The sequence below is a fragment of the Anolis carolinensis genome, chromosome 4 (genome assembly GCF_035594765.1).
Source record: "Anolis carolinensis isolate JA03-04 chromosome 4, rAnoCar3.1.pri, whole genome shotgun sequence".
In the NCBI taxonomy this organism is placed as follows: Eukaryota; Metazoa; Chordata; class Lepidosauria; order Squamata; family Dactyloidae; genus Anolis; species Anolis carolinensis.
In genome coordinates this window covers 32,834,489-32,893,196 of record NC_085844.1, presented here as the reverse complement: position 1 = coordinate 32,893,196, position 58,708 = coordinate 32,834,489, and the positions used below count along the sequence as shown (strand labels likewise).

The 58,708-nt window shown below is 39.6% G+C and overlaps 1 protein-coding gene across 1 annotated transcript; it reads right to left on the bottom strand.

Annotated features, from left to right (window-relative positions):
• Positions 1–5,329: 5,329 nt before the first annotated feature.
• On the bottom strand, positions 5,330–36,239 carry calb1 (calbindin 1). Its single transcript, XM_003219530.4, has 11 exons — positions 36,027–36,239; positions 33,288–33,364; positions 27,260–27,334; positions 16,964–17,047; positions 16,807–16,863; positions 13,019–13,096; positions 11,409–11,464; positions 10,546–10,585; positions 10,387–10,440; positions 10,197–10,268; positions 5,330–6,737 (listed from the first exon to the last, which is right to left on the bottom strand). The coding sequence occupies exons 1-11, from the start codon at positions 36,106–36,108 to the stop codon at positions 6,624–6,626; spliced, it is 789 nt and encodes a 262-aa protein (XP_003219578.1). The 5' UTR covers positions 36,109–36,239; the 3' UTR covers positions 5,330–6,623.
• Positions 36,240–58,708: the final 22,469 nt, after the last annotated feature.

The window sequence follows — 58,708 nt, the reverse complement described above, 5'->3', positions numbered from 1 at the left end:
CTATACCCCTATTGATGCAGGCCAGAATCCCATTGGCTTTTTTTAGCAGCCGCATCACATTGTTGGCTGATGTTTAACTTGTTGTCCACGAGGACTCCAAGATCTTTTTCACACATACTGCTGTCGAGCCAGGCGTCCCGCATTCTGTACCTTTGCATCCCATGTTCTCAAGTCACTTCGGACACGATAAAAAATGATAGTTTAAGAATTGTTTGTTTCTGTGTGCTGTAAATCTAATGGGAATGTTTGTGGATCTGAAGATTTTGATTCACTATTTACAATTTTTGGTTCAATATTCTACAACAGTGATGTTTCGTAATGGACATAATCCTTGAATAATGACAAACAGCTATGGAAGGTCTGGGGCGATTTCCCAGTACCACCTCTGGACTCACTGTGTCTTTTACCAGCCCCTTCCAGAAGAGAACAGATCATTACTTCCCATAAAAAATTAATACATTGCACTAACTTGTCCTTTTTAAAAAGAAAATTATGTCCCTGGGGCTTCTAGAAGTGCTTCTCCAGTTTATATGTTTTTAAAAAATAATTCATAGAAGAATAGTCTGTCCAGGTGGAATGTATGGCTGCTCCGTCTCTAGAGGTGATATGTAATTTAATTTTGTTATTATGATAAACATTGACATTCATTTCCACTGTTGTAGTGCTCCAGTTCAGATGCATGGCCATTGGCCTATACCCTAGCAAGTATTCCTAATAGAACATGGTGGAAACTGGCTTACAGGATGGTCCCTGAAAACATAATTGTATTTAGAAGCAGTGCTAAAATTCAAATATTTGAGAAGTGCTGTTTTTTTCTGAAACGTGAAACCTGTACTCTTTTCCCTCTCAATTCCATATTTATGAAGTCTGAAATACAAATAACCACTAGATGGAACTGTAACACAAAAGGAAATAAACTCAGTAAAGCAATGCTGTGGTTATAAACTCACACTATTATTGCTCTTAGCTTGGAAACAATACGCAAGCTTCTTTGCTGAACCAAAATGAACCCAGTAAAATTCAGATACTATCTTGCGTTAAGCAACTAATTATCATGATAAAATAATGTAAGGAATAAATCCTTGAATTGAGGAGAGCTTTGTGAATTATGGGAGAAATAAACAGCACACTTCAGTGTGGAAGCAAGGAACTATGGGGGATCGGTTTAAGAATATTGAACTAGACCAATCCTATACCAATGAACACCAAGCAAATCACATTTGGATTTAAATCCTGTGAGATTATTTTCTAATTGAGTTAGTAACTGTAATTGGATTTTTTTTTCATGTGAGGAGCGACTTCAGAAACTGCAAGTTGTTTCTAATGTGAGAGAATTGGCTGTCTGCAAGGACATTGCCCAGGGGACGCCCAGATGTTTGATGTTTTTACCATCCTTGTGGGAGGCTTCTCTCATGATCCCACATGGGAAGCTGGAGCTGACAGAGGGAGCTCACCCACTCTATCCCCAGATTCGAACCGACAACCTTCAGGTCAGTAAACCAACCTTCAAGTTAGCAGTCCTGCAGCCACAAGGGTTTAACCCATTGCGCCACCAGGGGCTGCAACTGGTAAACCAGTTCTAGGTAAAGCCTTATTAACTTTATTAGGTCACCAGAAGGCAGCAGGTGACTTGAAGGTGCTTTGATAGGCCTGTCATAGTTGCATAGTGAAGAACATGGAGCAATGCACATTTTTGTTTTTTAAATATTGAACTGCATTGTATGAAGCTACATGGCTGTATAATGCAGTGTAACTGCATTATACAGCAGTGGGGATGGGGCCTGAGTGACCTCCCTGTACTTATAGTAATATCATTGGGATTTGTCTCTGTCTATTCTCTAGAGAATTGTGTTTTTAGATTGTGGATCCCTGTTTTTCTTGAATTGGTTTGGAATAAACACAAGGATAACATCATTTGAGCCCTTGTAGTTTGTTACCTATCAAATAAAATAAGGTTAGTATTTTATCTACCTTGCCCTGGTTTTGAAAGATTCACAGTACTGGCTGCACCATTAGTTACCAATGGGATTTGTAGTCACATGGCAGCTCTGAAAATCAGGGCACTTATATTTAGTCACCTAATTATGGATTTCTTCCTCAGCAAAATTGAGTTAGGTAGGACTGATAATCTTAATCAATATGAATATTCATATTGATGTCAGCCTGCATTGCTAAATGTTTGTGATGATGAATGCAATTTTCTAATAGTACAAGTAGGGAAAATCATGTGAGATGAGCTTCTTCTAATGACATCAACATATGTAAAGCTCCAGCCTCTTGTTGATGTCTTATGTAATTTATCAACCACCTACAAGCTTGCACTGCACACTTTTCTTCTTGCAATATTTAACAGTAATACATTAAGCAATTCTACTTGCTGGACACTACTACATACTTTTATTCATTCTAAACTAGCACTCTATACTCAGAAACTTTTCTCAATGTTGAGGTTTCCTCAAGCCTGACTACCTGAGAACAGAGCTTAGAAAAGTTACTTTTGGAGACAACAACTCTTAAAAATATGGTCACTGTTTCCAATATTTGATTTATGCAAGTGGAAGGTGTTCAGCCTGAGCCCTTTCAAGACTTCCTTCTTAGGTAGCATTTTTAGAAGACTTTGGAAATAGGCATCTTAACATCAAAAGTAAAAAAGAATTAGAAGGTTTCTTTTGAATAACAAAGCTCAGTCACTAAGAACTTCAACCTATGGAGGCAGCGAGGCCTTAGTGGTCATCTGAAGCAGACTGAAAGTAGGTAGTTGCTTGTTGTAGTTGCTGTTATGTGTCCTCAAGTCATTTCAGCTTATGGTGACCTTATCACAGAGGTTTTATTGGCATGATGTGTCTAGACTGGGTTTTGCCTTTGCCTTCCTCTGAGGCTGGAGAATTGTTCAAGCATGCCTAGTGGATTTCCATAGCTAAGTGGGGATTTAAGCCCTGGCCCCCAGAATCCTTGGCCCCTTCTACATTGCCAGATAATCCAGGTTGTTAAAGCAGAAAATCCACATTATCTGATTGGATCTGAATTATCTTAGTCTACACTGCCATATAATCCAGTTCAAAGCAAATAATCTTTTATGGCAATGTAGAAGGGACCCTATACTAACACCCAAACTGCTGTGCCACACTGGCTATTTATTCGGCAATAAGTCCTAATTTGTTGAGAGGACCTTACATCCTAATAAGTGCATTTGCTTCTGCAAACTAATTGCTAGGATTGGCAGGTGTTTCTTATTGTAAGAATTACTTAGTGGCCAGAAAGCTTGTCCGGTATGAACATTAAATGAGATACCAAAATCTTGTATTTTGTGATATCAGTTGAATATGTTGCCTTCAAATCACACAACATATTTTGGGGGGGAACGGGGGAGCAGTAAATACGGCAGGTGTCTACAATTTACACTCCAATGTGCTCAGCATGGTGACAATAAAATTCCTTTCCTCGTGGTAGCTGCTGGCTAGCCATTACAATATTTCCAGGTGTTTGAAAGTTTTTATGAGATTTGCCATCTCATAGGAGCCTGAAACTTCACAAGAGGCCTTCTTCCAAGACTTGAAGCAGGCCTTATAGAGGTATACCTTGCATATCTCAGCCAGTCTTGACTTGCTCTTCTCCCTGTTTTGAAAACCTGGCCACCAAAATAACATTGCTTCCTGCCATATGTAGTACTGTAACTCAACTCAGATGTGTTATTTATTCATGATCAACCATTTTTCCATTGGTTCTTTTTTTGAGGAAGTCATGTGTAAATGTCCCAGTTTAATATTTCCCTAGTAATTATGGTATCTTGGATGGCATATGTTTCAAAGTTTCAAATTCCTGGGTGACATGGAAGCTCCTGAACAATCTTGATATCTCTGAAACTATGCAGTGCAAATAATCATCTATTCACAAATGTAACCGTACAGTGTTTTCAGCTAGAAGCACTTTAAACTTCTCATCACAGTAGATCAAACTACCAATAAAAATATGAAGAAAAAAACTTAAATCAAATGGTTCATTGGCAAACCAAGTTTCAATCATTTTATAATTTGTAAATATGCCTCTAGGCGAAAATTGAAATCACTGTTCTTTTTCTTTTTTTAAACACACACTATTTTACATTGCATGGAGAAATTAGAGGTGAGTGTGAAGGTGAAGAATTAGATCATGATGCTTGAAGGAGAATTGTCAAAATGGGGACATCTGACCTGACTAAGCCTCTTAATGTGTTAAGCCCTTGCTCACCAAGAGAGATGCTTAAATTAGTACAAATTTCAGAAATGAAACACAAGGCACTTGCATGTTGGAGGCAATTTTTATCTTTGTAAAAGGCATTTGAGCCTTCATGTGAAATCAGCACCTTTATTTTGTATACAATAATTGTCTTTGTAGTTATTTTTTAAAATTAGCCTGGACCTTTCCACCAGAAAATGAAACTTAAAGCAGAACTCTTCCCACTGATAGGCACATTTTGGTGTCCCCAGTGTACATTTGGAATATATCTTCATCTATAGAGAAATTATGCTGTCTTAATAGGATATACTGAAAAAAGAACTGAATTCCACTGAGTCCAACTCCCACAAAGCCCTTTTCTAAAATTAGATCCACTTTTTAAACTAAATGACTGGATCCAATGCACACTTTATAGCAGTGGTTCTCAACCTGTGGGTCCCAGATGCTTTGGCCTTCAGCTCCCAGAAATCCTAACAGCTGGTAAACTGGCTGGGATTTCTGGGAGCTGTAGGCCAAAACACCTGGGGACCCACAGGTTGAAAACCACTGCATTATAGTAACAATTTTTCATGGTCACAAAATTGTTCATCTATCCCCGCAAAAAATCTTTCAGAAGCCACTAAATCAGCGCCTTGAGGCTGATATACTTTGGATATCAGCCATTGTAGCTCCATCTGTAGTCAGTGGGCACAAATGAGTGATGACAAAGTTCTGTTGAAAATAATAGCATGGGATGTGCACAGTTTTGCTGTTTTTGGCACTCACTCCCACATAAGGTATATATGGCTACAACTACGGTTCTGGTGAATATGTCATTAATTTCAACAAACTTCTGAGCTCTCTTGAATTGGAGGGGGGGGGGGCTGGTATTCTAGTTCTGTCTCATAGAAATAGGCAATTTAGCTAAAATACAGTCTGAAGCTTTTGCCCCAAACAAAATGTAGGCCTTGGGTCTGCATGTGGCCCATGTTACACACTTTGCCAACAAATTAGATTTTGGCTTAACGAAGCTGGGCAAGTGTGATATATATCACTAATAAAAGCTTTTTTTAAAAAAAAAACTCATTAACTCAAAGAAATGAACATTGGAAATACAGAAACTAGACACCAGAAGTCTTCGTATATTAAATTTAATTATAGATTACACAGAATGATGTAAAAACAGCAGTTTGCGAGAATCATAATCTGCAAAGTGTGGAAATTATTTTAGAAAATGGGTTGTCATATTCTCTGACACAGCAGCATTCCTTAAAGCAAAAGGTAAAGTCTAGTATGAGGTCAATTTGTGTTTGAATAATTCTACCTGCCTTTATTTATTGTACCCTTTATGTGTTTGTCAACTGCAATTTGTCCAGTAGAAGACACTATTAGTGACTGTGGGGCTACCGAAGTAGCTTAAAGGCTTCTTGTAAAAGTTGGTGCCAATGTTTCCTGAGGCATCTGTGACCTTGGGGTGTGAATTAAGGGAAAATTGATAGCTGGGAAATTAATAACTTGGTGGGAATTAACACGATTAAACTACAGCACTCCGAAGTTCTGTACTGCTAATGAATGCTAACCTCTTCCCCTTGAAACAATGTGCCTTTTGGTCTCCAGCATTCACAATCCCCCAGCTACTGATAGACTCCAAAGAAGTAGCTTTGTCAAGTTTTGTTCCTAGCATGGGTTATAAGTAACTGGCTTGATTATGGGAAATTTATGAGCTTGAAAGAGCTTAGTTTGCATGGGAAGGCCAGGCATTTGGAAAAGTTGCATGTCTGAATGAGTGCCATGCCAGTGTGCCTAATAATGCCTATGCAGCCTCTCCATGTCTTGGATTGTTTTTCCCGTAGTCCACTGACTGAGCCAGCAGGCAGCACTACAGTTTGGAGTGTATGTAGGTCCATCGCCAGACTCTCTTTTTCTTATGAAAACAAAAGAAAACTTCTGTGAATGCTCCTTACAGTAACTTGCCACGCATATCCGCTACCTCTGTCAAATTCTGTTAAACTCAGAACAAATAAGTCATTGAACTATTTCTCTCTCAATCATGGCCAGAAGGACCATTTAATTCATAGAGATCATTATTGCTCCAACAGCAAGTGTCAAAGGATAGAACAATCTCCAGACATGTTGTATGGAAACAATGACCACACTGGGGTGTAATTTTGTTTGTAAATGAATCAACAGACTGGCCCAAACAGAGACATCCTCTTTATCAATCTTATAGTTACAAAAACTGTACATTACAAACAGTATAGAAACAAGCTGAAAAGAATGTGCCATGTATCCTGGCTAATTATCTATATGCAGTTTTAAATTTACAAGGTATAAAAGAAAGTAAAGCCTACTCCCTTATAGTGCACAGTTATAATTTTTTTGTCAAAGATATAGTATGTCACTAGTTAAGTGGAAGGAATCAAAGAGCTCTAGTTTTCACTAGCACAGAGAATAAGAGCAAGTTCTGTTCGGTAAAGCTTTCCTCCGTCAGACAAGGCCATTATGTTCTTCTTGTATGTTGCAAGGTTGTTAATATCTAGTACCTGTTTTAAGAAAAAAGGAAATTGCTGTATAATTAGGTTGTCAGATCAAGATTGCTTCAGGTCCTGAGGTTTCCACACCAAAACTTGAGATCCATGTTCATCTGGCTGATGTCATTAAGTAAGATGCAACACAGTTGTTCATATCTTGTCATTCAAACACACAAGCATACAAAAATTTCCTGTTTGGAAATTAAGACCTTAGCTAAGGATCTGTTCTCAGGTCAAGGTGAAGGGAGATTATTCACTAACTTGGGGACATAGGATAAGGAACATTTAATCTAGTCTACTTGCTTCCAGCGATCAGAGTATAGCAGAGGGGGAGCCCTGACAACACAATGATTTGGTGGGGACGTTAAATAGGAAACTATAGTAGGCCAACCACATTTGTGGATTTAACGTTTGAATACAATATTTGGTAATTGACAGATTTTATTAATATGATATCTCTAGAAATCTCTAGTCCTCCAGCAAGACTCTATTATGACCAACTTCTGGCAAAAGCTGACCACAGAGTCACACCTGAGGAAGTTGCTGTTCTTGGTTGGGCTCTAGTTTCACAGCCAGCCCTTTATTCACACTATTTATGACAAGTGCCTACTATATACTATAGCGAGCCCTAGAAAATCTTTGAAAATTGCAGCAACAAATCAATCAAGTCATGGAAACTGTAATAGTCCACTGCTGTACTTTTCCTCTTTCCCAGAGAAGCAGAGATCAAAACTAGAGAATTTCATGAAACCAAGCCCTGAGTTGTAGCAACCCTTGTCCAGTTTCATTGCTAGCCTAAATTGATAAACTTGCTAGAACTCTGTAGAAATATCATTTAGCTTTAGATCACTCACTTGAAACGTTGATGAAAAGAATCTTTATATGGTGTGAGGTATCGTGGTTGCCATCATCTTGATTACATTTATTTAAATAAATTATTATTAACTACATGTTTCACACAACGGTACCTGAATATATTTTAGAAAACTATTCTAGCAAGTTGTCTTAAGCCCAAATTAGATGTGACACCATGCAATTAGCAAGTGCTTGAATTGTCTTTAAATATGTGAATACTGCTTATTAATATTTTTCACACTAAAAATGCCACGGAGTAAAGTAAAATTATAATTAACTATGCAGTCTAAAACGCTTGCAGAAAGAGCAATTGTGCTCAAAAGTGCAATAGGGAGCAAAAGAGTAAAAGCTGTGTTCCAAATCTCCCCACTCACAAGGGCCAATCAAAGCACTCCATACAGATGGCTATCCAGCTTCTGTTTAAAAACCTCTAAAGAAGGAGACTTTGCAACACTTTGAGGCAGCATATTCCACTGTTGAACACCTCTCAGCATCAGATGTTCTTCCTAATGTTCACTTGTACATTACCAACTACTCATACGTGCACATTATTAAAAATACAAAGCATCATCTATGAGATCTCATTGTGGGCAACTGTATTTCTAGATGTTTTCTGGCTGGCACTCCAAAAAGCTCTCACTACTGGTTATGTTGTGGAGGCTGATGGGAACTGCAGTCCCAAAATATCTGGAGGGTGACAGATTGCCCACTCCTAGTCAAAATATGTTGTGGTACAAGGGAACTTGCCTTATGCTAGACAAGCAACAGCAATGAAGTCAAGAATGCCGCAGAGCAGGCAGTAGTAGTAATAGGGTTGGATAGTTTGAATAGCCCAAAGTGTCTTTCCTTCTTGTCTGCCTATCCTGACTCCATTATGACGTAAATCAGTATTCCTAGGGATTTTTTTAACCACTTCTACGCTTCCCAATATTCCTATCTCATTTCTTCCCAAGAATGAAGCTGGATTAAATTAGCACCCTGAGTCCATTTCCCCTCTTTGAATGGAGTCCGCATAATAAAGCCTTTAGTTTGTTTCTCCAAGCCACTGGTGTCTTTGCTCCTTAATCAGGATCTCTAACTGCTGCACACACTCTTGATCACTTCACACTAAACCAGACCTGCAGTCAATTTAATTCACTGTAATCCTCTTATCGGAAGCACCTTTCCAGGGTTTCAAACAAAAGTGTTTCCTAGCCGTATTTAGACGCTGAACCTGGATGTTAATTGCTCAGCTGAAGTCCTTCTGATTGCTATGGCATGAGAGCATAACATCTGCAAGCACTGAATTTGATACTTGGCATGTAAATGATTCTTCTTCCCCACCAAGTATAGTTATTGCAACTGCTGAAGGAAAATGTCTTGTGAATGATGGATATCTCTCTGACACATCTATTCATGGACACTGGGCCTGTGAGGTCCTGAATATCAGGAAGAACTTCAACAGTGTTCAACAGTGGAACTCTCTGCCTCAGAGTTTGGTGGAAGCTCCTTCCTTGGAAGCTTTTAAACAGAGTTTGGATGGCCATCTGTTGGAGGTGCTTCTATTGTGCTCCTGCATGTCAGGGTGTTGGACTAGATAGCCCATGTGGTCTCTTCCAACACTTTTATTCTAAGATTCTATAGATTTTGCTTTCGATACACAGTTTGTACTCAGCTTTTCAAGTTAAAAATAGTGATCTGGTTTATATGACTGAAAAAGTCATTCTTATTTTATTACACCAATAGCGGAGGGATTTCACATTAGAACAGCCTTTCCCAGCTGATGTGATATCTACTGCAGATGTTTTGATTTTAACTCTCATCAGCCAATGGCAAGAAACACTAAGAGTTGATATCCAAAACATCCAAAAGATGCTGGATTTGAAAAGGTTGAACAAGAAATAAATACTTCCCATACAGTCCAGTGAAAGCATGCAGATGAACTCAAAAGGCAGCCATGAATATCCATCACTGAGCAATGCCATACTTCAATTTTACTACTAGCTCACTATTAGGAATTCTGGTGGGATGGGCTCTAAGTGCTGCACATTTCAAACAGCCTATGCAGAACTTGGAGATACTACTTTTTGGCACTTGCAGAATCCTCCAGCCACCATGGCCATACTGATAGGGGGATTATGGGAGCTGCAAGGTTTATGTGACAGCATATGCTGATGTGTTCCAAATATTTTAGGGAACAATTCCTAACATTTTCAGTAAGCAAGCATTCAGTAGCAGCAAGAGTGTTGTATCTCTCAATCTGCTTCAAGAAGATTGAACCCACTGTATTGTCAGCCAATTAGAATGGACTCTTTTGAATTGTGTGTTTGTGATGCCGATTTTGAAAAGGACACAGCACTACCTGAAATATCAGGTAGTGCTGTGTCCTTTTCAAAATCGGCACCACAAACACACAATTCAAAAGAGTAACATAAAATAACCACTGTGTGGAGCAAGGAAGTAATGGTGCCAATGCCTGCTACCTGATGCTATACATATGAATGCACTCTGTTGCTTTGGAAATCTAAACATAATGGATTACAAAGCCATCAATATTTATTGCTTAGGGGACAGGGGCAATCCTTGAAAATCCTGTTTAAATGCACTTTTAATGGAAATAAAAGCCATTAGAATTACCGTTTTGTTCTTTTCACAGAGATCTTTCAGTAAAATATCTAATTCGTTTTCATCTATGTAGCCATTTCCATCCTGAAAATAAACAAACAAGACAACATGACCAATTGAATTATTTCACCTTGCAGAACAGGTACAATAAAATGGTTTCATCGGTGAGAGTTTACTTTTAAAAAAGAAAAAGTCTACTTACTGAATCAAATGTATCGAATGCTTTATTAAACTCTTTCGAACACATTTTGACACCCTAATATTCAAAAGAAAAAAAGTATTAGAACAGCAGTTGATGGGATATTGATAGGTATGTATATAATATACATATATGTGAGGCCATATTTAGAATGCTGCATACCTGAAATTTAATGAGAAAATTCTCGTCTACTGGAAGCAATCTGGAGAAAACACAAGAATATTGGAAACAATTACTGAACTGCTATAATAAGTAGTCAATATTGACTTCACATACATTTTGAAGAATGCTGACATCATCATCATCATCATAATTCTGTGCCATAACATTTAAAAGGGATTAGCATTTTAAAAATAAAATGCAGCTAAAAATGTACAAAAAGTGAACATTAAAATATGCACAGATTTTAAACAATACACTTGAAATGGTAAAATACAATTTAAAAGAAAAGCTATTAAAGTTAAATTTAAAACAATAGAGCATCCTTAACCCAATCTTTATAAAACTTTGACTTTAAAATCTTATTGGAATAGAAAAGTTTACACTCGCCAACAGAAAATGCTGAGAAAAAAATCTTGGTGCCTTTGGGATGGACCCTCCCAGGTACCAGACTCACCACCTACCACCCAATACAGGGGAAATGTACACAACTCATGAAAATTATTTCCAAAATTTCCTTCCCATTAGTTGGAATGGGAAGCAAATAGGTTTTTCAAAAATTCAAATACCATAACAGTCCAGTCTGGCAGGAAAATCCTCCCAATCTAAGGTTGGCAGAGCTTTGGATGAATCTATTTGTGCACTTTAAACTCAGCAGTGCTCACCAATTAGAACTGCTGTGCATTTTTCTTTTTATAAGAAGAGAGTTATTTTTAATAAACAGGGAGGAGGTGGTGGATTTTATTTTTTCAAATACACTGTATTTTGGCAATTCAAATTATTTCTGAAGTTATTTTTCCTTTCTCTAGGTTTCACTACATGTTGTTGCTAATCTCCATTTTTTCTTCTTCTGTAACTCTACATACCTGGCCATTTCAGTCAGTTCCAGTTTTCCATCATTGTTTTCATCAAACATCTTGAGCTGAAAAATTATTATAGGATTGTTGAGTGGAAAGATTGTTGTGTTTAGCAAAATGAGCAAAATAATAGTTTCCCTAGAAGTGCCACTGATTTATCTTATCAGGATATGGTCAATCCATGACAATCCTGAATTAGACTCCCAAGAGATTGATGTCTGCTCTTCAGTTGCCTGCTTTGAGTGAAAGTGGTCTCGCTTCAGCAGACACCTTTAAAAATAAGGCTCTTTCCACATTAGATTCCACACAGTTCTTGTAAGGAGCCCCCTGTGGTACAGCAGGTTAAACTGCTGAGCTGCTGAACTTGTTGATTGAAAGGTCGATAGTTTGAATCTGGGGAGCGGGGTGAGCTCCCACTGTTAGCCCCAGCTTCTGCCAACCTAGCAGTTCGAAAACATGCAAATGTGAGTAGATCAATAGGTACCACTCCAGCGGGAAGGTAATGGTGCTCCATGCAGTCATGCCAGCCACATGACCTTGGAGGTGTCTACGGACAATGCTGGCTCTTCGGCTTAGAAATGGAGATGAGCACCAACCCCCAGAGTTGGACACAACTAGACTTAATGTCAAGAGAAAACCTTTACCAACAGTTCTCATGACTACTTTTTAGCCCTTTATATTGCATGGGTGCAAGAGTTCTGCTTATGGAACAGAATATGCTTGTATCTTTCCCCCCCCCCCCCTTACCCTTTATAATGTCTACTGGAAGGCTGAGATGTCCTCCAGAAAAACATGCGAAATGGAAGATTGGATGTATTTAATGCCTCCCTAACTTTTGTTCAAGGAAGCCTCAATTTTATCCAATATCATTCCATTCAAGGCTGAGTACCTTAGATCCACTGTTGAAATTTTTACTATAACTGTTTATTAATTTAGTAACTGTTTATTACTTACTTATTATTTGTTACAAAGGATGATGCGCTATCTTAAGCACATGTCAATATATTCAATGAGCAAAATAAAGCCAGGGTAAGAATCACGTAATAATGCAGTAGTGTTGGAACTTTTGATATTAGCCATTTACATTTTCTCATCACCAACCAAGGCATATAGTTTTCAGCACAAGCCAATTTTCCATAACTAGGTCAGAGTTGTAATTTTGCAAAAACAACACTGCTGAAGGCAACAATTCAAAATGTAACTGGGATAATGCCAGAATACCAAATTGGTTACTAGTACTGTGAAGTGCACGCAATGCAAGCCGTTGTTGGAAGCCACCTGAGTTTCAATCTGCCAACGCCACTGCTGTGAAATAGTCTCTCATATCTGAGAGCTTCTACAAAGTCCGTGGAAATGAATGAAGGCTTCACTACAGGAGGACCTGTTAGGTTTCCCCTAAACATAATTTGAAATTTTTGTTCCCTGGGACAGAATTCCTCTTTAGGCATTCATTGTTTGTGAAGCTTCTTCTACTGACTGATGCATAATTCAGAGAAGGGTGTGAGGGATCAAAATATGATAATGGGATAGAGTGTTTTAGTGAGGTTGAGAATGAATGTATTAGCACAGAAACTGGGTGAACTAAATTTCCCAAATGAAACAGTTGCCACCACTCTTACCATGATGTCTGTATATTCCGACAGCTTTGAATCATCAATCTGCTTGTTTGCCTTCTGTAGTAAGTCTTTCAAAAAGCTCTGCAACAAAACAAATATGTCAAAAAAATCAGTATATTCAGCTGGGTTTAGGAGCGAGATATTATATTGTATGACCTGCTGGACGAGATACAACAGCTAAATCAGCTGTCAAAATTCAGAATCCAACTGAAGACCTGTCTTTTCTGGCAGGTCTACCCTGTCAATATTAAACTATCAATTTTAACCTCCATGGTATTGGTCTTTGTTGTGTGTTGTTGTAGTAACTATTATTGCAACAATTGTATTCATGCTTATCCAGGAATAATAGGATTAGGTTTTAAGTAACTGATGTATAGAATTAGCCTGTAAAACTGAGTTGTATGATCATATGAAGGAAAAGAAAGAAGCTATATACATAAGTCTTTAAAGTCAATGTCAGTATTATGCCTACAGCAGGAAGCAAGAACTATGCTTAGGCACAGACATTAATGGGATAAAAATGGCTGCATTTTCATTGGTTTGCATTCAAAATGTTAGGCAAAATAAAGGACAAGAATTCAGATATTGAGTAACTCTACAGCTGAGCAAGGTTGACCCAGACACGTTCTGGGTTAAAATGGAAGCAGGCACTCAGGTTGTCTAAGGAAAATCTTATTAAATTCATGAGGCTACCATAAGGTGACTTGAAGACACTAACACCTCTTGTAGACAAGACAGCCAACTAAATCATATGCATATAGCAGACAGGCTATATTAGGTAGCTCTGTTAGATCAATAGCAGTCATAGCCACAGCAATGAGGAGGTATGTGGTAGTAGAGATTACCTCCAGCTTTCCATTTGCCCTTGTAAGCTGCTACTTAACCCTCCCACCAATTATGATGCAGCTAAGCCCACTGAATTGCCCACACTAAGTTATGCACACAATACTCTGTTGAATATAAAATTTCCATTCCAGCTACATATATATGGAGGAGACAGAACTGTTTGTGTTCTGCTTTGCTCCCCAACCTCCATTTCAATCGTTTTTTCAATTTTGTCTAATTTGGATTCCTAGACACAGTGTAAAAATAAACTTGTCATTTAAACTAGCCTGCTGTCCGGCTTTGAGTTTAATGCCACTGTCACTCATCCAGAGGTGGGGTCTTCTCCTTCAAAGATTGATTCCATAATTGCATACCTCCCTTTTCTGCTAGTAAATCTGAAGGAAAGCAGGAAATCACTATACTGACCTTCAAACACAACCCCCTTTTTGTTTTCCCAACAGAGCAGTCAATTGTCCTAGTTTAGTGACATTTAAAGTTCTTTATTAAGAAAGACATCCAAAGAGCTAGGGAATTGCAAATGCATATTGGCTGGGAGCAAAACACACACGCACCTGTTCTAACTCCTTTAATACTATTCTGTGGAGGATTGTTCTATTCCGATATTATGAACCAGATTTTTTAGCTTATAGCACTAATAGAAAGTTATTGGTTAAATGGCATGAAGGGGAAGCTTTGTGTGGAAGGACTTAGCTGTAATACGAAGCTGGTGAAATAAGTACCCAAGAAGGGATTTTTAGCAAGAGAGCTGAATTCAACACAAGTAGAGAATTCAGAACACTATCCTATAAGTATCTGAATAATATAAAATAATGTACCTTTTACCAGAAAAGTGGCCAAGATAGTAAACGGTCTTGAAACAAAGCCCTTTGGGACCTGGGCATGATTAACTTGGAGAAGAGGTGATATGATATCAGTCTTTAAACATTTGAATAAGACAGAGGAAGCTATCACCCATATTGTTAATATTTCAAGAGGTAACTAGGCAACTCAGGCACTCTTGGAGATTGTTTCTGGCCTTTAAAAGCCCCATTTACTGTTTTAAATGAATGTTGAAATTCATTTTATTTGTATATCATCCTGAGATCTTTTGATATAGGGTGGGGTCCAAATGGTTAAAAAAATAAATACAGAAATAACAGAAAATCTTCATAAGGTACTAATCTGCATATCACACTTTTATCAATAAAATGTAACTTGCAAGAGACCCAAAAATGTAACAGACCCAAAATTAATAAGAACATCAGCCCTGGCCTTATCTTTCTCAACTGCTGAGTATGCCTGTCCTGTTTGGCACAAATCTGTCCACGCGAAGCAGGTGAACACAGCACTGAACAAAACATGCAGAATAATCACAGGGTGACTTAAACCTACACCTGCTGATAAACTCTACAAGCTAGCTGGCATTGCCCCCCCCCCCCCCGATGTGTGACTGTAAGTTGCTACTAACTGTGAGAGAAATAAGGTTGTGAAACACTGTGAAAGCCATCCACTGCATTGCTATCAGCCTCCTCCCAGTAGACTCAAATCAAGGAAAAGTTTCATGAGAACCACCACTCCTTTTGACGTTCCCCCAGCAACAGCAAGAGTATCCCTTTGAGCAGCTAAACCAGGCAATCCCAACTGGATGGCTCCCCAAGAGGGTCTGTCTCCAGGGGCAAACCAAGAATGGGCAACTTGGAAGTCCCTAAAAGACTCCGAAGTGGTGGGCAGATCAAAAGACAATCTGGCAAGATGGCACTACCTGGAGGTAGTTTGTGTGAATCCACCTTGTGTGACTGTGGAGCAGAACAAACAACTCAGCATATGTATGCTGGCCCATAATGTCCTACCTTAGGTACAGAGGAAGAGTTGTTTAAAGCTACAGATAATGTGGTTACTGTTGCCCACTTTTGGTCTAAAATTATTAAGCTGCTTGTGATTCCTTTATTTTATCAGTTTTAAACATATTTATTATGCAATACTTTTGTCACGAAATAAACTTGCAACTATCACCATGATGCTGTACACAGCAGTCCACAAGTTACAAACATCCAACTTACAAATGACTCAGTTAAGAACAGGGGTGAGAACAGAAAGGAAATTCACTCCTGGAAGAGTTATCCTGGGGAAAGGGTGTCTCCACTGAAGCTTGATCACCAGTCCTTATTTCCACAACAAGCCATTTTTTTCAAAATAAAATTATCACAGGGACAGAAAGTGAAGTGAAATCTTCTAAACAGGGGCACAGACAACAAAAGAAACAGCACAGGGGTGTTCTCCCTTCCCTATGCGATCCAAAACCTAAAAATCTATATTTTTGGCTGGAGTTATACTTTTTAAAAGTATCTGTTCTGCCTTACATACAAATTCATCTTAAGAACAAACCTACAGAACCTTTTTTGTAACTTGGGGACTGACTGTATTTGACTCCCACTCTTGAAGTTGTATAGTCCAGGAATGGCTACCATGCGATGAGCTATTTGTTTAAAGCAGAGGTTGGCATAAGCAACTATGTCTCTCCATATGCTTTGAATTACAATTTCTCATGACTGGTTATGCTGCCCATGTCTGCTGGAACTGTATATGGAGAGCATTTGGAAGATGACAGTTGCCAATCCCAGATGTGAATAAATCCTTATATTAACTTCAAAAAAGGTAAATTGATAAAATTCCTGTACAAAAATGTTTTTGTTTGTTTTATGGGATTATTATTGCCTTTTAATGTTGATGTTTGTATCACTGGATGAGACTTACAATTGTCTGCTTTAAAGCACTTAAAGACAGATTTTCTTTCCACGTGCAGCTTCACAATAACCAAAATTTACTGTTTCTCTACACGAAAAATGTGAATCTAATTGCCAGAATTCTTTTCCCAGGAATTTGCCATCACTCTTGTCATCATCATTTTTCCTTTGCAGTGGACTAGGCTATAGTGTCTAAATAAATAACCATGCAACATTTCTTACCTTGAGTTCTTCAGCATCAATAAAGCCACTGTGGTCACTATCATATTTCCGCCATATCTGGAATGGAGAAATTAATCATTTGAAATAAAAATAGCAGAAAGAGTTTTTGATCTTGATAGTTTAAATTTACCAAAAAGGCAATTTTTCTGTAGGTTACCTGCATGAAGTCTTCACTTGATTTCAGCTGCTGGCATCTAAAGAATAAGAGGAAATTCTCTTCTGTTGGTAATATCTGAGCAAGCTGTAAAAGATTAAGTTTAAATTTTACTTAAATCCAATCTTTATTGGAAAAAACAGTATTATACTAATGTTCAATAATATATATTAACAAAATAAAATATTTGTTATTAACTTATGAACACAACAAACACATTGATGAAATAAATAGTAACTATGATTTTTTTCTGCCAGAGAAGGAGGCATCAACAGCAATAAGGATTCAATTCTTTTTTTGGATTCAACCCATTGTGAATCTGCAGTACTTTTCAACTTGGACCTACTTTCCTTTTTCTAAGAAATCACATTTTATGAAAGCTGATTTTCATAACCATGTGGATTAATTAATTACCCAGCAAAAATAGTACTGACTGAGGACTAGAGAAGGACTACTTTCCCATTATAGCTTTCAACCAGTTTCAGATATTGGTAGAGAGAATAATCAAACAATTGCTCCTTAATAAGTATTCTTGTCTCCTTCAATGAAATTGTTCAGGAACTTAAACTGAAGTTGAGCAATATGAGTCAGGCAGCCAAAGAAAAGGGAGAGAGCACAGCAAATATTTGGCTTGTGAACAGAGGCTGGATGGGCATCTGCCAAGAGTGATTTGTGTTGCATAACAGAATGGGGTTGGGCTGGATGGCCCTTGTGGTCTCTTCCACAACGACTTCTAGGTGGGAATTGTTTTGACTCTTTGCATTGCCAGATATTTAGGGACTGAGGGAAAATTCAACTGGGGGCAGAATTTGTGCTTCTGCCTTCAGTTGCTTCCCCTCTCATTTCTATTTCTATACCATTGGTTATTTGGGATATGTCAGATGACTTGTTTTCCATTAAATGGTACCTTTTTAGAGCAGACTATAATTTTTAATATGACACCAATGCCAAGAAATAGAAACTAGCTTTTATCTCTTCTCTTGCATCTCCTTCTCCTATCTCTCTCCCATCTTCCCATTCTGTATAAAACATTCACATTTCATACCACCTAAAATTCATGCATATGGTCCCCAAACTGAGAACTCACCCATTGCCAGGGTGATAACATGAAACCTTTATTTCAAACTAGATGGAAAAGCATGAGTCACTTGGATTTCCTGTCTCTCTGTCTCTGTCTCTCTCTGTCTCTCTCTCTCTCTCTCTCTCTCTCTCTGCCGCACAATGGCTTTTATATCCCAAACGACTCTATTGCAAACTACCCGTCAATTATTTCAGTGTGAGACTGAGCGTAAAATTTTGTCATGTAACCTTTTGTCCCAGCCCTATGTGATCTGGAGTTCACTTCCCTGCTTATGCCTTTACCTGAGCTCTGTGGCTGCCGTGCGTTGGGACCTTACTTGTCCCCAGGCCGGTCTCCCTAATCCATAGCCTCTTTCTTTAACACATTTGGATGAGCTGGAAATAGAATGTCTGTGTTTCCAGGATTATCGTTGCAAAGGGTTTGTTCATAAGTGGAATTTTAAATCCATAGCCGCAAGATATTCATGTAATTGTTCAAGTTGTGTGGTTGAATGAGAAACACTAAAGGTTAGACTGTGAGGTGTTATTATCATCATATTACAGGAACCTGAATAGCTCATTTTAGCCTAGGCTAAAAGAAAACATGGTATGTCTGCTAATTTTTCATATGACTTGAGGCTTTAACATGGAAACACGTTCACATTCTAGTAACTTGAAATTATAACCTCGTGCATTAATGTATTTCTTTCATACCCGGAGTTCGAAATGTTTGATGTTTTACTTCAAAACATTAACTTAGATTAAACCGACATTCAGATTTTACTAAAACTAATGGGATATGTTTACAATTGGTTAAGGTAGTTTGGGATCCGGCAGCCTACCCAATTTCCTTCTCCATTATCTATGATTCAAAGGGACGTTGGAAGCTCCAGTCCAACAACATCTGGGGTGGAATCCTGGGAGCTGTAGTTTTATGTATGAATCAAACCCCCAGGAACATCTAACTCGAGACACTTCCAAATCAGTACATCACTTTATGAGACCTATCTCCTAAGTCACAGAAGACTACCCCTCTATTTTCCAATTGCAAGTGGCCTCTCTTTGAAAAGCTGTCTGGTGCAACTCTAGTTTATGAAAAATAGCAATGGAAAGCAGGGAGAGAAGTAGCCGCCACTCTATTTCTTTCTGAAAGCTTGAGGAGAACCATTGCCAGTCAGGGTAGACAATACTAAGAGAGATAGATGGGCACAAAAGAAGCAGAGCCAACATATGACTGTTTCCAATATGGCATGTGGATGAACTTGTCTGACCTTCTCAGCAAGACAACACCCCCCACCTCCATCCCATGTAGGAGGTTGAACATCTTGTCAGCTATTCTTGCAGTCCCAGAAAGTGTGTTGCCATCCCTTTGTGACTCATGCCAGCCATCATGCAGGCCAGCCAGCAGTTATGTTTAATGGTTTTCTTCCCCGACTGTGACTGGCAGGATTGTCAAGCACCAGAGAGGCAGCATATATCACCGGAAGTCTCCAGTCAACATAGTCAGGAGTCAGGATAATAGACAGTGCTGGGATTTATGCCAAGTTAAATAAACTGCAGTTGAGTGTCTCTGATTATACAGCACAAAAAAATCCTTGGCTTAGAAAACCCTTTGAACACCATAAGTCAACAATCTCTATTATTATTATTATTATTATTATTATTATTATTATTATTATTATTATTAACACCTTTATATTTTACCTTTCTCACTATGGGGACTCAAGGTGACTAGCAACCACACAAGCTTATAACAATTTAAAACAAAACAAATACAAAAACTAGAAAACAATTAAATATTATTGTATGGATATGATGTTAAAATACAATAAAAATCTACACAATAGCATTAATGCATTGCTGTGAGTCTTTCAGGCTGTACAGCTATGTTCCATAAGCTTTCTTTCCTGACGTTTCGCCCATATCTGTGGCAGGCATCCTCAGAGGTATACCTCACAATCTCTGAGGATGCCTGCCACAGATGTGGGTGAAACGTCAGGAGAGAAAGCTTCTGGAACATGACCATACAGCCCAAAAGACTCACAGCAACCCAGTGATTCCAGCCATGAAAGCCTTTGACAATAGCATTTAACTGCCATGGTTCAATGCATTGGAATCCTGGAAGTTGTAGTTTGGTGAGGCATCAGCACTCTTTGGCAGAGAAGGCTAAAGACCTTGTAAAACTACAGCTCCCATTATCTATATTTATAACTATATATCATCAAGATCTTTAAGTTAATAAAGAAAAAGAGAAAACTTGAGGATTCTCTGTGTGATAAAAAAAATTCTCCCTTTCCCCCCTAGAAATGTGCTTATATAGTTCAAACATAGGATAATTGCAACCTGGAAATATGAAAGGATAGGCTTTTGAAGCTCTATTTCAGCATAACCAGTGGCTTGAATAAACAAGCTGGAGTGCAGGAAGGGGAGCCTTTTAGAAGAGCAAGCAGACTGTCAGGCTCCCCACATTAGCCTGAGGGCCATGAATAAAAGCTCTGAAACTGAACAGGTCTAATGCTTGCTGCCACTGAAGATGTTCTTAAAACCTCTCTCAACCTAAGGAGCGGTGGTGCTAAAAATGTACTTTGCTAAACTATTCAGGCTGCTATTAATTATTTCAGAAAGCCTTTCCAGAAGACTATTTAAGATTTTAAGAAGGTGGGGAGGATCCAGTTAGATGTATTGGACTACCTTGAAGGGAGGTAACAGAAATGGACAATCAAAGGAAAGGTGGACAAGCCTGCCTCATGGATGCTCATTTTAACAGAGGATGTATCCATGTCGCAAAGTACCGTAGCTCCATCCCATGGATTTTGTAGTTTTGCAAGGTTTTTTTTTTGCCTTCTCTGCTGAAGACTACTGGTGCCTCACCAAACTACAACACCCAGGATTCTGTAACTTGGAGCCATGGGAGTCAAACTGCGATAATTCTGTAGTATGTATACTCTGAAAACAATTTCAGTCTGCATTTAAGCAGGCCCATCATATGCTCACTTGAGAAGTCATTGAGGAACATTTGGCTGTAGCAGAACTCCCTTTCCACTTGCTGAGTAGTTAATTTTTTTGCCATGATGTCTCGACCATTGCTACAGTACAGATAAGGTATCTGAAAGGAGAATGCTTTGCATCCCTGTTTTCCCCTATTCATATCTCCAGAAAGAGAGAGACAAGGTAAGAGAGTTTCAATGGAGATTACATAAGTTAAAATAATGCTTCACAATGGATACCATGTTTAATGTTTAATCCTGTTTGGCAGCTCTTAACATATGCTGCCATCATACCCATCTGGGAGAAAAGAGTAGATGGAATGACAGGGTTTTATGTCCTCCAACTCTTGTTGTAATCTACTCCCTTTGTCTTTTGATTGATTGATTGGTAGCTGAAGCTATACATTTCCTATATGACTACACGAATCTGCCTTGAAAATTGAGATCTGGCATATTTCACAACTGAATTAACACTGAGCTCTTTAAAATTTAATCTATAGCATCTTCCATGCTCAACTTTAGTTAAGCTATTGTTACATTTATTTTATAACAAAATCCATATGCATTGGAATTTCTTCTATATCCTATGTAAGTAAGCTGGCTTGCCTGTATTTTAGTGCTCACTTTATTCATACTAACAAATCTAAAGGTTCCCAACCATCAAAGGGCCCTCACCCTGGCTTGATGTCATGCCCTTCCATCAGCTGTACTCAAGGACCGATACTGGAAGACCCCCTACCCAAAGAGACCCTGCCCCCCTGTGACTTGGGTCAAATAGAAACAATGGACCATGTGCTCCTCCAGTGCCTGTTCTACTGGGACATTCGATCCAGACTCATCCTGCCTTTGCTATATAATTACCCAGGCCATTCAGGACAATTTTATATCATCCTGCTGCTCTCAGATACCAACCCAGTTATAACCTACAATACTGCCAAGTTTTGTGTAGCAGCACTTAAAATCTGCTGATTGATGACTGGATCCAACAGCTAACAATCTAACTATCAGTTAACTGAAATGTAAATCAGTTCTTCCCACCCCAGTACCCTAGACTTGTGCCTTAAATGCTCCTATCCCTCCATCAATCCCTCTCCATCCCTTTTTAGTCCAATCCTGTTTTTAAAGAGATTTGTGTTTTAGCCTTCAACAAATCTTTGTTTTTTAGCCTTTTAGGTGTTATGTACATGCTTCTATGGGACTGTACCCCACTTACATAACCGTAATAAAGATTTTGATTTGATTTGATTTGTTTTTGCTCACTTTATTCATACTAATAATATATCTGATTATTTTGCTGCCTGAGCTAGAGATGATGCTAAAACTTCCCAAATTAGTAATGTCTGGTGGGCAGCTTTGTCATTTATGTGGAGGCTACCCTACTGAGAAGAACTCAAGACTTGACTGAATCTGTGGAGAGTTCCCAAATGATTATCACTCAGACATGTCATTACATCCACACAGAAGCACTGAAGGGAACTATTCTGAATTGTGAAATGTCTTTTATATTAAGGAGTCTTGAGAGTTGGCAAAGAAAACCTGGTTTCCTGCTGTGACTTTTTTGCTAGACAATTTTGCTAAGTTCACATCTGCAATGACTTGGGATTCATGATGCAGCATGTCTGTAGTTGTGGATTACCTGAAGTTTACACCCTGAGGTCACAGACCTGCTCATTAATAGTGTGAGATCACCCCTAGTGCACACTTGACCCTCACCCTCCCTGGCTAATTAGGGCAGACCGGAAAGCTCTAGTCAGGTAGGGTTAAATGCCTAAGGAATCCCACTCTAAGGCACCTGCTGTGAAATTCTTACCAAAGAAACTGTCTCAATCAGAAGCTTCTTACTAAAGAAGCTATCTCAAACAATGTCCAACTACTTCTGTTTACAATTGGGGATAAAAATCTTAAGTATCTAGAGGTATCTCAACTCCAATGATTCCTTGATGAAATCTAGCCTAGTGTCCAGAGGTTGTGCATTTTCACAACCTCTGGACACTGCGAGCTGCCTGATGCAATTTTGGTAGAACTGTGAATTATATCCCAATCAACTGTAATGCCTATTTTAATGGTTTCTTGCTGTTCTGGGGCAAGAGACTCCTGTAGCAGCAACTTATTTTTGTGTGTGTCAGGAGCAACCGGAGTTGCTTCTGGAGTGAGAGAATTGGCCGTCTGCAAGGACATTGCCCAGGGGACGCCCGGATGTTTTGATGTTTTTTACCATCCTTGTGGGAGGCTTCTCTCGTGTCCCCGCATGGAGCTGGAGCTGATAGAGGGAGCTCATCCACACTCAGCAACTTAAAAAGTAGTAAACTGTACCAGCTCGAGGCATTTGGGACATTTTTAAAAAGTACAGTCTATCGGGGGAAACCTCAGGGGAATCAGAGGTCTGACACATCCCACTGCACGCCAATCTATATGCTGCTCACAGTCTGTACAAATCCTGGATTGAATGTGGTCTGCCAGCCACAGGATTTCTTTTCCTGATCCAGACTTATTACAGTCTGGCTTCAGGCCTGGGTTTGGCAATGAGACAACTTTGGTCACCTTAGGAGATTATCTTCCTTCGGGCAGCTATATTCACCTTTTCATCCCCTAGCAGGGAAACTGCTGATGTTCCAAACTGGTGTCAAATGAGGGCTAACAAGTGGGGGCAATCCAGGCAAGACAGGGATATCCATGGCCATGAGAGATTTCTGGATTAGAAATTCAGCCAACTTGGATATGACAGTGTTCCACTTGAAGGACTCAGTTTGCACTGGGAAAGGAGATGCTTTTGGCTTCAGCAACCACTTTAGCCAAGAGTGCCATAGTCAGTAAACCTACTGTCTATAACTGATGAAGTTAGACCTGCTTAGTATGTGAACTCATTGAATGCAATTTCAGTTATGTCCTAAAAGCTTTGAATATCATAGAACAGTGGTTTTCAACCTGGGGTCCCCAGATGTTTATGGCCTACAACTCCCAGAAATCCCAGCCAGTTTACCAGCTGTTAGGATTTCTGGGAGTTGACAGCCAAAAACATTTGGGGACTCCAGGTTGCGAATCACTACCATAAAATCATGCAGGAATTGTGATACTTGAAAAAGTTTTCTTTCTAGGTCTCCAGAACATATCTATGAACAATTTATGTCAGAAATTCTGGTATAGCTGATGACCTATAAAGCCCTCCATGGCTCAGGCCATGCCTATCTCCATGATTGCATCTCCCCCTACAAACCAGCACAGGCATTAAGATCTGCCGGGGAGGACCTCCTCTCGCTCCCACCACGTCACAAGCACGGTTGGTGGGGACGAGGGAGAGGGCCTTCTCGGTGGTGGCTTCCCAGCTCTGGAACACCCTTCCCAGAGAGATCAGACAAGCTCCCTCACTGTCTTCCTTCTGTAAGGAATTGAAAACTTGGTGGTTCCTGCAGCTCTTTGAGCAGGATTAGTCCCTGGCCCTCCCTTTTGACCCCAGCTCAGCACTTTATCCGTTTCCTGGCCCCAAGCCCTCCTGTTGCACAAGTCTTGAACAGCACTTTATAGTTGGCCATTCCAACGTTGAACTATGGGTCACCTAATTGGCCCGTAAAGGGAGTTTTGTTACTAGTTTTATTTTTCATGATTTGAATCGTATGTTGTGTATTCATGTTTACCATTTGTATTATTTAAAATTGTTGTATGGTTCTGTTTATTATGTGTATTCTACTGTATTGTTTTTATCATGTTGGAAACCGCCCTGAGTTCCCTGAGGAGATAGGGCAGTGTATAAATAAAGTTTTATTATTATATTATTATGGGTTCTATGATGTACTTTGACTGGAAGACCAAAACCTTGTTCATTTCTGCTAAGAAGAACAAGGATTTAAATTATGCATGAACATCACATTGCATGAAGGGTCCTGGAACAGATCTCTCACATAATATGTGGGTCTACTGTGTTATCGTGATATTTTCTACAAGAAACTACTTTGAAATTGCAGTACTCCAAAATCCAGAAATGAGTGTGCTACAGCAAGGATGGGCAACTGCATGAAGAGGACCGAGGAGATTCTCACTCTCTGAAGTTCCACTGTCTACATCCAGGTGATAGTGCTATTTCTGGTGGCCATCTTGATTTGGCATACTGCTAAATAATAGTATGGTTGGGCAGTATACAAGGGTTACAGGATGAGAAAGCAGATTGCAAAATATATACATATTGAATATTTTAGTACAGTCTTAAGGCAAAAATTACCTGAAAATCACAACACCATTTTTAAAATGAAGTCCCAGGGACTGGCTGTAGGTTTGAGAATGCCATAAAAGTGAAGCTTCAAGAGGAGCCTCACTTTCACCACCTTGATCTACAGAATCAAATTCACCTGCCTTGCATGGGATGTGCTGGTAACCAATTTATTTCCAAACACAACTCAAAGAATTGCCAAGAATTTTTACAGCTCTTAATGGCTTAAGGGCTGTCTTACACGGGCTGTGGCGCAGCTGTTGAGCAGCTGCCTTAAATCACTCTGACCATGAGGTCATGAGTTCGAGGCCAGCCCGTGGCGGGGTGAGCACCCGTCAATTAAAAATAAAAAAAAATAGCCCCTGCTCGTTGCTGACCTAGCAACCCGAAAGATAGTTGCATCTATCAAGTAGGAGATAAGGTACCACTAATAAAAAGTGGGGAGGCAAGATTAACTAATTTACGACCTGGTATGAGGAAGTGCCGTCAGTGTGGATGATGAAGCACCTGCTCCCCCCTGTGGCCAGAATTGAACATCCCCTCAGAAGAAAGTTAACTTGCCTCTGCGTGTGTGTCTCTCAGTCTCTGTTTGATGTGTTTATGGGCATTGAATGTTTGCCCTATGTGTGTTATAATGTGATCCGCCCTGAGTCCCCTTCGGGGTGAGAAGGGCGGAATATAAATACTGTAAATAAATAAAATAAATAAATAAATAAATAAATAAATAAATAACTGTCTCCACACTACATCCATGGTGTGGCCCTGGCTCACAAGAATGAGACTAATGGTCTTCTTTGTGGAACACTTTCCCGATGATACTCAATTTGCATGTAATTAAAAAGGCAGATATACATCAGTAACCAGGCATTTTGTGTCCCTATCAATCCTACCTCTTGACATTACATAGTCCTTTGGATGAAGTAATCATAATTTTTCAGATTAGACCTTGTAGAATTCAACCAGTCTTTAGCAATAAGCTTTAAAGGCAAAAGTAGAACCAATAACTTTCATTTCTGCCTTGCTGTTATGATAATTAGCATTTTACTAGTGGAATGGAATGAATGGTCACAGATGCTTTAAGTAACTGCAGCAAATTTCTTGTACATGGTGAATTGAGCTAAACATCTCTTACTTAGTTCACTAATGCTGTTGTACAAAACTGTACGGAACACAATAGGTATGATCCAAACAACGAACTACTCTCAGACACCACCAGTTCCAATAGGAGCGCCACATATGTGCTTAACTTTCTCTCTTCAAATATAAACAGCTTCATGCATTGACATTATAGAAAACATCCAGTATGCATATATTGCAAAAGTAGTACACTCAAAACAGGCAAGCAAGCACCCACCATGAAACAATCACCACTGTTTCCTAGAAAGAGGTCTAACCTCAAAGGTTTTGCATCTTAATCATGGGATTTCTATTAGAAATTCTCAGAACGCAATATTTAAATATATTCAGCCACTTGAATTTCTTGAAAAGATATGCTTATTGGTCTTGCTAGAGCAATAAATATGCTGAAGTAGGCTGCCATATTGGATCAACATGCACATATATAAACAACAGCTATGTGCATATTTCTCAACTTCCTTCGTTTCTGAGACGATGTACTTTCTTGACATTACTAATTAGGAACCAGCACCATTGCTCCAATTATAACTGTGCTATCAGGTGTTGGTCACACCAGTTCCTTTTTGAAAGCTAAAATAAACAGAATCTTTGCTTAAATCTTCTTTGGTTACCAACCAGTGTTCTTACTGTAGGCATTCCCAATGTTCCTGAATGGCAAGAAAATAGCTGAGATGCTCATACAGACAGATTAAAGCCATAGATATTTTTTTTCAAGATTTAGGTTATTTTAATCATCATTTTATAAAATGAGAACAGCATTATGTGATTCAGAAACATCAAAGGTTATAAAATAGGAGAAACCTTTTTTTTTTACAATATATCAACATGAAATAATATTTACCGATGCCTTCGCACTATTGCACAGCTATGAACAACAAATATAAAGAGCTACATTAAGTAAAAAAGCCATCTTACCTCTACTATTCCTACTTTGCCTTCAGAATTCTTTGAAAACTGGTCCACAAATGTTTTCATTTCTGGAGTTAAGTCCTATAAATGTACAGTATAGTCATTACTACATAGGAAAAAAACACAGGCAAGAGTCAAGAGCACAAACTGTCAAAGCTCTACAGAAATAAACAGTTGCTTAGTAGGCGTTCTCTACAGACAGAACTCTAAGTCATTTCTTTAAAAGCCAATGAGCCAAAATTAAAGAAACCATTCTGCCTGAATGACTGGGAAACTAATCCATGTAGTGAAAAATATCTCCTGTAGCATACTCCACAATTCTAGTTGAAGTTAAATACAAAAGCAAGTTTATGTTTTGTTTTTTAAAAAATACTATGAGCTTATTCTTCCCTTGTGTAAGATTTAGGAATGCAAAAATAATGTATCAAAACCAGCAATTGTAGCTGCGTGATACCACTTTAACTGCCATGGCTCCATCTTATAGAATCCAGGGGGCTATTATTTGTTGAGATAAACAAACTGCCCTCTAAAGAACCTGAGCCTATTCCTTTAAATCACAACACCGGAGCAATATGGCATCACCAAACTACAAATCCTAGGTTTCATGGACTGGAGCTGCTAGAGTTCAAGTTGAAAGAAAGAGTGTTTTCCTGCTATTACATTCTTAAAAGTTGCCCCCTTTTGATTAATTCTGCACACAGATGTGAACATTTCAGAATAGGGGCATAGTAAGGTCAGCACTCTTTCAGTCAAGAATAGTTCTAGCAGGATATGGACAGTGTCGTGTGCTCAGATGCACAGCTGAAGCACATAATATCGTCTGCCATGCAATAGGGATTGGTTACATTGGATTATTCTTCCTCCAGATGTAGGGGTGATGCATTGCCCTCCTTGCCCCCAGGATCTTGGAGGGCTACTTACTTTATGTCTTTCATCCTTGTTTATTATTATTTTATTTTATTTTATAAAAATGGTTGATAAAATATGCAAAAAGGGGGGATAGAAATTTTCCATTGGCAGTTCATTAATCTCAGCTAAGTCCACATCAAAGGCCTGAATCCAATTGTTGGTTCCATGTTGAATAAACCCACCAAATCAGTGGATTTGGCACAAATCCTGACATTAAGTTCTTATTGAAACATCCGTTCTAGTTAAATGTATGCCACAAGTTCTTGCTTTAATACATTTTCTCTAGTAAGTAAACAAAAGAGAGACACACAATGGGGTGATGGTTAGAGTCCTGAACTGGGATGCTGAGACCAGGGTTCAAATCCCTGCTTGGCCATGGAAACTCAATAGGCAACCTTGCTCAAGTCACACAAGCTCAGCCTCAGAAGAAGGTAATGATGATAGCTCCAAAAAAAATCTTGTTAAGAAAGGTTTGCAATAGGTTTACCTTAGGAGCAGCATGAAATAACACAACAATACAAAACAGGCTAACCTGCCAGAATATAACTTCTCATTACATTGCTAAATGTCACAAACTGGTTTTTGCAGGTTTGTGTCCAGACATTGCTGTATGGATCCATTCCAACCAATAAGATCTGTCAATCATGACAATTTTTCATTTATTTCAACATGTCTGTCTAGTTCCAACATCTAGTGTGTTGCTAGGAATGTTCAAATCTCAACGTGTCAACATGTGAATGTTGACAATCTCCAGCATGTTTCATGAAAAATAGTTTTTTCCCGTCTTTCAGACACATTGGTGAATGCCAGCAATGACATTTAACTGTTGCTAAGGTGTCTTAGAGACTTTTGACGCTTATGAAATCTGCCTGTGGTTGTCAATATTCATATAAGAATGTCAACATTTAGCAGACTTGTGGACATTTGCTGTGACACAGGTATGCCTCCTATAACTATACATTTTGTTCCAGAGGAATTTATATTTTTCAAAATAGATATTTTTAGTGGTTTTGCTTTCCTTACCAAAAGAACCCTTTTGTATTCTTCTTTTTTAGCAAATATAAAATATCTCTTTGATATGTTAAAAAGAGGGTAAATTATGTATATAGAAGACTTGCTTTTTTCAACTACATTGTATTACTTGTGCAGCTTGAGCCTGTTTACTCAGATCTAAATCACACTAAATTCAAAAGTGACTACTTCCAAGTTAGTGTATATAGAATTTCAGCCTTTTGACTGCAATTTGGTGAAAGTAAATCATACCGGACTCATTTAGGATGTACTTTTGAAAAATCTTGCATGGGATCAGGATCTAATCTAAGTAACACTGACTTCAGTGCTTTTTCAAAAATCCACAAATTATTCTAAATGAAGAACTGAGATTTAAATGAACTGTATAAATATATAATACACTATTCCAAAAGATACTGATGTGAAAAAGATTGCTACTAGGCAGGCAACCTTTCCCACAACTACGGTAGGCATCTACAGACTTTACCACAATATTTTCTTCTGCATAATGAATAATGAATCCCTGACTACTACACAGTTTATCACTTATGGTCTATTTAACCATTCTCTGGTGGGTACTTTGAAATATTAGTGTCTTTCTTAATTAACAAATTTGTCCTCATAGCCCGATATAACATTGTTCTGGAAAGGGTAGCAAAGACAGCAAGATGAGGACAGTGGTTTTCTATCATTTTCTCTGTCATTTGGAAAGCCCTGAAAATGGAATACAGGTGTCCTAATCTAAGAGGGATTAAATGGGGCATAATGACAATGAATATGCAATTAATTACCATCGCGCAACTGTTTATGTTTAAGAATCAGTTGTTACTAAGCAGCTGTGTTCATACACTGCTCATTTTCCTGGAAACGTGTCAGTCCAACACAAACACCAATTCAGCATGAGTCTTCTTAGGTGAGAACCATCCACCTGTATTGTATTACTAATTTCCACACTGAGACCCTCCAGAGCAGTGGTTCTCAACCTGAGGTCCCCAGATGTTTTTGACCTTCAACTCCCAGAAATCCTAACAACTGGCAAACTGGTTGGGACTTCTGGGAGTTGTAGGCCAAAACATCTGGGGACCCCAGGTTGAGAACTACTGCTCCAGAGCAATTGTGGGTGTATATCTACACTGCAGAATTAATGTAGTTTGACATCACTTTAACTGCTGTGGCTTAATGCAATGGAATCCTGGAGGTTGTAGTTTGATGAAACACTGACACTCTTTGACAGAGAAGATTGAAGAGCTTGTAAAACTACAACAGTGGTGAGCCAAGGAGATTAAAGTAATGTCAAACTGCATTAACTTTACAGTGTAGATGTTCCCTGTGATACAGCTCCCAGAATCCCTAGCCAGCCAAATCCTTGCTTTTTGACATGTTCATCATGTACATACATTTTGAGTAGTGATACATTTTTTATTTTGTTTTAGAATTTGATTGTTAACAAAGCTGGGGCCTAAAAGATCAACTACACTGATTTTTCAGACCTGTATAAATATATTTTAATCAAATTTACAAAAGTCCAGTCCTTTTGCCTGTTGCAAAATATGGCCCAGCAAGTTTAACAGCATTTACCCCTAAAGGAATTGTGTTCAGGCTGAACCACAGTTACATTTAATGGCTCAGTAAGAAGTTGCAGAACTTCAATATAACTGGGGTTCGGTTTTTTTCTTAAGGAAAAATTTGGGACAGCCTATAAAATATATGGTGTATATTGTGTAAAAGAGTTTGTATTTTCTCCTCTTTAAGCCTATATGCCAACTTTATGCAAACAACTGAAACAATTTTGATTAAAATCACCTTCTGGCAATAGTTGATGAGAGAACGAAGGTAATAGTTTCAAAACCTGGAATCACAGAATAATATTTACCTATCCCTTTTGTTGAAAGAGATTTAAGTTTATGTCATGAAATGGAACTGTGGAAATGTTGACCCTCCAAATATTGATGAACAACTATTCCCCTTGGCACTCGTTTATGTCCAGGCTGGTTGGAACTGATACAAAATGGGGTTCAATAACAGTATATCAATATCAATTGCTATTCTCAAAGAGAAGTGGATGTAACTTTTTGAAAGGAAATTAAAGCCTGGACAGGGAATAAATAATGATAAAACTGCAAGGTGTTTAGAAAATCTACAATTTCTCCAAAAATTCCCTCTAGCGAAGGTCATGAAATCTGAAGCTGTTGAAACGTAGCCAATGGAACAAGGCAAGAGTGTAACACAATACACTGTTAACTGACAGTAAGACCCATTTAATTCAATGGGACTGATTTCTGAGAAGACAAGCACAGGATAGCATTGCAAATGAGTTAGAGAGGTGCTTGGGGAATGAATGTCCAAGACCACGATTCATTTTAGACTGGAAAATAGCCAAGCTAGAAAGACTTTGGAGATCAAACATATATAGATGATCCAATGAGAGAAGTGAAGCTTGTTGCTTCCCCCCCCCCCCCCCCAGAAATAGCCTTGCTCCAAACCAATGCCAATGGAAAAATGAATAAGAACACCTGAGCACTTTCCCAAGTACAAGCAGGCATACAGGCAGAATCTATTAAAAGGCATAAATGACACTGTGCGTGGCGCATAGGAATGTGCCTATAGGGATTTATGTATCACTTTGAGAACGCTCCAGTTTTTTAAGTAGGAGCTTGACACCAATGTGAAACAAGGAAAATTAGAATTTTTAAATGCCTCCTTTGCTAGTTAAAACTGAGGGAAATTTAATAGAGCCTATTTCTAAAAATAAATTATGAATCCATGTTTTCTAATTCAGCTGATTACAATGACTCATCTTATAGAAGCCTGAGTGGGGAGCATCATGGCAAAAGGCATATGGGAGAGACCTGCCTCTCATATGAATTGGAAAAATAATTTAGGAAATTATAAATTATAAATTCTTTACCAGGATACATATTTCTGTCCTTCATAACAATCTTGAATTCCTTTTTATAACAACAATATAAAATAAAAGTAGTAACTGTAGTCACCTATAACACTCCAATTTTCACTTAATCATTTAATTACTTTGTAATCATTACCAAACAACTCAATTATATTTTTTTCCAATCTAAAACCATTTTATAGGAATTTGATGAATATTTTACTAATACTCATAGTGGCTTAATTTTTATTTCAAGGGACACTGAATCTGTCTCAATGTAGATTTTCATGGCATTTGGAATATATGTTTTAGTCCAGTTCATTACTTTGACAAATGAATTCATTCATTAACAAGACTGGGTTTTACATAACTTACAAATGTTGATTCCAATATTTTGCTTCATTTAAAAACGTAAAAATGTCAGTTGTATCCCACCGTAGTTCAATTGTGACTAAAAACTTCCATTTGATTCACTTGGTCTAGTTTTGGTAGGAGTAATGTTGGATTGATCACTATGATCTAACATTCTTTAAGCTCTTCCATTTTAAGCATCAAATAATATGTCGATGGTCATTCCAGAACTCTCCAGAAAGCTGTTTTGCCACTGTAGCAGTTCTGATTTGCTCAAAGTCAAAGCAAGATATAGAACTAATCTGCAAATCTGTTTATCAGCCACCAAGGGGCAGAAATGTATATCAGACTATATATTAGTCACACAGCTATTAAATATTGAATTATCATTTACATAAGGGGAAAGATCTGTGACAGTAAGGAAACAGTTATTTATTACAATTAATTGTCATCATGGGGCATATGTTTCAAAACCCTGTTATCTTTCAAAAGTTGTTATGATCTAGTACAGAAGTAGAGGGAGAATAAGAGATCATTAATTAACTAGATTCCATCTCAGATTTCCCAGGGGCACAGCTTGAATCTGCCAGATTATCTTTTGCTTTACATCTGTGCTTCTTAGGATATCTGATACAGGGGATTCACAGTTGTTGTTTTTTTCCAGTTTGCTAGGGACCAGCACTGTATTTGCACCCATTGGCTATCATCACGTTTTTCCTTTCCTGGAATCTCTCCAGCTGCTGCTTTATGGACCAATGCCGGTCAACCAATTGCCTTTGGTTACATGATAGGCTTGTGGTCAAACATGGGCAGAAGTCACCCAGGTAGCAGAGTTCACCATGATTTCTTTAATCCTTATTACAGATTGTAACCTACCAATCCTCCTTTCTTTCGTGCTTCCTGAAACTCCTGGATAAAAGTCTGCAGTTCCTCCCCATCCATGTACCCATTGCCTGCAACACAAAGAGAGAGAGAGTGCATGGCTGTTACAGTTATAAAGGTTTTGATACTTTCCCTTCCCTGCCCAGAGCTGGGGAGCAAAGCAACCATGCTTTTTAATCTGCTTGAGCAGAGTGCAATCCCAGCGTAGTGTCATGGTTTGAGCATCGGACTATGACTCCAGAGATCAAGGTTAGAGTCCTGCTTAGTCATGGAAACCCACTGGGTGACCTTGGGTGAGTCACACTCTCTCAGTCCCAGAAAACTCCATGACAGGCTCACCTTCCAGTCAACATAAGTCAGAAAAGACTTGAAAGCACATAAACAGCAAAATACAATCCTACTCAGATGTGTGTCCCACCGGGTGTCATGGGGATTACTCTCAGATATGTAGCCCTTGGATAGCAGCCTGAATTCTATCCCTTTTCGAAGGAAAATCAACATTCAGTTTTGCATCTAGATCAAACACACACACACACACACATACAAGAAAAGAGAGTCTACTTAAAATTGTAGCAAAAACCTGGAATGTTTAGGTTGTAGAAGAGAAAGCTGAGAGAGGACATGATAACCCTGTTTACATCTTTGAAAGGATGTCACACTGAGGAAGGGGCAAGCCTGGTTTCTGCTGCTCTGGCGGACACAATGGAGGAATGGATTCAAATTACAGGAAAGGAGATTCCACCTGAACATTAGGAGGACAGTCAGAGCTGTTTGGCAGTGGAATCTGCTAGCTTAGATGGTGGAGGAACTTCCTTCTCTGGAGGTTTTAAAACAGAGGCTGGATCTGTCAGGAGTGCTTGGACTGAATATTCCTGCACAGCAAAGGGGTTGAATCGGGTGGATTTTGTGGTGTCTTCATGCACACAAACATAACTTTTAAGAAATCAGTGGTACACTTGGTTGCTGTGAGTTTTCTGGGCTATATGGCCATGTTCCAGAAGCATTATCTGCTGACATTTCACCTGCATCTATGGTAGGCATCCTCAGAGGTTGTGAGGTATGTTGGAAACAAGGCAAGTGGGGTTTATATATCTGTAGAATAATGTTCAGGGTGGGAGAAAGAACTGTTAGAGGCAGATGTGAATGTTTCAATTGACCAACTTGATTAGCATTGAACAGCCTTTCAGTTTCAAAGTCTGGCTGTTCAAGGCTTTTCATTGCTAATAAAGGCAGCCAACTGAAACATCCACACCTGCCTCCAACAGGCAATAGTTCTTTCTCCCAACCTGGACTTTCCACAGTTGCATAGTTTCCAACATACCTCACAATCTCTGAGGATACCTGCCATAAATGTGGGCGAAACGTCAGGAGAAAATGCTTGTGGAACATGGCCATACAGCCCAGAAAACTCACAGCAACCCAGTGATTTTGGTATGAAAGACTTGACAACACAAGTGGTACACTCTTGCTCTTTTAGATGCATGGAATGAGAGGCTGGGTTGTTGTGAGTCTTCCGGGCTGTATGGCCATGTTCTAGAAGCATTTTCTCCTGACGTTTCAACCACATCTATGGCAGGCATCCTCAGAGGTTGTGACATATGTTGGAAACTATGAAACTGGGGAAAGTCCAGGTTGGGAGAAAGAACTCTGTTCTGTTGGAGGCAGGTGTGAATGTTTCAGTTGGCTGCCTTGATTAGCACTGAAAAGCCTTTAACAGACAGACCTTGAAACTGAAAGGCTGTTCAATGCTAATCAAGTTGGTCGATTGAAACATTCACGTCTGCCTCCAACAGTTCTTTCTCCCACCCTGAACATGATTCTACAGATATATAAACAGATATTTCCAACAGACCCCTCAACCTCTGAGGATGCCTGCTATAGATGTGGGCGAAACGTCAGGCGAAAATGCTTCTAGTACATGGCCATACACAGGCCTGTAGCGAGGGGGCGGTTTTAGGGGTTCGACCCCCCCCCCCCGAAATTTTTCAGGTTATAAAAAAAACCTGGTTTACTCATGAATTTTAACTGGTTAACCAAATCCCCATGCTAAGTCTATGAGACACAAAACCTTAAGAGACCCTCCAGGCACTATCTCAAGCAGATATTGACAGGTTTGTAGCGGGGAGGGGTGTGTGCTAGGGGTTCAACCCCCCGCCCCCGAAATTTTCAAAACCCCTCCCGAAATTTTTTTCTGGCTACGGCCCTGGCCATACAGCCTGGGAGACTCACAACAACCCAGTGATTCCAGCCATGAAAGCCTTCGACAAAACAATAAAAGGAATTTTTCTCAGTCAGGAAGGCTCCTAAGGAGCCCAGAGCAGACCCTTCTCCCGCAAAACCCCTTTCAAGATTATTCCAGCTTTCAGCAAAAGGCGCACAACTTTGCTGGGCAAAGTTTACCTCTCGCAGGACGAAAACGCAGCGAGTCCTTTCTGCCCCTTCCTCGCCCCCCTTCTCTGTTTTCCAACCTCCCGCTAAACACTGGGGAATGAATGCCACCTTGACACCGCTTTAACTGCCTTGGCTCAATGCTACGGAGTCCTCCGATTCGTAGTTTCGCTCTCTTCGAAGGCTAGAAACCTGGAGAGAAGTGCAGCTCCCGCGCTTCCTTTGCTCTGAGCCAGGGCAGTTCCAGCGGGGCCAAAACGGCTGCTAATGCTTCAGGGGAGGGAGAAGCAGACAAAGTTAGAAGAGGAAGGAAAAGAAAGCCAAAAGCCCCCCCAAAGTAGTCACCGTCGGAGTCGTAATGACGCCAGATCTCGAAAAACTGGGAGGCGGAGAGCTCCTTCACTTGGAGGAAAGTCTCGGCGGACATGGCGAGCGCCTCGGGGAGCGAGAGGAGGAAAGGCGGCGGCGGAGGAGGAGGAAGGAGGAGAAGGGTCGCTGTCCGCGGTGCTGATCCGCAGCCCAGGCGAGTCTCCCGGCCTCCCCGGCGCAGCTCTTTATGGGGCCGCCGCCGCCTCCCGGGACACGCCCACCGCCCCTGGCCACGCCCCCTGCCCCCCCCACTCCCCACCCCCACTCAGAGGAAGAGGAGGAGGAAGGGCAGGGGCGGGAGGGGCCTTTGGGAGCAGCCCCCAGGGCACCCTATGGAAAGCAGGCGGGGAGGGAGCTCCTTCCCCCCTCTTCTTTCCATTCCCCCCCCCCCCCTCGTTCACTGGGAAAGTCAAGGAGGGCATTGCTGGAGGAGACCCAAGAGAGGAGGAACGCAACGCCGCCGGGTTGCTTGGGCACATGCCTCTCCTCCACACAGATAGTTGCCTTGGGTTGCCTTTCCATACATTTGACTTAGGGTCTCGCTTCCTTATAATTGCCTTGGGGACCAGCCTCCATACAGTGGGTTGCTGTGGGTTTTCCAGGCTGTATGGCCATGTTCCAGAAGCATTCTCTCTTATTATTTATTTATTTATTTATTACAATATTTATATCCCGCCCTTCTCACCCAACAGGGGACTCAGGGCGGCTTACAATAAAACACACATATAAAAACTGTACAATACACTATAAATCAGTTAAAAAATTAACTTACATAAGACATTCATAAAACGCATTCTCTCCTGACGTTTCGCCCACATCTATAGCAAGCATCCAAGGATGATTGTGAAGTCTGTTGGAAACTAGGCAAGTGGGGTTTATATATCTGTGGAAGGTCCAGGGTGGGAGAAAGAACTCTTGTCTATCTGAAGCAGGTGTAAATGTTGCAATTGGCCACCTTGATGAGTATAGAATGGCCTTGCAGCTTCAAGGTCTGGCTGCTTACTGTTTACAAGCATGTAGACAATCTCTACAGAAAGGAGGAATCCATGAAAATGAACAAAATCTGGCTACTGGTATTTTTTTAAAAAATTCTAAAACCAGAACAGTAAATAAGGAACAACACTCAGAAGACAGTGGACAGGGGTCTCACCTCATAATTGCCTCGGGGACCAGCCTCCATACAGTGGGTTGCTGTGGGTTTTCCGGGCTGTATGACCATGTTCAAGAAGCATTCTCTCCTGACGTTTCGCCCACATCTATGGCAAGCATCCAAAGATGGTTGTTAGGTATATTAAAAACTAGGCAAGTGGGGTTTATATATCTGTGGAAGCTCCAGGGTGGGAGAAAGAACTCTTGTCTATCTGAACCAGGTGTGAATGTTGCAATTAATCAACTTGATTAGCCTTGAAAAGCCTTGCACCTCCAAGGCCTGACTGATTCCTGCCTGGGGGGATCCTTTGTTGGGAGGCGATAGCTGGCCCTGATTGAGTCATGTCTGGAATTCCTCTGTTTTCAGAATGTTGTTCTTTATTTATGTTCCTGATTTTAGAGTTTTTTTAAATACTGGTAGCCAGATTTTGTTCATTTTCATGGTTTCCTCCTTTCTGTTGAAATTGTCCACATGCTTGTGGATTTCAATGGCTTCTCTGTGTACTCTGACATGTCCAGCATTTCTGTGTTCTCAAATAATATGCTGTGTCCAGGTTGGTTCATCAAGTGCCCTGCTATGGCTGACTTCTCTGAAAGGAGGAAACCATGAAAATTAACAAAATCTGGCTAGATTTCCCCCCTGACATTAAGTCTGGTCGTGTCCAACTCTGGGGGTTGGTCCATTTCTAAGCCAAAAAGCTGGTGTTGTCCGTAGATGCCTCCATGGTCATGTGATCGGCATGACTGCATGGTGCGCCATTATCTGGCTTCCAGAATTTAAAAAACCTCTGAAATCAGGACAGTAAATAAAGAACAACACTCTGAAAACAGGGGAATTCCAGATATTAATCAATCAGGGCCAGCTAACAACTCCCAACAAAGAATTCCCCCAGGCAAGAAGCAGCCAGACCTTGAAGCTGAAAGGCTTCTCAAGGCTAATCAAGGTGTCCAATTGCAACAATCACATCTGCCTCAGACAGACAAGAGTTCTTTCTCCCACCCTTGACATTGCACAAATATATAAACCCCAATTGCCTAGTTTCCAACAGACCTCACAACCTCTGAGGATGCCTGCCATAGATGCAGGCGAAACATCAAGAAAGAATGCTTCTGGAACATGGCTGTAGAGCCTGGAAAACTCACAGCAACCCAGTGATTCCGGCCATGAAAGCCTTCGACAACACAGTTGCCCAGAGGTCTGTCCCCCATAAGTTGCCTTGTGATCTCTCCTTCATATCATTGCCTTGGGTCTCTCCTCCATGCAGTTGCTCTGATGTCTCCATCCTATCCACTTGCACTCTCCCTTCCATACAGTTTTTTTGGGGGAGTCTCTCCTCCATGCAGCTACTTTGATGTCTCCATCCTATAGATTTTCCTTGCAATCTCCCCTGCATACCATTGCCTTGGGATCTCCATATAGTTGCCTGGGGGTCTTCCCTCCATACAGTTGCCTTGAGATCGCCTCTTCCTGTAGTTGCCTTGGGGTTTCTCCATATGAAAGCCCTCTGTGCCCGTCCCCAAGAAACTGACACCTTCTTCCTGGCATTTCCTTCTGACCTGAATGCCACTAAACCTGGAGGTGCTATATAGTTTCCCCTTTAAGATTCTCAAATTTGATCATTCAAGTCAGAGGAGGGCAAGGGTGATCCCTGCTCCCCCGATACATCTGAATGGCAGTTCATCCAATTTCCCTTGAAATAAAGATAATAAGGATTTATAAAGTATCTATGCATTTCCTATGTGATGGTTTCAGTTTGCAACAACTTAATTTATTTCTATTTAGCAATAAGGGAACATTTAGGCAAAACATTTGTTTCACCCTGACTTTTGGTGATCCATTTCTGCATTCAAGTTAGATCTTTCTTTTAGCTCAATATGGGATCCAGGGTAGCTTGTAGAGTCAGCTAGAAAAAAGTGCAACAGAGACTGGATGGCCATCTGTTGGGGGGTGACTTGATTGTGTACTGTATTCATCCATAGTAGGGGATTGGACTGGCTGGCTTTTGTAATGTCCAGTTCTATGCATGGATGAAAAGAATGGATAAAATACATTTCTTCTTTAAAAAAAAAAACACTCTTACTAAACTTTTAATTTAAAATATAATAAAATGGTAGCACAGTATGCCCTCTTGATAATCTAAACCAATATGGTTGGATCTTAAACTTTTATGATATCCTCTACTGACAAAACTCACAGAACAAAATGAAACCAATTGTATAACCAAAAAAAATCACATTCCTGCAGACTTGTTTACTTTAAGGAGAGCATTGGTTCTTTTTGATGATTAGTTCTCTTCAATTCCTACCACAATACATGTGTGATAATGATGTCCCAAACAGAGTTATAATGAAGTTGAATAAAAACAAGAATGATTAAACAAGCTATCCGTCTAATAAAGAAATATTGTACTCATAGATATGATCTGTCTTCATTGGTGTGCAAGGGGTTTTCCCGCTCTTCATTAGCATGACTTGCACTGATCCTAAGATACAAAGACGTAGTCTTTTCAAAGGTTAGCATGTTAGGCAGCCTCCTAATAGTATCTTCCATTTTACTCCTTTCCACTAGTAAATTGTTTAAATTCTTGCCAAAATTAGCTGGCTTTAAAATGCTTGATGTCTCCAGTCATGTCTGTTGATTAGATCTGGACAATGGATAATTCAATTCTAGAGGATGGTGATATGAGAACATGCTCCACTGATCGATGAAAAATGGTGCTGGAGGATGTGCAAAAGTAGCATTAGACAAATTGTTTCGGAAAATAACTTAATGAACTCCATGCCTGGGATACTCGCATAATTTTTTTCGTGTCAGGAGCGACTTGAGAAACTGCAAGTCTCTTCTGGTGTGAGGGAATTGGCTGTTTGCGGGGACGTTGCCCAGGGGATGCCCGGATGTTTTGATGTTTTATCATCCTTGTGGAAGGCTTTTCTCTTGTCCCCTCATGGGGAGCTGGAGCTGACAGAGTGAGCTCATCTGCACTCTCCCTGGATTCGAACCGGCAACCTTCAGGTCAGCAATCCAACCTTCAGGTCAACAGTCCTGCCGGCAAAAGGGTTTAACCCACTGCGCCATTGGGGGCGCCGACTGGTGAACTCTCATTCTGGTGAACCCCCATGTGAACAATTACGAAATCACTGTAGCTGTTACTTTGGTGCTTTGCCTATCCCATACTTTTTATTCCCAATTATATCTCATAACTCTGACTAATGCCTACATACAAATTAAGGAACAATTTAATGCATATTAGCTAACTTTAAAGGAACCTTTTAAAAAGTTCTCACAGTTAAAAATGGATCTGATTTCCTAGTCCCACCTTCTCAATGCCTATCAGTAGCAGCACTGATTTCTAATGTGTTACTTATCATAAATATGGAACCAGGAAAAGAGAGCTATTTCAGGTTGATTAATACAGAACCGAAGGCACATTCCCATGCATGCAACCTCAAAATAATTTATGAACATTAGGAGTTCAGGGCTCATAAATTTCTATGTTGTGACATCTTCCATAAAAATGGACAAGATTTTATTCAAAATAAAGGACTAAAATATTACAGGATAAAATCACTACAACTCTAAAGAATTTTGTTTTTTGTTTGCATTCATTCCAGAACTGAATGGTGTTAAGGGTGAGATATTCTCATTTATTTCAAAATCTTCACCAACTTTGGATACTTCCTCAGGCCAGTTTTGGGTAGATAGTTAAGAAAAATAAAGCCTCAAGAGAACTAGTGACAGGCTAGGTCTTAAATCCATGACTCGTTCTCATAGAGGCCCAGAGATAGGAGGGAAAGTAGCCATCAGCTGTTTTCCTATTGCCTGGGAGAAGGACATGCTGGCAAAGGAAAAGTGTAATCAAGTTTGGCAGAAGGCTTTCTGGGACCAATCAGTGTACTTTAGAGGCAGCAGAAAGTTAAAGGGGTGAAATAAGGCATTGGAAGGTGAGCAAGAATGACAGAATTGGCATTTCCATCATTTTTATATGAAACAGGCCTCTTCCAAAGAGGTGACCTTTTCTACCTGCCAAGCATATTGAATTTCCCAGGGCAGTGCAGAATTTCATCTTCTAGCAGCAAGTCCTAGTGGAAATTCAGCACTGAACCAGTTTCCACTGTCATTTTCTTGTTGACAATGGTACCGCTTCTAATGGCACGCTCTTCTAAAATAACCTAGCAGCTGCATTGTCTTCCATAGATCTCCGATCTGTAACTTAGGAAAAGCTGGGTCAGTTCAGATCGATTACTTGCAATCCCAGTTCTGCTTGAAAGTGGTGCCTAGGATGAGACAATTGCCACTGTCACTAAATAATTCTTATTCTTGAATATTAATGTGGAACATAGATTTGTTTTTCTGTTTGTTCTCTCACACACGCCAGTTTAAATGTCATATCATGTTTTATGTCATGTTTTGGTGGTTGTGAAATAAACCAAAGTTGGAACCCTTAATTGATTTAATTATCAATATATATATAAGTTGATTAAAATGTTAAATCCAGCCTGAAATTGTGTGGGCAAGCCTACAATGATATTGTAGAAATTGGTTGAGCCAAATACCTACCAATTTGTTGGGGGGGATGTTTGCTTGCAGTGTATTGTTGCACTACAGCACTGAAACTTCTTTTCACCACAATCCATACTCTGTCCAGGTAATCCAGTAAGTAGAAATTTGTTTAAAGAAGAGTATATATAAAAATAAGCAAATTCAAAAAAGAATCAAAGTTCAAAAAGTTGTTTCCAAGATAGCCTAGAATCCCCAAATCCTTTCAAACACAGACACCAAAGTCAATCCACGAATATATCCATAAACAAGATAGCATGAATCCAAGGCAGACAACCTATGTCACACAGGAACTAGAAGCAAGAACAAACTTAGAAACTTGAATACATGAATTCCAAGAACATAGGACCAAAAACCGAGAGCTGTTCACCTGATTACAATGTTGCTTTCACAAAGGATTGTACCAGCAGGAACCACTTTAAAAGACCTCAGTCCCTCCCATAACATCATTTCTCACACACCTGCTTTTCATTTCCTTATCTCGACTTCCCTGGGGAAAGTGAGTTTTTGTTGTATGCTCTGTCTCTGCAATTCCAAGTGCCTTGACCTAGACAAACATTTGTCTCCCACATTTCTCTCAGCCTGCACTTCTGGCAAGTTCTCATGAGAACTGATATCACTTTCTTCAGTCTCGCGACAGCTGCCAGGAAATTCCAAAACAACTCTCTCTAAGCCACTTCTATCATCCCCTGGGCCCTCTGAATCTATCCCAGCACTCCCCTCCTCATCTCCTGAGTACTCAAAATCTGACCAGGCTATAACACTATCCTCCCCCGCAAGTGCCACCTCAGCCTTCCCCTGTGGCCGAGCTTTGTCAGGGTAGGAGTGGTGAAAATGGGCAACCAAGTCTGGAGCATGGACATCACTGCACTCCATCAGCCAGACCAACATGAAACAGAAGAACACGGGATGAATGCGAACCCTCCAGGGAAGTTGTATAGCTTAAATGCCACATGGTTAAGTTGTGCAACCACTGGATACGGCCCCATAAAATGTGCATCCGATTTTCCACAAGGTTTCTGAATGGGGAGATGTTTGCTGGAAACCCATACCCAGTCCTCCACCTGAATGTCCAGTCCTGGTTGTAACATTTTGCATAAAAATGGACAAGACTATTAAAGGACTAAAAATATTACAAGCTAAAATCACTACAACTCTAAGGGATTTTGTTTTATGTTTGCAGTCACTCCAGAACTGAATGGTGCCAAGGGAGAGATATTCTCATTTATTTCAAAATCTTCACCAACTTTGGATATTTCCTCAGGCCAATTTTGAGTAGATAGTAAAGAAAAATAAAGAAAGAAATGGTTACAGACTAGGTTTTTAATCCATTACTGGTTTTAGGTAGCCATCAGCTGTTTTCCTATTGCCTGGGAGAAGGACATGCTAGGCAAGGAAAAGTGTAATCAAGTTTGGCAGAAGGCATTCTGAGACCAATCAGTGCAACTGAGGCAGCAGAAAGTTAAAGGGGTGGAAGAAGGCATTGGAAGGTGAGCAAGAATGACAGAATTGGCATTTCCATCATTTTTTTTAAAGTGTCAGGAGCGACTTGAGAAACTGCAAGTCACTTCTAGTGTGAGAGGCTGTCTGCAAGGACGTTGCCCAGGAGATGTTTTAATGTTTTACCATCCTGTGGTAGGTTTCTCTCATGTCCTCAGCATGGGGAGCTGGAGCTGACAGAGGGAGCTCAGCCCTCTCTCCTCTGATTCGAACTCCCGACCTGTCAGTCAGTAGTCCTGCCAGCACAAGGGTTTAACCCTTTGTGCCACCTGGGGCTCCGCATCATTTTTATATGAAACAGGCCTCTTCCAAAGAGGTGATCTTTTCTACTTGCCAAGTAAGTAGAATAACTCGAAGGCATACAACAGCAACAATAATGATTGCTTGTCAACTGAATGAACAAAAACCTATACTTTAATCATTTAGTTTACCAAATTGCTTAAAGGTAAAATGTTATCTGTTAAAACTGCAATGGTGAGAAAATAAGGTTGTCTATACAATGGTAAAATTAAATCACTCTGTCCATAAACCTTAAGATGAATTAGAACTTTCCAGACACTCCTCTTACTGTTCGCATACTGTCCTTTCTTGCCCTCTTGTTTCCTTCTCCCTCTGGTTTTCTTATCTTTCAATCTTTAAATGACCAAGAGTGGAAACTACAGTCTTGTATTGTCAATCTCACTTTAAAGTGAGCAATGAAAGCATGTTTATTTTCCTTGTGTAACCATACAGGAGGTGAACAAGTTCACACTTTGAATCTAAAACCAGTTTTTCACATCGGCATAAAAATAAATCAGGTTTTTTTTTACATATAACATGGAAAAATAATCACTCTAGTACTTAAGCTACAATCCAGATTTCCATAGTTAATACATTGTGAAGTACATTACATGTGAACTTCTATGTAACAGTACTTTTGAAGGAAAACCACAATTCATAAAGCAGCTGATTTACAAAGTCAATGTCTAATTTTACTGGGAATTATTTGTTTGTTTGTTGGTTGGTTGCATTTGTTCTCAAGTCAGCTTCAATATATAATTAAAATGATCTCTATGGTCTTACAAGTCTAGGGCTAAGGCTCTTTTACTGGGTTGTTGCATTTGTAATAAAGTCTTCCTATTTACCTGCTACTTACTACTATAGTAAAAGCATTGCCATCTTTTCTGGTTCATGATGTGTCCAAGTATGATATCCTCAGTATAGTCATGTTTGCCTTACTCCAGGACTCATTAATTTGTCTTTTTTTTTTTTTTGGCGAACCCCTGGGGAAGTTGTAGCTTGAATGTCACTGGGTTCAGCTGCACAACCGGATACGGCCTTACAAAACACGCATTCAATTTGTCGCAAGGCTTCTGAATGGGGAGATGTTTGCTGGAAAGCCATACCCAATCCCCCTCCCGAATGTCCGGTCCTGGTTGTAACATCTTTCATAAAAATGGACAAGACTTTATTCAAAAGAAAGAACTAAAAATATTACAGGCTAAAATCACTACAACTCTAAGGATTTTTGTTTTATGTTTGCAGTCATTCCAGAACTGAATGGTGCCAAGGGAGAGATATTCTCATGTATTTCAGAATCTTCACCAACTTTGGGTGCTTCCCCAGACCAGTTTTGGGTAGATAGTTAAGAAAAATAAAGCCTCAAGAGAAATGGTGACAGACTAGGTTTTAAATCCATTATTGGTTCTCAAAGAGGCACAGAGATAGGAGGGAAAGTAGCCATCAGCTGTTTTCCCATTCCTGGGAGAAGGACATGCTGGCAAAGAAAAAGTGAAATCAAGTTTGGCAGAAGGCTTTCTGGGACCAACCAGTGTACTTTAGAGGCAGCAGAAAGTTAAAGGGGTGAAATAAGGCATTGGAAGGTGAGCAAGAATGACAGAACTGGCATTTCCATCATTTTTATATGAAACAGGCCTTTTCCGAAGAGGTGACCTTTTCTACTTGCCAAGCAAGCCCATAGCCAAGGGGCGGTTTAGGGGTTCAAACGACCCCCCAAATTTTTTCAGGCACAAAAACCTGGTTTGCTCATTAATTTTAACTGGTTAACCAAATCCCCATGCCAAATATATGAAAAGCAAATATTGGAGTCCCTCCAGAACTACAAGCAGCATCTCAACCAAATTTTGTTTATTTACACTATTATTACCTACCTTTCTACCAATTTATATTGTAATAGCAGCAATGACTGACAGTGGAAGCTACCAAGTTGGTCTACCCACAGCTGGCAGACAAAGGCTAAGGCATGGGGCGGGGGGATTAGACCTGGATTGCAGATGAAAACTGAGGAAAGTGTGAAAACTGAGGTATCTACTGCTGGTTCATCTAATCTGAGACCTCCCGAAAACACAATGAATCAAGAGCAAAGAGAAGAAGTTGTGTCATTGGTCATTAAATGAGCAAGAGTGTTTCTGATGACCAAGTGAAAGCTCAGTTAGTGCAAAATCCACAGACTCCATTGCCAGGATATGTATTTCCTATGGATAAAAAGAGGCAGCTAGGATTTCAACCCAAATGGTTCAACACATTTCCCTGGTTAGCATACTCATTTCATGTATAAGGTGCTCTCTGTAAGTACAGTGTGGTGTTTGGAGGAGATGTTGGGGGTAAAGGTGATTATCAGAAGCTTGATACACTGACTGCTAAGTCATTTGTGTGATGGAAAAATGCAATAGAAGTTTTCAGTAGAGACCAAAAAAACAGAGTACCATCAGAACAACTTGTACTTGTCTGAAAACTTCTTGCTAATTCACAGAAGAAAACATCTTGCTGGTAAAGAAAATAAGAAGAAAGCAGAAGAAAATAGAAAGAAACGTCTGCCAATTGTGAAAACGATTGTCTTTTGTGGCCGAAAAGAACTGGCTTAAAGACCTTTGCCGAGGGATGGTAATTGCAAGGCCTTGTTGAGATCTTGTGCCAGATCAGGAGACACTGGCTTGAAAAGTCATTGGGGGAGGGGGTTCAACCCCTCCCGAAATTAAGGCCCTTAGCCTGAATTTCCCAGGGCAGTGCAGAATTTTATCTTCTAGCAGCAAATCCTAGTGGAAATTAGCACAGAATCAGTTTCCACTATCATTTTCTTATTGACAATAGTACCACTTCTAATGACATCTGGACACCAGCTAGAAAGTGTTGGAGTACCTGATGTGGATCAGAGGTGCACAATGTATTCAGTGTTCCTCAGACCGCACATTGGAGGACTATTGCCATTAGTCTGTATCTTAGCAGTTCATTAGCAAGGTTTGGATGCATCTCTGGAACATAGATAAGGCTTTGTAAAATTATATTACATAGACTGTGATGTAGAATATTGGCCATCACATTGTATATATCATTAATAAATTCAAAAGTAAGAAAAATATTTAAGTATATTTCATTTTAATAGAACAGTTGATTCATAGTATGGTAAAGCCAGGGTTTCAATCTTCCCTCACCATACTTACAGAGAGCACCTTATACATGAAATGAGTATGCTAACCAGGAAAATGTGTTAAACCATTTGGGATGAACACTTAGGTGCCTCATTTTATCCACAGGAAACACATATCCTGGCAATGGAGTCTGTGGATTTTGCACTAATTGAGCTTTCACTTGGTCATCTGAAACATTCTTGTTCATTTAATGTCCAATGACATAGTTTCTTCTTTTTGCTCTTGTTCCATTGTTTCTTTGGGAGGTCTCAGATTAGATGAACCAATGGTAGATACCTCAGTTTCCACAGTTTCCTCAGTTTTCACCTGCAATTCATGTCAAATCCCTCTGCCCCATGCCTTAGCCTTTTCCTGCCAGCTGCGGGTAGACCAACTTGGTCACTTCCATTATGTCAGCTATTGCTGCTATTACCATGTAAATTGGTAGAAAGTATGTGTCCAAGTATACCCTCAGTATAGTCACTTCCATCTTGCTCCAGGACTCATTATTTTGTCTTTTTTTTTTTTGCTCTCCATGGTATGCATTACTTTCTTCCAACTCCATATTCAAATGAGCTGATTTTCTTCCTGTCCACATTCTTCGCTCCATACACTTTCACAACCATACATAGAAATCAGAAATACATTTGAGGATCTTCTCTAGTTCCTTTATAGCTGGATTGACCTAAATTGTCACCAAATCTACTAGTAAATATGGAAAACAAATTTTGTTCAAAGATAGTAGATTCTTGTGTTCTTCCCTGATAACATCCTTGGTTTTCACTCTATTACTATTACCAGTATTACATAATCTTTAAGTTATTCAGGGATATTCTTTAGATTTCATTTTGGCACTATGATTCATTTACTGTACTTTTTAATGTTGAAACTGATAGTTCATGTTTTGCATCATAGTTTCCTCCTAGTCTTATTATAATAGAGAAAAATGAGTTTTATACTTCTAATTGTGTAGGCTACCTTATTTATATATTAGCCATCCAATGATGTCCATGTATGCAATCACCTGTTTGGTGCCTGAAACATGTGTTTGGAGTGAAGAAACGATTAATTCCTTGATCTTAAATCAAATTCTTTCACACTAATTCTATTCTATGCTTTTGCATTCCAATCATGTATAGTTATCAGAATGTCTTTTGGGGATATGATCCATTTCCTCTTGGACAGTATCTTTCAATTTCTTCTACTTCTGCCTCTGGTTATTTTGAATAGATGCAAAGTAAAAATTGTATGGATTATACAGAATTAATTCATCTTTAGGGTAGATCAATTGACATCAATAGGAATTCAGTTGGCCATTACTAGTTTATATCCACTGATTTGTATGGATATGCTTTAAGTACAATGAAGTCTCAATCCAGCCCTGTGACTCCTAGTGCTTGTACTTCAAGTGAACAAATGTATCATTAAGGGAAGCCAAATTATTCCTGCTGTCATGTCAAAGTGCATTTCCCAATATATTTCCCAGTAATTGAGACATCCCTGATTGGGATTAAGAATATACCATAGGGAGAAGGAAATTAATTCTTTTCTTTTTACCCCTTTCTCAATACAATTCACATCACCCATGAGAACAACTATTACTCATGAAGGCCAAACAAAAAACACAGCATTCATGGGTTATTCATCTTTTAACCTCAGTGGTTAGCTTCATAGTTATAATGCAGTGCTCAATCCACTGGCTGGCTTTCTTCATTAGAGATATACTTTCTCTGCTTATATGAAGTTGATCTGTGAAGGCCAAAAGAGTACACTTTCCAAGTTTTCCACGAAGCATATCATGCTGGTAGTTAAACTGTGTTGATACATTTGCAATAGGGCTACAGTCCATAACCACAGATTGTGTATCCATGGATTCAACCATCTATGACTTGAAAATATTTTTTTAAAAATGATTTTGCCATGTTATATAAGGGAGACAATTTCACTGCACCACTGTATATAATGGACTTGAATATTCATTGATTTTGGTATCCAAGCAGGATCATAGAACCAAACTCTATTGGATACCAAAGGTTCACTGCATAATAATGATTCAAGATTACTGTAGATAGAATTAAGAATGCAAAGATTTTTCTTGTACATCTCATGTGAGAGTACTAGTCAGAGTATCTGAGCTGTTTTTTCCAAGATAAATCAATCTAATGGACTTGGGAATTCATTCTCATTTACAAACACTGAAATTGTTGTGTATATTTAGCCAGTTAATATAAATCTGAGATCTCTTTTATCCATAGATTTATGAAAGCTCAGGATTGCTTGCTCCTATCAGTAGAGAAATCCTACAGTCAGAATTGTAAGGAGTGAAAGATCCCCTGTAATTATGTTCAAATAGCATCCAGTACTTCTGAACCATCTTTAGCTGATTACATTGTCAAAAGAGCTTAAAAAATAAACAGGAATATTATGCTGCTATCCCACTGAAGTAAATTGGATGGGAATTACCAACATCAAGTCTTGTCTTGGTATCTCCATGTCTATGGATAATGGTTTACCCATGGAGTGATTTGCAGTGGGATTCACTATAGGTCTATTTCTCTTTCATCTAATGCTCTGCTCATGACTCCACCTCATGGTGGGTTCATGGGCAGAACTCTTCTAATGGAATAAACCAGTCAGTTGAATTTATCTGCAGCACACTTTTGACAGGTTTACTGGATGTGGAGGATTTGCACTTTTAGTGGTGTCAAGAACATGCTTCATCCCATAACCTGATGGACCCGTGAGTATGCTTTGGCACTCATAGTTTATTTATTTATTTTACATGTTATGATTTTTTTTATAATAACATTGCTTGTTGTTGGGTTGTTGCATGTCTTTCGGGCTGTGTGGCCATGTTCCAGAAGCATTCTCTCCTGACGTTTCGCCCACATCTATGGCAGGCATCCTCAGAGGTTGTGAGGTATGGAGAAAACTTGCTTGTTGTTGTTGTTTTCTTGTACCTTCAAGCCAATATGGAATTGTAGAGACCCTATTGTAATGTTTTCTTGGCAATAATTATTTAGAGGAGGTTTATCTTTCCTTTCCCAAGCTTATCGAATAGCTTTCCACAACTAAAAGGGCATTTGAACCTTATTCTCTTCTAGTCCTAGTCCAACACTGAAACCATTACATTATGCTGGGTGTCCCTCATAACATTTCTTTAAATGATTTATCTTGTGTCTGGATATTTTAGACTGTAATTCTTATCAGGTCTTGCTCACATAAGCAATGATGAAGAATATGATAGCTAATGTCCAAAATATCAACTTGGAGAAGGTTACGATAAAGTATTATTTATGAACTGTCCAACATATATTAAATGTTTTGTCATTGGATTATGTTGATTATTTGTTGCTTAAGTGAGTTCAGAGTATCTAATGAAACTGCTACACATTTTATTACCTATTTTGCAAAAGGAAACTTTAAGGTTTGAAAGTCATGGCAAACTAAATTCTAATCTTGTTTTAAGTACCTGGCCACCTTGCTTACCTTTGCAAATAGCTCTAATTATACATATATCTTAAAGTATTTTCCAAAAGGTTTTACTTGCCTTTCACCATGGAAAATGCAATTAGAACACTTCCATAAAAGATATCTTTTGGCATCTAAAAATATGGGATCTCTGCAAAAGCTCTCCAAGCAGCATAGATGATTACAATACAGTCATAATGAAATAACTACTTACCTATTTTTAGAAGACAATTAACGTTATACCAAATCTCAAAATATGTATTAATGGTTCAATCATGTGTAACTCTCTTAACTAACTCAATTGAAAAGGTAAACAATACTTTAACTAAATTATAAAGCTTCTATATCCCTTCCTCCATTATAATAGATACAAATATATTCTGTGTGCAGGAAATTATGTATTTGAACTGGGCAAGGCAAGAACACAACACAGTCTTAAAGACAATAAAGACAATACTGCAATTTCAGCTTCCTTTCAATAGAAAGATAGGATTTGACTAAATCTTTGTTTCCCTCATTATCTATCTATCTAACTGGCCATCTATCTATATTCATTCATAATGATGACCTTAAAAATTCTTCAGAAATTATTTAGAGATTTTTCACATCATTGAAAAGTAGGTAGTAAAACTCAGGAACAGGATAAAAGTCCTCAATTTTAATCAAAGCTTTTTCCTTTGAGTAATCTTAATGCTTTCAGTACCGGTTTCCATGGTACTGAAGTTGAATGTGTACATAAAACATCTGTAGAAATGGAGCTTGGTTTGAAAACTGGCTTCTAGAATAAATTTCTCTACTTTGTGGAAGCAGACATTCAGGAAATGCAATCCACAGTTTCACAATGAATTCAACTGACAAAAGGTTGGTATCTCTTGAAACACTATTGAAGTATAGTGGTGTGCAATTGAATAGTGAGTATACTATTCAAGAATGAGTAGATAATGAATTTAGATTTGCATTTTTAAAATTCACTTTACATGTTCAAGCATATTCTTTATCTTCACTGCTTTCATCAGTGATTCCTTATATCTTCAATATAATAAATTATGAAACACAATGGAAAAAAGGGAAGGAGCCAGGCAGAGTTTTCCCAGAACTTTAAACTAACCAGAGGAATGTTGCAATGGCATTTCTTTGCAGGCAAGAGAGTGCAATTTTATTTTTATTTTTTGCATACATAAGGATAAATAATGGTTAGGGCCGCTGCTTTTCACAATCTGTCAATAAAGTGTCTTAGGAGTGAATGCCTTGCAGTTGCTAGGCAATTATACTGTGTTTTTTTTTCTCTCTTCTGGTGAAAAAAAGAAGCAAGCAAAGTGGGCCTGAAGTATAACAGCAACATCGCTGTAAAGACAACTCACCTTTTCTCTCTGACAGAACAAAAAGGAAACTGCTGAACAATAAAAAGAATAAGACACCAAGTGTGTGTCAGAAGTTCTGCTTCTTCGTTGGTACTGACGCTCATTCGCTGTTCTTTTTAATGCACACTTTTTTCATGACAGTGGATTAGTCATGAAGGCTATATGATACTTCTGAACATCGGTTGCTGAATATATGCCAACGGTTGCTGGGAAACAACCATCGAACAAGGTTATTGCACTTCTGTTCTGCTTCTGGGCTTCCTGGAGGCATTTGGGGAGGAGAGGAGGAGAAACAGGATGCAGGATTAGGCAGGTCTTCGATCTCACAGGGATCTTACAAAGGTCTTATCTTCTCTGAAAGTAGAAAAAACACCCTTTTTATTTTAAGAAAATGGAAAAACACTCCATAATAGGGGGCTTTGGAGAAGGTTTGTCTGGTTCCTCATACTGTTATCCTTTGGATACACGAGTAGAACATAGTCAGTCCTCCACATTAAACAAAGTTAGGATCATGGGACCCCCACAAATGTGAAAAACCCAAAATGTAAAAATTGCAAGCTATTTTACTTGAGAAAACACCTGTCTAGGAATCTCTAGGATTCCAGCAGACGTTGACCATAGAGTAGCACTGGAAGACATAGTGATTCCTAGAGAGAACATTTTAATCCAGTGGTTCTCAACCTGTAGGTCCCTAGATGTTTTGGCCTTCAACTTCCAGAAATCCTAACAGCTGGTAAACCTGCTGGGATTTTTGGGAGTTGTAAGCCAAACACCTGGGGACCTGCAGGTTGCGAACCACTGTTTTAATCAAATATGTAAATAATCAAATCCCAGAGGTTGAACCCACAAACGTCGAGGCCCAACTGTACAACACTTATAGGGGTTGTTGACTATAACACCATGATTGGTGACGTGGGTAGAGGGAGTAAGAGCTGTGTCCTTAAAAATTGATTATGCCATGCATAAGGTTGAACTTGGAGGTGAAAGGAAGACAGTCTCTTTGTACTAGCAGTCCTGAATTGTTTGTGTATTGGGAATGGGGATAGGCTGGTCAAGTCTGGACTCACTTCCACCTCATGCTCAGATCAGCAGAAATCTGGGACAACTGATATCATGGCACAGGATGTAACGGGACGTGGGGCATTTTATCTAAATCTGAGACTGTCCTTTAAAATCTGGAACACCTGGCAACTCTGGCAGACAATGTAAAGGAGGTTGGTTCTTCTTTTAGGTTCTCCTAGGACAGTCTAAGCTCTCATCTTTCACCATTCTGCACAGAAAAGGGGATGACTCCTTTTTTGGTAAGAGTTAAGTTATGGTACTTACATTGATAAATCGAGCCAGGTTTTATGGGTTGATTTTTGACTAAAATTTCTAGCCTTATAAATAAGTCTACAGCACTGGTTCTCAACCTGGGGTCCCCAGATGCTTTTGGCCTACAACTCCCAGATATCCCAGCCAGTTTATCAGCTGTTAGGATTTCTGGGAGTTGAAGGCCAAAAACATCTGGGGACCCCAGGTTGAGAACCGCTGGTCTACAGGGTAGTTACTTTTAAGCTTTGAATTTTGTACATGTTTACTCTAAAGTAAATGCCATTGAGCTCAGTGTCCATACACTATATTTTGGGTATAGATTGCTCAGTGACTAACCTAATTCTTTTTCTGGGACTCCAAATATTGGATCGCATATAGTGAAATGGCTACCATCACCTTCTCTCATGTTGATATGTTGCCTTGGAGACTCCTTTTGGACCAAAAAGGCAATTCATAAATATGTTCAGTAATCAATCAGATTTCTAGAGCATGTCCTGTCATGAAGGCAACGTTTTCTCCAATGTGCAGAGCTTGAATGGAGCACAGTTAATTGCACACTGCAGCTGTATTAAATGAATATGGGCTGCAGCAAAAGGAAAGCTGACTGTGCAGACATGCCAATCAGCTGTGTGTCAACATTAAGTTCTGCACCCCCTTCCCAGCTTTTTTAAATGCCTCTACAACATACATTTCTCTCTCTCTGTTATTCTGCTGAGGCAACTAAGTGAACTGTGGACATAAATGGAAAAGGGCCAGGGCTCTCTACACTTCTCTGTTTTACATGGACCATGTTGTTTTCTCTTTTGTTACTTTCCAAAACAGGCATTGCTTGCACTTCAGGCTAAGTGGTATTGACTCCTTGGTACTAACTAGGCCAGTGCTTCTCAATCTGTAGGTGCCCAGATGTTTTGCCCTACAGCTCCCTGCCAGAGAACACTAATTCCTCCCCAAGCTATAAACCCCAGAAATCCATAGAATATCCTCCTGGCTGTTAAAGCAGAATCATATTGCCACAACTATACAATGTATCTAAATTTTGAAGCCCCTCCCCCCTTACTAGCTTCTTCAGTGAAACAAAAGCTTGGAAAAGCTATTTCTTAAAGCTATAATTCCCAGGATGTTGTGTTCTTCATGGCTGCTGTTTATGATAGCGAGGGGAGTTATAATCCAGAACAGTAACTCTGGGTATATCCAGTATTCCAGGATCACTATGAAAATAAAATGGTGTACTATAACCCTATACACATAGCCTTGAACACCCCAAAGGAAAATATGATCGTAAGTAGTCTTACAATCTACTCGGGGGTAGATTTCCCTCACTTCCTGTTAATTCACTCCTGTTCTTAAATATGAGTTGTTTGCAAGTCAGATGCTTATAATGTGGGAATTACATGTAGATTAGAAATTATAGGTCGGATCCAGTATCTACCTTGTACTAGTAAAAGAACACTGTTCACAGAAGGAATCAACCACAATTTTCGATATTCTTCTTTTCCCCACACACCACAATTCACAATGTTCCTTGTGGTTTTCCCATTTTCGAAAAGTTGGAGGGTCTGAAGTGGGAAGGAGCAGGTAGGACAGTTTGCTTCTGCTAGATACATTACAATGCACCTAAATCTGGATTTAGCCAAACAATTATTTTCTGAATGGGCAAAGAACCCTCCACATTCACTGGGTTTAAGGGCACACGACCTCCATGGCAGTGAAAAACTACCGTATGAATAAAAAACAGCTATCTTTTTTACTTGAGAGCACATTACTCTAGTAATTTTGAAGATCTCCAGCATAATTCTATAGTCAGCATCCAACATTCACTGGAAGCTGACCATAGAATCACACTGGAGGGCCTAGATATCTGTAGAGAGAACATTTTATTACACATGGAGGTACTTATTCTGCAAACATGCATAGGGCTGTATAGGATATGAGAACTGGGAATCAAAATGAGGAATATTGCTTATTGCTTTAGAAATATAAATGTTCTCACTTTAAGTGTAATAACTTGCTCAGCCTTTTCATTTTTGTACACTTGCCAGTAGAGTTTAGTTCTGGACAAACCGTGCACTGTAAAAATCCAGTTTGGCATAAGTATTGGTTGAGAAAGCAGTCATTCGTGCAGTGTTATAAAGTATGAGTGTGTTTTAATAGTTATTCTCAGCCCTCAAGAGAATAATGGTGGCGGGGGGAGTGAGTTATCTCATTCCAAATTCCTTTATTACAGGTCAAACGCATGTGACTTAAAAGCAGTGAAATTACCTGGCTAAAGTCTGAATAAAGCGTAATACGGAAAAACCAATAACAAAGGCAAATAGTCTGCATGGGTGAATAGGTTCATCTTATAACACTGCTGAACTTACAACTTTACCGAGCGCAATGCCGTAAGTGGTGCTATAATAAAAGCTGCTTCCCAACAAAACTGGATTGCTTGAAGAGATGGAAATTTGTGTGATGGCTTCAAAGTGCATGCAATAAAGTCATCAACAATTCCAGGAGTGGACTTAGGTGAGATTTAGATTAATATGACCTCTGTACTTGGATATTTAAGTTTAGGAACCCCAACCTAGAAGGAAAGATATAATTATGTCTGCTACTGGATAGTAAAGGTAAAAGTTTTCCCCTGAGATTAAGTCTGGTCGTGTCTGACTCTGGGGACTGGTGCTCATCTCAATTTCTAAGCTGAAGAGCCGGCGTTGTCCATAAATATCTCCAAGGTTATGTGGCTGGCATGGCTGCATAGAACACTGTTACCTTCCCGCCAGAGCAGTACCTATTGATCTACTCACGTTTGCATGTTTTCGAACTGCTAGATTGGCAGAAGCTGGGGCTACAGCGGGAGCTCATCCCACCCCCAGATTCAAACTGGATATGTATATACATGTGTGTGTATTATTTATTCTTGCTTGTTGCTCTGAACATAGATGTTTTATTAATTTCTTTATATAAAAACTTACCACTCATGATGGGTAACAGTCATCAAAAGAAATACAACTACATAATATAATAAAAACAAATAAGTAAGACATACAGCACCTAAAACATGAGATTCCGTCTGCTTGAATTGGAAGATCTTCATAATATGTTGAAACATAGTTTTGAAAGGATATCAGCACAGTCTGCCAAGACAAGAACTTTCAAAGTTAGGGTGAAGAATGGGCCTTCCTCTTGTTATTATCAGCCATGCCTTCCCTTTAGCTGGATCATAGAGAAAGGCCAGCCCAACAGATCTTTGAGGCCTTACAGGCTATGAAGGGAAGAGGTACACTCCAATGCATTTTGGACCTAAGCACTTCAAAGATCTTGCTATTGTTATTTGCCTTCAAATTAACTTGGAACAAGAGTCCTCCAAGAGCTGGTCATTTTAGATTGTCTTATCATGGGGTTTTTGAGTTAAAAGAGATGCAGCCAGATTGCTAGCTAGGGATGACTACAGGGAACACACAACTCCTTTGTTACAGCAACTCAATTAGCTGCTAACAATCCAAAGTGCTAGTTATCATCTACAGAGCTTTATAGGGCTCAGGTGCAGGTTACCCAAAGGTCCTTAACTCTATGAACTTGCTCATGTATTTATATGTTCTGGGAAGTCCCTTCTATCTGTCCACCACCCACCCAAGTACATCTGGTGAGAATATCAGAGAGGGGACTCTTGGTGTGTGCTCTCAGGCTCTTGAATTCCCTTCCTAGAAAGGTTAGGCTGGCCCCTTCCTTGCTGTTGTTCCAAAGCCATGTTTTTGGCTTTTTTTTCCCCAGCAGATCTTTGAAGGAAACTTTCGTAACATTTTCTGTTGGTAGTATTTTTATTTTTATTGTTTTCATGGTCTTTAATTTTTAGTATATTTACACAATGCAGTTCTTAGGTTTCTGTATTAACATTAGTTTCTGCTCCAGGAGCCCCAGAAAAAGCATAAAAGGAAGACAAGGAAAAGGGGGAAAAGAAGAAGTGTTTCTGTAAATGATCAGCAAGAATTGGCTCAAGTGACATTAATGTTGTCTTTGAGAGGTCCTCTGTCAATGTCACCAGCAGCTACTGTTGATGTTCAGTAATTGTCTGACTCGTTTAGTCTGGCCTCTCAGCAAACATCTACCTGACCTGCAAAACCCTACCAGCAGCAATGGTACCAGCACAACGACCCCTTTCATCACAGGGTCAGATAATCCCAGCACCATGGAAATGTAGTGCCAAGGTAGGTCAAAGATAATTATCAGCACATATTGTGCCCGGATACAAATTAGCTGCAAGGGCTCGCCAGCGTTCTTGCTGCTACCTTGACCCTTGGCGGCTCTGAAGACTCTTCAAAGGATTCCACATTTAGAATACATTGCAGTAATCTAAGCTGGATGTACCTAAGGTATCTGTAACTATAAGTAGACCCAATCTCATGGGCCCAGGGCTGTAGCTAGAAAAAAATTTTGGGAGGGGTTTTGAAAATTTCGGGGGGGGGGGTTGAACCCCTGACCCACCCGCCCCCCAGGTTCAGACCTGTCAATATCTGCTTGAGATAGTGCCTGGAGGGACTCTTAATGTTTTACGTCTCATAGACTTAGCATGGGGATTTGGTTAACCAGTTAAAATTCATGAGTAAACCAGGGTTTTTTTTAACCTGAAAATTTTCGGGGGGGGGGGGGGTTGAACCCCTAAAAAAAACCCCTTGCTATAGGCCTGCATGGGCCTATGCTGGGGAAAGGCACACAAGACTACTGTGCATAATCTGAACACCCAGAAGTTGTCAAACATGGAAGCCAAATTTGGGTCCGGATGGGTGGCCTAGAGAGGTTCCTGTCCACCACTCTAAAATTCAAAGAAATAAAGCAGAGCCATTCCTTCAGGGACCTGCTTCACCCATTCACTCAGTATACACAAGTACAACTGTTTCCTCTTACTTGCACTCCTCACAACCGAGATCAGTGGCCAGCGGATCCTCCTGTGTCACAATAAACCCATGCTTATCAACATCCTTAAGCCCATCAACCTACCCTCACACCTTTTGGTCTCAATCATTGGAACCCATCAATGCATCCTGGCACCCATTCTCCCCAATCAGATAACACCATGGTACTCATGTCCCCAGGTGAAAACCTATCAAGGATCCGTTTTCCTTATGATGCAACCCACATTTCTTTCTCTACCAATTTGCCTCCATAGTGGGCAGACACAACAGACAGCAAAAAACTTCACGCTTAACCATTGACAGATTATTAAAATTCCTGTGAGACCTCTCTTCCAATCAGCAGCCAGGATAAGTGAACCTTTAAACCTTCAATCAATCAGCAGCCATCCACTTGTCTTGGGTGTCTATGGGATCGTAGATTCTGAAACCACACCAATCATCACAATTTTTCACCACTTTCAATGTCTGTAAATTCTTACAAAATATCTGTGCCAAGAGTGCTGGGCCATATCAGATCTGGGATCACCTTGTCCACTTTCATCCATTTTGGCCATCAGCAAAGACAGATCTCTGGTCTTGCCTTCGTCACTGCATGTCCTCATTGGATTGGATTGGCGCAGGCACTCCGGGATTCCAAACCTTTGGTTAAGCAGTAACATAGAGGCACAATAAAGTCCAGTAACATCTATAACTATAGATCTGGTTATTCTAACCTCTTCAGTATAAGCTGCAACTACCGGATGTGCAGAGATGTTCGATTGCAATTATGTGCAACTTCATGACCTACAGATTAATCTAGTGCAAAGTTCAACTTCATACATTGTGACTTGAATAAGAACAAAGGCTTTTCATGGTCCTATGGCTAAGATGTAATGCAGTGGACTTTGATGCTCATCCATATGTGCAACAATTGTCCATATGGAACTCTGCTTCTATTTCCATCAACGGTGGACATCACCATTTCACATTGTCCACAAAAGTCACTCTGCATGCATATTTCAATGTA

Coding starts and splice junctions, on each gene's coding strand:
- calb1 (XM_003219530.4), bottom strand. CDS start 36,108: ATGTCCGCCGAGACTTTCCTCCAAGTGAAGGAGCTCTCCGCCTCCCAG. Junction 16,864..16,963: donor CAAGTGAAGACTTCATGCAG/GTAACCTACAGA, acceptor TCTCCATTCCAG/ATATGGCGGAAATATGATAG. Junction 10,269..10,386: donor CATTCGATACATTTGATTCA/GTAAGTAGACTT, acceptor GTTTATTTTCAG/GATGGAAATGGCTACATAGA.